At 43.6% G+C, this 71,586-nt stretch overlaps 4 protein-coding genes and 1 pseudogene across 4 annotated transcripts; 3 read left to right on the forward strand and 2 right to left on the reverse strand.

Annotated features, from left to right (window-relative positions):
* The first annotated feature begins 888 nt into the window (after positions 1-888).
* LOC112174507 (squalene monooxygenase SE1) lies at positions 889-4,049 on the forward strand. Its single transcript, XM_024312287.2, has 8 exons — positions 889-1,317; positions 1,616-1,727; positions 1,942-2,119; positions 2,249-2,417; positions 2,532-2,750; positions 2,883-3,158; positions 3,281-3,559; positions 3,663-4,049. Exons 1-8 carry the CDS (start codon positions 1,069-1,071, stop codon positions 3,765-3,767), a joined length of 1,587 nt encoding a protein of 528 aa, XP_024168055.1. The 5' UTR covers positions 889-1,068; the 3' UTR covers positions 3,768-4,049.
* Positions 4,050-11,952: 7,903 nt separating this feature from the next.
* On the reverse strand, positions 11,953-15,261 carry LOC112174075 (squalene monooxygenase SE1). The gene is made up of 8 exons (XM_024311772.2): positions 14,899-15,261; positions 14,215-14,326; positions 13,899-14,076; positions 13,597-13,765; positions 13,271-13,489; positions 12,888-13,163; positions 12,487-12,765; positions 11,953-12,373 (listed from the first exon to the last, which is right to left on the reverse strand). Exons 1-8 carry the CDS (start codon positions 15,136-15,138, stop codon positions 12,269-12,271), a joined length of 1,578 nt encoding a protein of 525 aa, XP_024167540.1. The 5' UTR covers positions 15,139-15,261; the 3' UTR covers positions 11,953-12,268.
* A 1,180-nt stretch (positions 15,262-16,441) lies between these two features.
* On the forward strand, positions 16,442-35,748 carry LOC112172597 (annotated as a pseudogene).
* A 514-nt stretch (positions 35,749-36,262) lies between these two features.
* On the forward strand, positions 36,263-38,228 carry LOC112172596 (30S ribosomal protein S15-like). The gene is made up of 3 exons (XM_040508711.1): positions 36,263-36,371; positions 37,882-37,934; positions 38,046-38,228. The coding sequence occupies exons 1-3, from the start codon at positions 36,278-36,280 to the stop codon at positions 38,211-38,213; spliced, it is 315 nt and encodes a 104-aa protein (XP_040364645.1). The 5' UTR covers positions 36,263-36,277; the 3' UTR covers positions 38,214-38,228.
* Positions 38,229-57,632: 19,404 nt separating this feature from the next.
* LOC112170570 lies at positions 57,633-58,342 on the reverse strand. The gene is made up of 2 exons (XM_024307905.1): positions 58,115-58,342; positions 57,633-57,962 (listed from the first exon to the last, which is right to left on the reverse strand). The coding sequence occupies exons 1-2, from the start codon at positions 58,340-58,342 to the stop codon at positions 57,633-57,635; spliced, it is 558 nt and encodes a 185-aa protein (XP_024163673.1).
* Positions 58,343-71,586: the final 13,244 nt, after the last annotated feature.

Below are 71,586 nucleotides of genomic sequence, written 5' to 3' on the forward strand. Positions count from 1 at the left end.
AGGACGTACGGTGATTAACCAGTTGAAGTTGTTAGTTGTTTTTTTTTTTTTTTCAATTAAAACAGTGATTTCTACCGATATAACTTATTGTAGGTTAGGTATTTCGTATCAGTTGTATGTGTAGAGCTAACTCCACGTACAGTTTTTGTACTATCATTTAACCAAAGCTTATTCGACTTGGACTTTTGACAACTCTTGCCTTTTTTATGGTCAAAAACTTATTTGACACAACGTCCTTCACACTTAAACATTGATAGCAAATCACTTATCATGCAACTCGAAAAACAACTGATCAATTGTTTTGCAACATAACATGTTAGATTATTTAATATAATAAAAAATCTACACAGATAATGTACACACCCTAAAGAAAAAGAAAAGACCAGAACATGACATCAAATCTTTACTCAATCTATAATTCAAAGTCCCAAGTCCCAACTAATATGCCCCATCTTCGCTAAATCAATCAACCAAGAAGATTCTTGTCTTCAAAATCCTCTCTTGCATAAAAGAAAATCAAACCACTATTAAAAAACAAAATTGAATCCTAATAGTATGATGATGATGATGATGATGATGATTGTGTGTACTCGAGACCATAGTTACACCTCACTTACACAATGCTCCAACAATCGCCAAGATCGCCTTTCAAATGATCAACTGACCCTACTTTTGTCTTCTACCCACTCTACCATATGCTGAACCACATACTAACACAACCTATTTTACACAAATAAAAAATTAAAAAATTAAAAATTAGAAAATTGGAAAACAAAAAACCCACGGGTAGGCGTCTACACGTTTAAGTTTGGGTCTTGGCCTACACGTAATACTAGCTTGTACTCGTTGCGCCTGACTCGTCTTATATAAGCCCCGTTGGAGTTCTATAGCTGTCACCATAACCACAAAGCTTCTTCATTTCCCAACACGTAAAAAACTAAACTGATTCATAGTTTCATACATAGAGAGAGAGAGAGAGAGAGAGAGAGAGAGAGAGAGAGAGAGAGAATCCCAAGTGCCTCGTTCTTCTTCAATCTAGCACATCGGTTTCGGTGAATCTTGGTAAAGATGGTGTCTTACGAGTACATTCTGGGTGGAGTCTTGGCTTCTCTGCTCGGCTCTGTTTTCTTCATGATCATCACCAGCACTTTTAGCGCCAAGAAAAAGGTAGAGGATTTCAAGAGTGATAATGGGTTTGTGAGGATGGCGCAGAACGGTGTGTTTCGACCGGAGATGGAGGAGGAGGAGAAAAGTACCGACGTCGTCATTGTCGGCGCCGGAGTTGCCGGTGCAGCTCTTGCTTACACTCTTGCCAAGGTCAGATTGTAATGAAAGTATGAAATCTCTTGTTGAAGCGTTTAAGCTTTAGAATTCGATCGGGATTTTGTTGGAAATTAATAAATACTAGTAATTTACTAATTTTAGATGAATATTGCATACAAGAGCTTTCAAATTTCAGAAACAGGGGTATGATTGAACCCACATTTTTTATGTGATGTAAAGGCATTTCAAAAGGGGGGAACTTTAGATTTCAGATTTCTTGTTGTGGAGGAGTCTGGAGCTAAATCTGTAATTTGGGCTTTTGAGTTAAGCATATGTTTGCTTTTTGTTACAGGAAGGACGCCGTGTACATGTTATTGAAAGAGACTTGAGTGAGCCGGACAGAATTGTTGGTGAGCTTTTGCAGCCTGGGGGTTATCTCAAGTTGATTGAGTTGGGTCTTGAAGGTAACCAATCACCTTATTCAGTTCAAATGAACTGTGTACATCTTTGAAGTTGAAGTTCAAAATTATTTGATTCCACACCCAATTTAAAACTGCTGTGATTATAGCTGAAGCAGTTCAGAATTGTTGGATTCCATTACGTTGCCATAGTTTCTGCTTTAAATGATCAATTAGTACTACATGGCCACATGATAACAATATCTATTTGTGGCTGCAGACTGTGCAAACGAGTCAATTGATGCTCAGAAGGTCTTTGGTTATGCTCTTTACAAAGATGGCAAGGATACAAAACTATCTTATCCGTTGGAGCAGTATAGTTCAGATGTGGCTGGGAGAAGTTTCCACAATGGGCGTTTTATTCAAAGAATGCGTGAAAAAGCTGCAATTCTTTCAAAGTAATCCTCCTTTCCCTTCAAGTATATTACAATTTACAAGATTTGTATTCTACGGATTCATTCTGTGATTGGTGGCATCTGTTTCAAGATTCAATCTTTTACTCATGTCCCATGGAATTCCCATTGCAGTGTCAAATTGGAACAAGGATCGGTGACAACACTAATTGAGGAAAAGGGCATTGTTAAAGGGGTGATTTACAAGAACAAGGATGGAGAGGAGATGAGAACGTATGCTCCACTAACAATCGTCTGTGATGGCTGCTTTTCAAATCTGCGTAAATCTCTCAGTGCTCCAAAGGTAATGATGCATTTTCAATATATTGGAAGATCAAGCATTCGTTATGTATCAGACTCAACCATAGGAGGGTTTGCTCTTTCATTAGACCAACATTGTTTTTGGTTATTGCTGCAGGTTGAAAGTCCCTCTTGTTTTGTTGGTTTGGTGTTAGAGAACTGTGATCTTCCACATGCAAATCATGGACATGTGATTTTGGGAGACCCTTCACCCATCCTGTTTTATCCTATTAGTTCCACTGAGATTCGTTGTTTGGTCGATGTACCTGGGACAAAAGTACCTTCAGTTGCTAGTGGTGAAATGGCCAACTATTTGAAGACTGTGGTGGCTCCTCAGGTATGCATCTATAGTTTGCTTGGCTTGATTAGTCTACACTTAATAAACATCCGAATAGTTTGCTTGGCTTGATTAGTCTGCACTTAATAAACATCCGAACTGGACTAATATGATGACTACATTGTATTCCAGGTTCCCCCACAGCTCTACAATGCTTTTATGGTTGCAGTAGAGAAAGGAAACATTAGATCCATGCAAAACAAAAGCATGGCTGCTAATCCTGTTCCCACTCCTGGTGCAATTTTGTTGGGGGATTCATTCAACATGAGGCATCCTTTAACAGGAGGAGGAATGACTGTGGCTCTTTCAGACATAGTTCTTCTCCGCGATCTTCTTAGACCCCTACGTGATCTTAATGATGCACCTGCTTTGTGCAATTACCTTGAATCATTTTATACATTGCGTAAGGTCAAGCCCCTAGTCAGAAAACTCATAACTTAAAACTTCTTTCTTCTATCAAGAAAACTCCACCCAATGTGGCATTCTTAAAGGTTTTGCTTTGCTGATGTTGTGCTCCATTTTCATTGCAGCCTGTGTCATCTACTATAAACACATTGGCAGGTGCATTGTACAAAGTGTTTTGTGCATCGCCCGATCCAGCAAGACAGGAAATGCGTGAAGCATGTTTTGGCTATTTGAGCCTTGGAGGAATCTGTTCATATGGACCAATATCTCTGCTCTCTGGCCTTAACCCTCGTCCGCTGCACTTGTTCCTCCATTTCTTTGCTGTTGCTATCTACGGTGTTGGGCGCTTAATGCTTCCATTCCCTTCACCACAACGCATGTGGCTTGGGTTCAGATTGATCTTGGTATGTTAGCCAGCTGTCCACACTACTTTGTCATCAACATGCTTGTCAATTACAACCTAATTGTCTAGCTATTTATTAAATGTTTCTGGTTTTTATTTTTCAGAGTGCATCAGGCATCATATTCCCCATTATAAAGGGAGAAGGAGTTAGACAGATGTTCTTTCCAGCAACGGTGCCAGCATATTATAGATCACCACCTGTTCATTGAAGAAATGACACAAGAATATTTGAACGGAGTCATTTGGTACCCAGATTTTTTATAGATGATAAACCAATTTGTATCAGTATCAGCAGTCTTAGTTCCCCTTACAGAAATTAGAGATCAAGATGGGGGAGAATGCTAAATTTAGGAGATAGCAACAAATCATGTTCTTAATTCTTTTAGAGTTGTTGTTCTGCAATAGGAACCAGCTACATTTACCATTTAATCAAACTTGTACAAAGCTATAGCATGATAAATAATTCAGTCTTTTGGTCATTGGTTTATCTATATCTCAAATGCCTACGAGTAAACTAACTTGACAATTCATTAGGTAATTGTTCACAGTTCCGAATACGCTTACGATGTTTAGTCCACAATGTTGAAGGAATATCGATTTAGTGTGCCTTATCAAACTAGGAGTAGCAATAGGAGAGAAGGTTCTAGATTTCCCAATCCTACACGGATTGGTATTCCTTGTAACATTAGAACTAGCACTTTGTAATCCCTATATATAGGGCTCCTATTCTCAATAATAAGAACACATCTCTCTCATCAATCTCTCTCAAATACATTATACTTAAACACGTTATCAGCACGACTCTAACCACAAAACAGAAAACCAAAACTCATTCACAAAGCAGCCCCTAGCCCGAGCTAGCCGAGCCTTTGCTGCAGCCCGAGCGCCCGTGTGCTTGCAACCTTGCACAGCAGCCCCTGCTGCTCCCTCCCTGCAGCCCTGCGTTCCAGCCTGCTGCCACCGAAGCATCCCTGCTGCGCAAACAAGCCAACGCACACCCACTGCATCTTTTTCCCGTTCCTGTGCACATCCGTCTTCTTGCAAGCCTCGAAACGTCTAGTTCGGAAGCTCAGATCGAAAAACTTTCTTCATCAAAGTTGTTCGTCTCTGTCTCTTCCATCTAACCTCCGAATTTCAGCCTTATCGGAGTCATATTGAGATCTGTACACCAATCGAGGTACAAGCTGTTCAGAACAGAATCTGCCGTATATCTGCTGCCCCTGCAGCACACCCACCTCAGCAGCTCTTCTTTCTCCTGCTGCAACCTACTGCTACTGCAACATCACTGCAGCCCCTGCTGCCCCACGCATTCAACACCACATCACGCCTGCATCAACACGCGCGTGATCCAAAACCCGAAATCAACAAGTAAGTATTTAAGCAAGTAAGTATTTTAAGAATAAAGTTCATGCCTTCAGCATTTTAAATACTTCTTCTTTTCTCGGGGACTTGAAAACCTCCCTTCTTCTACATCCCACCTTTCTTATAACGTGGGTTCGATTCTTGAAAAGCGGAATCGTGGGGATTCACGCAATTTAACGAACTAAGAGCGTTCGTAAGACTTCGGACTAAGAGCGTCCGTAAGCATCGATTAACGACCATATAAACATCATTGTTTCGGTCTAATCCAATTATTCTTGGAAATCGATTTCTTGGTAGCATAGCTCGGAAATCTTATTTAGTTTTCGTGGAAGCATTGACTCCGAAACTAACTTGTTTTTGTTTCATCTTTCAGGATGTCAAACACAAACAAACTCGATTTTGTTCCATTGGATTATGCAGGCAAAAGGTACTTAATTTGGGTCACTGATGTCGAGATCCACCTCATTGCCCGTGATTTATTGCATACAATCCAAGAGCTTTGTCCTATAGAAACAGCTCCAGACCCTCAAACTGAGAAAGATAATTCCAAGGCACTTGCCTTCATGAAACGTCACATGGATAGTGACCTACAGTTTGAGTTCATAAATGAGGATAGCGCCATAAAGCTTTGGCATGCGCTTCGCGAACGATATGGCAATGTTCGTGACTCCATACTTCCGAATACAGAAGCAGAATGGAAACATCTTCGCTTTTCTGAATTTGACACTGTCATGCAATTTTATGCGCAAGCTCTCAGCATCAGAGCAATGATGCGTCTCTGTGGAAAAACAATCACAGAAGACCAATTGATTGAGAAAACCCTCAATACCTTCCCCGTCTATGCTATGAGGTCCTCTGACTTATTCCGGACTCATGTAAATGCAAGGCGGATCACAAGTTTTCAACAGCTTATTGAAGCTATGGTCATTACTGAAAGACATGGCAATGAACTTGTGAAAAGAAGATTTGATAGGCTTCAAGATAGCTATCAAGAGCATCGTCCTATGGCTAGAGAAAGTCGCCATCGACGTCATGATCCATACGATCGAAATGCTCAAGAAGGTAATCGCTCAAGGCGACAATCCCACGACCGTAGGAGGCGTGATTTTGAGGGAAATAGGGTTGGAAACCATGGAGCCAACGTTGGCCATGGGCACCACTTTCCAACGCCACCAGTCCTAGGGACTATGCATATTGCGCCAATGCGCCTCAATCAAGGGAGAATCCTCTTTATGGTGTCTATTTCTGATATGGAACGTCTGATCAATGGACCTGAATTTGCAATGTACCTACGAAGGTAGTCGCATCATGGTGATCAAGACTTCGAGTTCACAAAGACTTTAAATCTGGCGATGAAGACAAAATACCGCAGATTTTTATTTATAGTCTTTTATTTTTCCAAGAATTATGTCATGGCAATTATGCCTTATATCAATAAAATGACTTATTGTATTAACTCTTTCCCTCTAGGCGTACTCAAGAGTACTTGTGATGTCTAGGCAAGGTTTGATCTGAGAGAACGGTTTTAAAAGTGAGCAACGCTCCACCAAAATCTCGCCTTACCTTACCTGGTCACAACTAAATTGAAATTGCCGAACGGATAGAGTGACTACGATTTGTCTACGATTTGATTTTTATATTGGATTAGATTATGGTCACGAAACTTTGGTGTCATCATTGGATATTATTAATAAAGTATCGATTTATTTTATCTCATGTCGTAGACATGTTTTTCGAACTTTATTATTTTAAAGATATAAGAGCCAATGGTTTTCATGCGGAAACGCATTGTGAGAATGGACAAGAGTTCCTTTGCATCACCTCTAATGACTACGGAAATAAACGAGTATTAGAGAAACTTATGTGTCGCTCTAGTGGGTTGTATGCAACCACTATTCGAGTCATTGAATCCAACCATGTCATGAGAGATGATTTATGGGATTCCGACACGTATAGGCTTTGGCACGACCGTTTGGGACACCCAGGTCGTGACATGATGATCCGTATATTAAAGACTTCACACGGACATCCCTTTTTCAGAACGAAAGGAAGTAAAACTCGAAATTTGGATCAAGGAGGAGCACCTGCGCCTCACGGTGCCTTCCCCCTTCAAGTCCGGCCACCACTAGCCGGCGCCGCCATCCCCCTGCGGCTCAAGGGTGGCTTTGACGCCACCTCTGCTCCTCTGACTCAAATTTCGACTTCTAAAGTCCATTGTGACTTCATGGCTCAACCAAAATCCTCATCGGTTGTTTCCAAAGCCCATCATTCGTTCTGCAAAGCCTGCTCTTTAGCAAAGTTAGGATCGAGACCATCCTATGCAAAGGACACCAAAGAAAATATACCATTCTTGTAAAGAATCCAAGGTGATATTTGTGGACCCATTCAACCACCATGCGGACCATTTAGATATTTTATGGTGTTGGTTGATGCATCGACACGCTGGTCACATGTCATGCTATTGTCCACAAGGAACGCTGCATTTGCTAAACTCCTAGCACAAATAATTAAGTTACGGGCTCACCACCCTGATCATCCCATTAAGTCTATAAGATTAGACAATGCTGGGGAGTTTACATCAAAGACTTTTGATGATTATTGCATGTCCATTGGGATTGATGTTGAACATCCTGTTCCTCATGTTCATACCCAAAATGGTCTCGCAGAAGCCACCATTAAACGACTACAAATGGTTGCTCGAGCATTGGTGATGCGCACCAATCTCCCTATTTCTGCTTGGGGCTATGCAATATTGCATGCAGCTGTGCTTATTCGTCTGAGGCCCACTGCCAATCAACCCTTCTCTGCGTCCCAGATGGTTACTGGGTATGAGCCTGATGTCTCACACTTACGCATATTTGGGTGTGCAGTCTATGTGCCTATTGCGCCGCCACAGCGCACCAAAATGGGTCCTCAAAGACGATTAGGCCTTTATGTTGGATATGATTCTCCAACAATTATCCGCTACATAGAACCCTTGACAGGCGATCTCTTTACCGCTAGATTTGCGGATTGTCACTTCAATGAGACAGTCTTCCCGTCGTTAGGGGGAGATAAGAACATCAATGTTCAACAGGAACGACAGGAATTGTCGTGGTCTGTCCCCACTCTGTCTCATCTTGATCCCCGAACCGCACAGTCAGAAATTGAAGTGCGGAGAATTCTCGATCTTCAAAACGTAGCAGATTCGATGCCTGATGCGTTTTCTGATATCGCTAAAGTGACGAGATCACACATACCTACTGCAAACGTGCCTGCAAGGATTGATGTCCCTAAAAGTAGAGGACATGACGCCAACTCAAGAATGCATGAGCATGGCGCCAACGTCCCATCTCTCAATGATGGTGACGTTGTGGCTAGGCCCACGGCTCCCGCCAAGAAGCGCGGGAGGCCCATAGGTTCGATGGATTCTCGCCCAAGAAAGAAAGCGAGTTCGGCACAAAATAATCCATTAATCATCGATGTAAATAATCCATCTCATGAGAATATTCCGGATTATGGTTATGTCCAAGAGACATCATTGGGGGACGCTCCAATGTCAGAACCAACTCCAGAGAATAGAGAGATCTCCATAAATTACACTAGTGTACATGAGATGATGGATAGAAATTCTATGGCGATTGATGATGCATTTGCATATCATATTGCAAAAGGAATTATAGAATATGATGATATCGAACCTCGCTCTGTTGAAGAATGTCAACAAAGAGCGGATTGGCCTAAATGGAAAGATGCAATCCAGGTTGAATTGGATTCACTAACAAAGAGACAGGTATTTGGGCCTGTAACGCAGACACCCTCAAGTGTAAAGCCTGTTGGCCATAAATGGGTCTTTGTTAGAAAGCGTAATGAGAAAAACGAGGTTGTTAGATACAAAGCCCGCCTTGTGGCGCAAGGTTTCTCACAACGCCCTGGAATTGACTACGAGGAGACATATTCTCCCGTAATGGACGTTATAACGTTCCGCTACCTCGTCAGTTTGGTAGTTTCCGAAAAACTTGACATGCAGCTTATGGATGTGGTTACAGCATATCTCTATGGGGATCTAGATTCAGAGATATATATGAAGGTTCCAGATGGACTTCAATTACCCAAATCAAGTGGCTCTAAACCACGGAGCGCGTTTTCAATAAGATTAAAACGCTCACTATATGGATTAAAACAATCTGGACGGATGTGGTATAACCGTCTAAGTGACTACTTGATTGGGAAGGGATATATTAACAATGAAATATGCCCATGCGTGTTCATTAAAAGAACAAGTTCCGGATTTGCAATCGTAGCAGTTTATGTCGATGACATGAAACTAATTGGAACTCTAGATGAGTTGAAGGAAACTGCTAAATACTTGAAATTCGAATTTGAGATGAAAGATCTTGGGAAAACACGGTTTTGTCTCGGTTTAGAACTCGAGCACCGTAGTGATGGAATCTTGATCCATCAGTCTGCATATACTCAGAAAATCCTAAGGCGCTTTAATGAAGATAAAGCAAAGCCTACGAGTACTCCCATGATCGGCCGTAGTCTTGAGCCCGGAAAAGATCCGTTTCGTCCAAGGGATGAGGACGAAGAACCATTAGAGGCCGAGGTGCCCTATTTGAGTGCAATAGGCGCATTATTGTACTTAGCTCAATGCACAAGACCGGATATCTCATTCGCAGTGAACTTGTTAGCTCGACATAGCTCTGCGCCAACACGCCGCCATTGGATTGGTATAAAGACAATCTTTCGATACCTAAGAGGTACGATTGATATGGGCCTATTCTATCCCTACAGAGAGAAAAGGAATGACGGAAAATTGGGATTGGACCCCAAGAGGCAAAACGCCCCCGTCCATGGAATGGCCGCCGGCCATGTTGCCGCCGCTGGCGCCGCCACCGCTCATGGTGGCCGGCATTCTCCTATCTCCCTCCATCAAAACGACAATGATGTCTTGATGGGTTTTGCTGATGTAGGGTACCTCTCTGACCCTCACAAAGGTCGCTCCCAAACTGGTTATGTCTTTACCATGGGAAGCACTGCGATATCTTGGAGGTCTACAAAACAGACCCTTGTTGCTACTTCCTCAAATCATGCAGAGATTATTGCTCTACATGAAGCTGTACGTGAATGTATATGGCTAAGGTCCGTAATTCGACACATTCAAGGAAGTTGTGGTTTGAAGTCTACCACAAATGAACCTACATGCATTTATGAGGATAATGCAGCTTGTATTGAACAAATGAAGTTAGGTTTCATCAAGGGCGACAACACCAAGCATATATCGCCTAAGTTCTTTTATAATCAGCAACAACAATCACTCCTAAAGATTGAAGTGAATCAAATCCGATCAGAGGATAATGTAGCGGACTTATTCACTAAGTCGTTACCTAAATCCACCTTCGAGAAACATGTGAAGAGCATCGGATTGAGAAAGTTATCCGAACTCCCACAATTATAGCAATCAGGGGGAGTTATGATGTCTACATGTTCGATCTCGAAGAGTGAAGGACGTGTTGTGCTCTTTTTGTCCTTCGACCAGGGTTATTTTTATCCCACAGGGTTTTTGTTACCTGGCAAGGTTTTTAACGAGGCAACGGATGAAGCGTCACCACCAAGTTTGAAGCGGCACAAGGGGGAGTGTTGAAGGAATATCGATTTAGTGTGCCTTATCAAACTAGGAGTAGCAATAGGAGAGAAGGTTCTAGATTTCCCAATCCTACACGGATTGGTATTCCTTGTAACATTAGAACTAGCACTTTGTAATCCCTATATATAGGGCTCCTATTCTCAATAATAAGAACACATCTCTCTCATCAATCTCTCTCAAATACATTATACTTAAACACACAATACATTGTAACTACAAATTTACAAAGCACAGAAAAGGAAAAGAATACCACAGAACTGCAAAAAATGGTAAGCCAAAGCAGTGGTTGCCTTGAGGTGGATTCCATGTTCCACTCCCTACATAAGTAAAACTTGATACGGACAATTTCATCATGTCACTCCCAAATACAAGGAACCAAACTTGGAGAGTGAAGAAAGCAAAGAACTAGAGCATGGAATCTCCCTTAAAAAGACATAGTTCCATTATGAAGCCAAATTAGATGTCATCCCCATAACCTAGCTAGGAATGTCTAAATTAAGAGAAAAAATGCCCACCACCAAAACCAAATGATCCCTGAAGAAATGGCAACAGCTAGCATGATCAGAAACTTTTCATGGTGTCATCTTTTATTTGTATTAATACATGCCAAAGGAGAGTGCCATGAACCTTATTAACAATGGATTGGTTGATCGTTACTGACTCCAGGACTCTACAACCGGAATCAAGTTCTCAGAGAGTGCTCAGTTCTGACCATCCCAAAAAAGGTCAATGTATGACTGATCTTCTGTTGTTTCATTACTACTATAAAGCAGGATATTGTAACAGTTGGGGTGAAAGTTAGATTTCGTACTAGTAGAGAACCAAGTCCAGTGGCTGGACCATTACCATGTCTAATTTTCAAGGGAAAAGAAAAACACGTACAATTAGAAGTACAGGATTAAATATTCTAGATGTATGAAGTTCTCTTCATATATTCCTTTTCCTGGTATTGTTTTTCGTAATAAGAAATAAGATGAATGTGGTGTTCTTTTGATTTATTCAAAGAGACGAGACTAAATATATTAGAATTCTTCTAATAAATGATCTTACAAATGGCTTGGCTTCCCTATCTTTCTTTCATAATCTCTTCTGTTGATGATTGTCATTGTGCAGAACCATCTGAGCACAAGGTCTGCAGAAGTATTCCCTGTTTTATCAAGGTTAGGAGACCTTGTGCTCCTTTAGGCATTCCTGACTCGGTCGTAGTTGAATGAATGGCGATGTCAAAGTCATCGAGCTTACTTGAGAAGCATGTCGTCTTTGAGGTGCATTCCCTCCTCTAGTTCTTCACTTCATTTTCTCTTCGAGTTTGGTTAGTTGGTATTTGAGAGTGATATAGGGATTTTAAGTTGTAACAGATTCTTTGGCTTTAATAGTTTGGTAGCTTGAATAACGACTACCAGTATAAAATGTCAAAGTAGTTTACTCGTTTGCACTTGAACCAACCAAATGAATGAAAAACAATGTGGATTGTTTACCACTGCTACAGCTTTGTACAAGTTTAGGTTCATTGTTCTAACTTGCTTCCATGGCAGAACAACTAATCTGAAAAGAATTAAGAACATAATTGGTTCTGTCCTACTTTTAGCAGTGACCCCTGTCTTTACTTTTTCGGTGGAACAAATGCTGCTCCTTCGATACAAATTGGGTTATCATAACACCAAAACACAATAATCTGGTTAACTATGTCTACCTCCAAATATGCTTGTCTCCATTTTTTCAGTAAACAGGTGCAGATCTGTAATATGCTGGCACTGTTGCAGGAAAGAACATCTGTCTAACTCCTTCACCCTTTATAATCGGGAATATGATGCCTGATGCACTCTGAAAATATAAAACCAGAACGATTTGTATAAGAACTCAGTTATGTGCAGATGCAGATTCGTAATTGACAAAAATTTTCATACGAAAGTTGTGGGAGAATCTTGTTAACATACCAAGATCAATCTAGCCCCAAGCCACATGCGTTTAGGTGAAGGGAATGGAAACATTAAGCGCCCTACGCCATATATAGCAACAGCAAAGAAATGGAGAAACAAGTGCAGTGGACGGGGGTTAAGACCGGAGAGAAGAGATACTGGTCCATATGAACAGATGCCTCCAAGGCTCAAATAGCCAAAACATGCTTCACGCATTTCCTGTCTTGCTGGATCAGGTGATGCACAAAAAACCTTGTACAAAGCACCTGCCAATGTGTTTATGGTAGATGACACAGGCTGCAATGAATACAAAGCACAATGTCAGCAAAACAAGAACCACAAAAGAATAAGTCTCTAGGACATAAAATGGCATAAATAAAGAAGGTTTTAGTTAAGAGTTATGAAATTGCTGGCTTTACCTTCCGAAGTGTGTAGAATGATTCAAGGTAATTGCACAAGGCTGGTGCATCATTGAGATCACGCAGGGGTCTAAGAAGATCGCGGAGAAGAACAATGTCTGAAAGAGCCACGGTCATTCCTCCTCCTGTTAAAGGATGCCTCATGTTGAATGAATCCCCTAACAAAATTGCACCAGGAGTGGGAACAGGATTAGCAGCCATGCTTTTGTTTTGCATGGATCTAATGTTTCCTTTCTCTACTGCAACCATAAAAGCATTGTACAGCTGTGGGGGAACCTGAAATACAAAGTAAATCTCAGATTAGTTCAATTCAATCATATCGGTATGTATATCAAGTTCAAACTAATCGAGTCAACAAAATTATTCAAAGGAATGAAAGATACCTGAGGAGCCACAACAGTTTTCAGATAGCTAGCCATTTCACCACTAGCTACTGAAGGTACTTTTGTTCCAGGTACATCGACCAAACAGCGAATCTCAGTGCTACTGATAGGATAAAACAGGATGGGTGAAGGGTCTCCCAAAATGACATGTCCATGATTTGCGTGTGGCAGCTCACAATTTTCCAAGATCAAACCAACAAAACAAGAGGGACTTTCAACCTGCAACAATAAATAATAGCACTGTTGGTCTCACGAAAGAATAAAACTCCTGTAACAATATCAAGTTCAAATTGTGGATTTTATCAAGTTTGGAACTTCATTATTACCTTTGGATCACTGAGTGATTTGCGCAGATTTGAAAAGCAGCCATCACACACGATTGTCAATGGAGCATATGTTCTCATCTCCTCTCCAGCCTTGTTCTTGTAAATCACCCCTTTGACAATGCCCTTTTCCTCGATCAATGTTGTCACTGATCCTTGTTCCAATTTCACACTGCAATGAAGTTCCAGGGAAAAGAACATGAGTAACAGATTGAAACTTGAAACAGATTTCACCAAAGTAATCACATATACGAATCTGTAGAATAAAAAGCTTGTAATAGACTTAAAAGGGATAAGAAGATTACTTTGAAAGAGTTACAGCTTTTTCACGCATTCTTTGGATGAAACGCCCATTGTGGAAACTTCTCCCAGCCACATCTGAACTGTATTTTTCCAAGGGATAAGTCAGTTTCGTATCCTTTCCATCTTTGTATAGAGCATATCCAAACACCTTCTGAGCATCAATGGACTCATTTGCACATTCTGCAGCCACAAGTAGATTTTAATGATTAGAAACCATCGTCTGCCAACTTAGTATGAAACATCCAATAAGCACAGAAACTATGGCAAAATAATACAAGAACAACAAAGGATCTGTATATTGGCTAGGAGATTGCTCACCCTCAAGACCCAACTCAATCAACTTGAGATAACCTCCAGGCTGCAATAGCTCACCAACAATTCTATCTGGTTCGGTCAAGTCTCTTTCAATGACATGGACACGACGTCCTTCCTGTAACATGAAACAAACATATGCTTAACTCAAACCCCAAATTAAATATGGAACCAAAAGCTCAGCCACTACAGCAAAATCTGAAATCTAAATGTGTCCACTTTGGCCAATGCTTAAAGTAATTCACATACTTCCCCCTTAAGCCTTCTCAAATATTATGTACAATATGGTAGCAATGTTAGCAAGAACTAAAATAATCTATTTCTGTCTTACTACTGATTGTCAAGTATAAAACTTCAGATGAAAGTTCAAGTACATTTTGGACCATACTAATCAAATTATTACCCAGCAGAAACAAATCGAAATAGCTAATAGCAATTAACTTTGATCAATATCATATACTGAAGAATCCTAATCTGTGCCAAAAATAAGTTGATTAATGCAAAAGTACTAGGCGTCAAAATAAGCCGGCTTGAAGTTTTGAGCACTGAAGTGGGTTGAAAAAGCAAACACAAAAGCAGCACAACAACACTGACGAAGTCTTCCACTGATCAAACAATGAAAAAAAATATTTTGCTTTCTCATTTAATAGATTTCCTATCGAACTCTAAAAGAGATGAAAAGAATCTGACCTTGGCAAGAGTGTAAGCAAGAGCTGCACCAGCAACTCCGGCACCGACAATGACGACGTCGGTACTTTTCTCCTCCTCCATTTCCGGCTGAAACGCACCGTTTCCAAACCCATTGCTCTTTGCTCCACTTAAAGGCTTGACCTTTTTGTTTCCACCAAGAGTAGTACTGATGATCATGAAAAAAACAGAGCCCAGCAAAGAAGCTAAGAACCCACCCAGAATATACTCGTAAGAAACCATCTTAATAAAACTGATAAGGAATGAAGAATGAGAATTTAGTTCTGTGATTTTAGTTCGTGGGATTTGTTTGGCAAGTGAAGGACTTATGGTGATGGAGCGTTAGGGAACTTGAATGTGTTTATATAGAGAGAGCTGTTGGAACTTGGAAGCAGAGGTGTGGTTTCTTCTTAAATTAAAATAAAATATGAAGGCGCGTACGAGCCAATTGGGTTGTGTTACGGTGTACGAGCCTAAAATTGGAAGAGACAATAAATATAGGGTCACATCACTATGGGGACGATTTGCCAATCAAGGACTTGCTTTGGAGATTTGCCCATGACTGAAGAGAGGAGAGTCAGAAGAACTATGGTGGAATTAGTTCACCTTTTCTTTTTTAAATCAAATGAAACTCTGGGGGGTTTAAGAACGTTTTTTTAATTGATAGATTGAATAATGTTTTGAACGTTTCTTGAGGAAATTATTATCCAACATTCTTTTTTAATAATATATTTTTATATATATATTAGAGAACTCGATCAGAAGAGATTATTTGGAAAATAAATCGTCTGAAAAAAAAAAAATTGCACTTAGGCAATGTTTAACGTAATGCAATATTCCATTCATTACGTTATAAACTCATTTTAATCCCTTATTTCATGAAGCGGATCGTTAACAAAGTTCGTTTATTCAATATTCACCAACTTTGTTTTTGTTGGTCTCTAATTTCACTTTTCTTAACCAATAAGTCATATGTAGTTGAATAAATCTCGACGAATTGGTAGACTCGGTAATCCGATATCATAATCTCTTATTTCACATAAGTAGAAGACAACATTCCTCTATAGGTAGATACAAAAGCGGTAGGTGGGTGTACAAATTGGGTGACCTGCTGATGGATTTAGTAATAATGCTTCACTCGTCAAATTTATTTATAAAATTATTTGATGTTGTTTTTTCCATCACATTGGCTAGTTTGTGACATTAACTTAATATTTATTTAAGAAAAAAAAATTATAATAATTTGCCAAGTCTTGCAAAGTTGCAAGAGCGATGAAATCATAAAACACATGCGAAATTTCGTCAAGGAATGGCACTGTCACCAGTGAGAAGCAAGCTAGAAAGAGCGAAAGACCTAGTTCAGCTCTCCAATTGAGACCAAATCTGGTCAAAGAAACCTTTGGTTCGTACGTGTGGCTTCCACTCCAAGAAAGCAACTCCATTTTATTTATATAATTTTCGTCTCCTTCTTGTTAAACTACTACACAAAAATGAAAATACGTAGTCAAATTAATCGTATTATAAATTACAACTGGCATGCTTAATTGGACTTGGGAGTGATCGAGACTGTGAACGCATCGTGGAAGTTGGGTCAAGTCATTAGCTCATTTTAAGGTGATCATATTTTCGTCTGTAACATAAAGGCGCCAAATACAAGAAGAACCCTACACACCTGTATCTTATATAAACGCTACTCAACTTCCATTACTGTCCATCACCACAAGTCCTTCACTTCCCAAGAACTAAATCACAGAGTCACATAGACCCACAAAACTAGATTCCCATTCTTGGATCACCAAAGTTGTTGAAGATGGTTTCTTACGAGTATGTTTTGGCTGGCGTGTTAGTTTCTTTGCTGGGCTCTATTTTCTTCATGATCATCAGCTCTACTTTGGGAGGAAAGAAACAATTCAAGGCTTCAGGTGGGGTAAAGAGTAATGGATTCGGAAACGGTGAGTTTCTGCCGGAAATGGAGGAGGAGAAAAGTACCGATGTTGTCATTGTCGGCGCCGGAGTTGCTGGTGCAGCTCTTGCTTACACTCTTGCCAAGGTTAGATTATGATTTTTTTCTTAGTATTTGATGCGATTCTGTTCTATTTACTTTAAGTTCTGTTCTTTACAATCAATAGCAAGACAGAACCAAAGAATGTTACATATATATAAGAACTTCAAGAGGAGAGTAGTCATAGGCATTACCTAAAGTTTATTACATTCAGGTTTAGGAAGTCTTGCTCTAGTGCCTTCTAATTTGAGCTTCTGAGTTAAGCATCTGTTTGCTTCTTGTGACAGGAAGGACGGCGTGTACATGTAATTGAAAGAGACTTGAGTGAGCCAGATAGAATCGTTGGGGAGCTGTTGCAGCCAGGGGGATATCTCAAATTGATTGAGTTGGGTCTTGAAGGTAAGCAATCACCTAATATAGAATTGTGTGCATTGTAAATGATAAGAGCATAAATATGCCATGTCAATAGCGTTAATCTCTATACTTTTTTTGTTAGTTTAGTATATTTTCTAGTTATTTACGTTGTTTATTTTTTTTTATAGGTATCTTGGAGCAAAGAACGAGAAAAGAAGTAAAAGAGGGATTGAAGTGCAAAATAGGCAAATCTGCCTGTGCAAATCAATCAACTTCGACAGATCACTAAGACCAGCTCACAATGAACCAGATGTTGATCTTTATATTGATGGAAAGCTCCAGATGTCTAGTTTCCAGATATTTTTACGGCTCGTAAATATTATTTTTCTAGAAGAAGTTATGGCCGATTTAGTACAAGAATGTCAGGCTGCCCGTGAATCTGAGGTTGAACGGGAATTTATGTTTTAAAGCCCAAATCACACCGAAAAGCCCGAGAACGAGTTTGTGCATCATATTCTGACTTAATGGGCAATGTGAATGGTTGGAATAAGTCATCAAGTTCAAGAGCCAATAGAAAAACTTCACCTAAGCACGTGAACCCTAAATCTTTTACGTTTTGGGAACACAACAAGAAAGATGAAGGCAACCTCTAAGGATATAAAACGAGATCAATCTGCAGCAGCTCTCTGACTCTCTCTCTCCCTCCCCTTCTTTAGTTAATTTTGTTTATTCTATGTTTTGCTAGTTTTTATTAGTTAGGGGGCTGCTTGAAGCCCCTAGACATGAACTAGAAGATGATTTGACTTTTGATTTTATTTTCTTTTAATCCAAGATGAGACTGTTGTTTACTACTTTTCCATTGATGAATGCTTGCTTGTACGCTTTGAGTGCACGCTTAGTATGCATGTTAGGATTCTACCGCTTTGATTGTTTGATGTCTGTGTCAATAGTTGGACTCCTCAAACCTTCTAGAGAAGCAATTGTTAGTTTTCACTATCAAGTAAACAAAGTCCTAGGTTTAACAAGGCGCTAAGTTTATTGCGATGCCTAGTGATGTCTCAAAATCTTTTAGACCTTAATGACCTCTGCATGTTTAATCTAATAAGCGTACCTTTAGGTTGCATTGCTTGGGAATAGTCTGTGTTGAGCACTTCCTGCCTAGCGTACGAAGTAAGAAAGGGTAATAGGTTGTGTTCAAGCGTACCGAGCCAACCTAAGCATCTTCATCTAGATTAATTGAATTAGAATTAAAAAAATTATCTTGTGTGTGATTGTCGGGGGTGGATGCGTCTTCCCTAGGAACAGTGGTCACTTTTGTGACATTGTTTTGAGTAGTTATAACCTTTGTCCTCTATGGGAAAGACCCTTACTTACCCTTGCTACAATTGACAATCTTAAGTGTGAATAAGCAAAATCAATAGCTTATAAATTTAGCTATCAGTAAAGTTGTTTACTTTTACTTCATACTTATGGTGAAGTAGTTGAATGATTATTACTAAACTGTCACCTAAATTTTGATGAACATTGAACAATATCTATTCGTGACCACAGATTGTGCAAATGAGTGGATTGATGCCCAGAAAGTGTTTGGTTATGCTCTTTACAAAGATAAAAAAAATGCCCAGTACTGTCTTATCCCTTGGAGAAATACAGTTCAGATGTGGCCGGGAGGAGTTTCCACAATGGGCGTTTCATTCAAAGAATGCGTGAAAAAGATACAACTCTTTCAAAGTAATGCAATTTCCGTTCAAGTATATTACAATATTTCTATTCTACGGATTCTTTATGTTACTACTGAGGTGGAATCTGTTTCAAGTTTCAATCTTTTACTCATGTCCCATAGAATTTCATTGTAGTGTGAAAATGGAACAAGGATCAGTGACAACACTAATAGAGGAAAAGGGCATTATTAAAGGGGTGATTTACAAGAACAAGACTGGAGAGGAGATGAGAACATATGCTCCTCTAACAATCGTGTGCGATGGCTATTTTTCAAATTTGTGCAAATCTCTTAGTGCTCCAAAGGTAACAATGGAGCACCTCATGTTATTATTGACAAGAAAGTTTTGTTGGCAGGGGTGTTTGTCATTTCATGAGACCAACATAGTTATTTTTTATTAATGCAGGTTGAAAGTCCATCTTGTTTTGTTGGTTTGATCTTGGAGGACTGTGAGCTTCATGGGCATGTCATTCTGGGAGACCCTTCACCAATCCTGTTTTATCCCATCAGTTCCACTGAGGTTCGCTATTTGGTAGATGTGCCTGGAACAAAAGTACCTTCACTAGCTAGTGGTGAAATGGCCAACTATTTGAAGCTCCTCAGGTAAATTTCAATAACTTGCTTGACTTGATTTGTTTTGTAAACTTGCTAGTTGATACACACACCGCCACCTGAACTGAAATAATCTGGGGACTACTTTGTATTTCAGGTTCCCTCACAACTGTACAATGCTTTTATGGTTGCAGTGGAGAAAGGAAATATTAGATCCATCCAAAATAAAAGCATGGCTGCTAATCCTGTTCCCACTCCTGGTGCAATTTTGTTGGGGGATTCATTCAACATGAGGCATCCTTTAACAGGAAGAGGAATGACCGTGGCACTTTCAGACATTGTTCTTCTCCGAGATCTTCTTAAGGGTCTACGTAATCTCAACGATGCACCTGCTTTGAGCAATTACCTTGAATCATTTTACACACTGTGTAAGGTAAAGCCACATTCGTATAACTCATAACTGAAACTTCTTTTTTTATGACAATGTTGTTGTCGGAGAATTGGAATTGTATATTTATTATTGATAATAGGAGCCCTTATATAGGGAGTTACAAGGTACACAAAAGGTAAGAATCCGAATACAAATGAATACCTAGAACCTTTTCTTATTACAACTCTAAACCCTAGTTTGTAGAGGCACACATTATGTCGACATCGTTCAACACTGCCCCTTGTGCCGCTCAAACTTGGTGATGATGTTTTGATCATTGCCTCACTAAAAACCTTGCCAGGTAACAAAAACCCCGTGGGACAAAAATAACTCTGGTCGAAGGGCAAAAAGAGCACAACACATCATTCACTGTTCAAGATCGAACATGTAGACATCATACCTCCCCCTGATGTCAATATCTCCCCCTGATTGCTACAATCATAGGAGTTCAGACAACTTTCTTAATCCGATGTTCTTCACATGTTTCTCGAAGGTGGATTTTGGTAATGACTTAGTAAATAAGTCCGCTACATTATCCTCTGATCGGATTTGGTTCACTTCAATATTTAGAAGTGCCTGTTGTTGCTGATTGTAAAAGAACTTAGGCGATATATGCTTGGTGTTGTCACGCTCGATGAAACCTAATTTCATTTGCTCAATACAAGCTGCATTATCTTCATAAATGCATGTAGGTTCATCTGTGGTAGACTTTAAACCACAAGTTCCTCGAATGTGTCTGACTACAGATCTTAGTCATATGCATTCTCGCACAGCTTCATGTAGAGTGATAATCTCTGCATGATTTGAGGAAATAGCAACAAGGGTCTGCTTTGTAGACCTCCAAGACATCGCACTGCTTCCCATGGTAAAGACATAACGCATTTAGGAGCGACCTTTGTGTGGGTCAGAGAGATACCCTACATCAGCAAAATCCATCAAGACATCGTTGTCATTTTGATGGAGGGGAGGAGGAGCAGGGAAGGTGACGTTTTGCCTTGTGGAGTCCGATCCCACACTTCCGTTATTTTTTTTCTCTCTATAGGGATAGACCAAGCTCATATCAATCGTACCTCTCAAGTATCGAAAGATTGTCTTTACACCAATCCAATGGCGGGGTGTTGGCGCAGAATTATGTCGAGCTAACAAGTTCACTGCAAATGAGATATCCGGTCTTGTGCATTAAGCTAAGTACAATAATGCGCCTATTGCACTTAGATAGGGCACTTCAGCCTCTAATAAGTCTTCGTCCTCATCCCTTTGACGAAATGATCTTTTTCGGGCTCAAGACCACGGCCGATCATGGGAGTACTCACAGGCTTTGCTTTATCTTCATTAAAGAGCCTTAGTAATTTTGAGTATATGCTGACTGGTGGATCATAATCTCATCACTGCGGTGCTCGAGTTCTAATCGGAGGCAAAACCGTGTTTTCCCAAGATCTTTCATCTCAAATTCAGATTTCAAGTACTTAGCAGTTTCCTTTAACTCATCTAGAGTTCCAATTAGGTTCATGTCGTTGACATAAACTGCTACAATTGCAAATCTGGAACTTGTTCTTTTTATAAACACGCATGGGCATATTTCATTGTTCTCATATCCCTTCCCAATCAAGTAGTCACTTAGACGGTGTACATACTGGGAAGTCAACTAGGTTTGGCACTATCGGCTGGGCCCCATTGGTACTCCCAGGTACTATGCCATGGGCCGAGTTCACGGCCCACCATGGAGGGCCTCACATGGGATCCACCCAGGACACCCAGGGCCCGGGGTAAGGCTAGCACAGCCCATCTATATACACAACAAGAGGGCTGATATGACATCAGAAGAACCTGTCTCCCACATCGAGGATAGGGGAGACTCCTTTCCTATGCTCGAATATAAAGACATTAGCACAACCACCTTTCAGGAATAATAACTCCTTTATCCACAATTTAATCTACACATATTAGTTTCTCACTCAGGCATCGGAGAGGTATAAACCGTCCGGTACGGTTTGTCCCTCTGATGTTGTGTTCTTGATACAGGATTCAGGAGTTAGATCGGTACCCCAGACGGTATAGCATTCTGTGTGAGGTACCCGGGGAAAGCCACCAGAAACATTGGCGCGCCAGATAGGGGGAAGTACATGGATGAGCCAGAAGTAACAGGAGAGGGTAGAAGTGTCGCCCGGGCACTGATATTCTCTCCGGGAACTTCGTCAGCAGAGGCGCCAAGTGTTCAGGGAGAAATCCATGGTCTCGGATCCTTGGACCCGATAGTCCAGGATCATGTGACTCCGGTATCGGAGTTGGAGTCTATGCGAGCTGAGATCGCAGCCTTCAGGGAACAATCCAGGATCGATCGGGAACAACAGAGTACCGATAGGGAAACAAACCGCCTTACGCAACAGAGAATGCAGGATTTGGAAGATGAAAACACAACGCTGGCCCGAGCACTGGACAGGAGGCACCAGCACAACGAGGCACTCACTCAGGCCCTGGCTAGAGCATCCCAGCTAGCAGCAGGCGTGAACGCTGCCCCGATAATAGGAGACACCAGCACTGCCCCAGCACCTCCTACGGAGGGCAGTCAACGGATAATCCAGATACCGGTAGACTTATTCCCGGAAAGCTTGAGGCATCTGCCACCACCACCGTTACCACAGCCAGTTCACAATATCCCACCGGTAACCGACGCAAACACTGCATTACTCGTACAAATGAGCAACTCTTTACATGCCCTGCAGGCAAGGGTACAGGCCACAGAAAATAGAGACACCTGGAGAGCTATGAACAGTTACGAGGACCGTCCGGGGCCTTTCACCCAACAGGTTAGAGGAGCCATTCGAGCAAATACATCGAAACCACTGAAGATTGACTATACGGGAGTTGGAGACCCCTACCAGCATCTACAGGCTTTCCGATCGCAAACAAACGCCAAGGGATATACGGACGAGGTGTGTTGTAATATGTTCCAGGAGACCTTGTCAGGGGAGGCTTTGAGTTGGTTCTACGAACTGCCGGTCGGTTCTGTAGGGAATTTTAAGGAGTTAGCTGACAAATTTGTCACTCGATTCATCTTACGCTCTGATGGGATACACACACCAAAGGGCCTGTTAAAATTCCAGCAGGGAGAAGATGAAACTTTGAAGTCTTTCGTAAATCGATGGCAGGCGGCTACCGCTAAGTGCCGGGACCTTAATAAGGAACTGGCTGAGCTGGCTTTCAGGAGGGGCTTAAGGCGCGGAGAATTTCTCTACGGGATCAACCATAATCCTCCAGCTAACTACGACGAGCTGATGGCCACTGCCATCAGACACGCTCAGGCCGAATTCGAAACATACGGGGACACCCCCAAACCAGAGCTAAGATTCTCCGCACCTGCCTCGATTGTCAGGGATGAGACACGAAAGAGGGAGTGGGTCCATAGTCATGATAGGTCACCCCATACCTCGAACAAAAGAAGCAAGGAGTCCTCGTCCAAATCCAACAGTTACGGGACCACTCACCCCCAACAGGAACCGAGGGTACAGCAGGCCTCGCGGACACCACCACCACCCCGGTATGAAGTATTCACAATCCTCAACGCTTCATACGAGACTATCTGGAACGAAAACAGAGATGAGATACCGGGACCACCCCCAAGGAAGTTCCCGAAAAGTAAACTTACCCAGCAGGATACCGGAAAGTTCTGCACTTATCATGAGGATGCCGGACACAATACCAATCTCTGTGTTGCTTTAAAAAATACAATCGAGTCCCTCATCCAGAGGGGCAAGCTTCAACGATACCTACCTGCCAAGGAGATAGGAGCTGTAGACGTGTACGGCCAGATCTTCACGATCCACGGTGGAGGCCCGAAAGAGTTGCCTCCCCAGGGGAAGAAACGAAATTCTAGTTTAGGCCGTCCGGAAGTTTTCAACTTCCACAAGGCCCCGCAGCAAGACGGTGGCACCAGGTGGACATCGGTGACATTCCTGCAGGAGGAAGAAGCCGATCTGAGGATGCCCCATGATGATCCCTTCCTAATCACTCTCCAAATGGACCACTATATAATGTCCCGGGTGCTCGTGGACACCGGGGCCTCAGTGAGCGTATTATTTCGCGATGCATACAAAGCTTTGAATAGAGGAAGAGCCAAGCTGTCACAAGATAATGAGCCCCTCATTAGTTTTTCAGGAGATATCGTCCAACCACTCGGATCAGATTACCTATCGATCACAATAGGCGAAAGTCCGAATTGCTCAACCATCAAAACAGAGTTCATCGTAGTGGACTGCGTCTCGTCCTATAATGCTATCCTGGGCCGGCCGGCACTTTGGCTTCTGAAAACCTTCATAGCAGGTCACATGCTGATGATGAAAGTGCCGACCCCGGCCGGCACTGCTACGATCCGGGGTGATCAGGCCGCCGCGAGGAAATGCTATTCTCTAACTGTATCTCGCGGTAAAAGAAAGTCTGAAATGTTGCACGTAGCTACGAACCCTCTGATGGACAAGTACGAGGATCCCAGAGATGATACCGGTTAAGAAGAAGAACGGCCCGGTGCCGTAGAAGACGTTGAAGAGGTGGTGCTATCAGAGCAGTTCCCGGACAGGACTGTTAGGATAGGTACTAGGCTGTCTCCGGTTGTTAGGGAAGGGTTGATCTCGTTTCTCCGTTCTAACACATCCGCATTCGCCTGGTCGTATGAGGACATGCCCGGTATACCGACAGAGATAGCCACGCACAATCTTAGTATTGTTCCTTACTCGACACCGGTAAGACAAAAACGAAGGGCCTTCACACACGATAAGTACCGGGCTATGCAGGTTGAAGTAAAGAAGTTGATAGCCATCAACTTTGTCAGGGAAGTAACATACCCCCGGTGGTTGGCCAACGTGGTCATGGTACCAAAGAAATCTCAGGGATCATGGCGCATGTGTGTGGACTACACGAACCTCAACCGAGCGTGCCCCAAGGATAGCTTCCCGCTCCCGTGAATTGACCAATTAATCGACTCCACTGCTGGGTACCGGTTACTCAGTTTCATGGATGCGTTCAGTGGATACAACCAAATTCGAATGAACCCAGCAGACGAGGAGCACACTGCCTTTACCACAGACAAAGGTCTCTATTGCTACCAAGTCATGCCCTTTGGGTTAAAGAATGTAGGTGCCACTTATCAGCGACTTGTCAACTCCATGTTTGAGGAAGTTATCGGTACTATCATGGAGGTATACGTGGACGACATGCTGGTGAAAAGTTTAACTTCGGAGGATCACGTAACCAACTTATCAATCATCTTCACCATCATATTGCGCAATGGTATGCGGCTTAACCCACAGAAGTGCATCTTCGGGGTCGAGGTAGGAAAATTTCTCGGGTACATCATTAGCCACAGGGGAATTGAGGCCAATCCGGAGAAGGTACAGGCTATATTAGACATGGTATCCCCAACCTACCGGAACGAGGTCCAATCTCTTACTGGAAAGGTCGCCGCCCTGTCAAGGTTCATCTCCAGGCTGACGGACAGGTGCACTCCTTTTTTCAAGTTGCTAAAAACCCAACACGTCGAGGTAATATCCTGGACAACGGAGCACGAGGCTGCTTTTCTTGGCCTGAAGGCATACTTGTCAGAGGTACCTCTACTCTACAAACCGGTTCCCGGAGATATGCTCTACATATATCTGGCGGCATCGTCAACAGCTGTGAGCTCAGTTCTAATTAGGAAGGACTCCGATTGCGAGTACCCAGTGTACTATGCTGGAAAAGGGTACACTGGTGCAGAATCCAGGTACCCGGACATTGAAAAAGTGGCACTAGCTCTCCTGGTATCAACCCGGAAGCTCAGACATTACTTCCAAGCACACTCAATCACCGTTTACACTAATCACCCATTGAGGCAGGTTTTACAGAAACCAGAGACATCGGGCAGGTTAATTAAATGGGCCATCGAGCTAGGGGAGTTCGATATCAAGTACCAGCCCCGGACAGCTATTAAGGGCCAGGCAGCAGCAGATTTTATTTCCGAGTCAATTCCCTCCCATAACCCACCCCTGGAATCACCTGAACCGCTAACCCCAGTTCCACCTCACCCAGGCACTTGGCGATTATACGTTGATGGCGCCTCCAACAAGAAAACCAGTGGAGCAGGTATCCTGCTAATTAGCCCGGACGATCAAGTATACGAATACGCCCTCAAATTTGCCTTCAAAGCATCCAACAATGCCGCAGAGTACGAAGCACTCATAGCAGGTCTGCAGATCGCCCGGGAACTGGGGGTACAACACCTTAGTATCTTCAGTGATTCTCAGTTAGTCGTAAAACAGGTCAGCGGTAACTTCGAGGCAAAGGAGCCCCACATGTCCTCCTACCAGGCCTTGGCCCGGGCATTAGTTCAGAGGTTTACCTCCTACATTTTTACCCAAATACCGAAGGCAGAAAACGACAAGGCAGACGCCCTTGCTAAGCTCGCATCAACTTCTCCAAGCCCTACCTATGGGGCCACTAAGGTCGAAATACTCGCGGGGCCTAGCACTTCTAAGACGGTGTCAGAAATATTTGCGGTAGATCACACAACTTCATGGATGGACCCAATTTTGAAATACATGGTCGACGGCCTAGCACCGGATGATAAGGTCGAGGCCAGAAGACTACAGCTAAGGTCAGCTCGATACACGATCATGAATGGTAAACTGTACAGAAGAGGGCATTGCTTTCAAAACCTGAAGTGTGTAACGCCGGAGGAAGGTCACAAAATAATGAGGGACATTCATGCTGGTGAATGTGGTAAACATGCCGGAGCCCGATCTCTTGCACACAAGACCCTTAGGGCAGGATATTTCTGGCCAACCATGTCTGCCCTGGCCCAAACAATATCCAGTTCGTGCCACAAATGCCAAATGTATGCAAATATCCCAAGGGCACCGCCCATCGCCCTTTCCATTCTCCTTGCACCATGGCCGTTCTGTCAGTGGGGTTTGGACTTGATTGGTAAACTTCCCACAGCGGTGGGACAGTTCTAATACGCCATCGTTGCCGTGGACTACCAAACAAAGTGGGTAGAGGCAGAACCTCTCGTCACCATCACCACGGAAAAGGTCAAAAGTTTCCTATGGAAGAACATCTACTACAGGTTTGGAGTCCCGGATACCATAGTCACGGACAATGGTACCCAGTTTGACAATGATGAGTTGAGGGCTTACACACAGAACCTGGGCACTAAGATCCTCTATGCTTCCCCGGCTCACCCCCAGACCAATGGTCAGGTCGAAGCTGTCAACAAGATCATCAAGAAAATACTGAAGAAAAAGCTTGACGAAGCCAAGGGTCTTTGGGCTGCTAAACTCCCGGAGGTGTTATGGGCTATCAGGACCACGACAACGGAGGCCACCGGAGAGACCCCTTTCTGCATGGCTTTTGGATCAGAAGCAGTACTCCCTATTGAAACACAAATCCAGAGTCCCCGGATCGAATACTTCGATGCGGGTACCAACTCGGAAGGCCTACACCTCGATGCTGATTTACTCGAGGAACGAAGAGATGTGGCACACATGCATAACTTGGCAAACAAGCGGAGGATAGCTCGTTACTACAACTCCAAGGTACAGTCCCGGACATTGAAGTTGGGGGACTGGGTCATGAAGCAAGTCTATCCAGAGCCCCGGGGACTGGATCCATCCTGGACAGGCCCTTACGAGATCCTTGAAGAGGTAGGCCCCGCAACCTTTTTTATCCGGGACATGGACGGGGTCGTTTCCAAGCATCCATGGAATACCCAGCGCCTGCGGTACTATTACAAGTAGCTCAGATGAGCATCTTGTCCTAGCTTTTGCTTTTTGAACATACAGCTATGGCAAGCTACCCATCGGGTACTCATTCTGTATTTAACCACCATGTGGTATTTGAATGGAAAAATGAATTATTCAGACCATTTCTAGCATTTTTTTTACCTACCCCGGACATTCCCGGACATAGCTATTGTCAGTTACTCTATTTCGGTAATAAGTGATGCAAACAAATGCTTAAGCTACGAAAATCCTAGAAATTTTAATTCCTTTCCAATTCCCATTCAAATTCAGGATGTTTCCATTCACAAAAAGCCTGGACTACCAGACAGAATTGGACAATTGTTCAAACGGATAATTCCAAAAAAAAAAAAAGGGGTAATCTTATTTACAACCGATCGCCACCGGTACTCTGGGACCCACTGGCACCAGACTTGACCGCCGCCTCCCGATCTTTCTTCTTTTTCTCCAGGAGACCCCGCCTGAATTTAGCTTCATCTAAATACCCGGCCGCCACCCACTCCTTAAACTTCATGATGACAGCCTTATCTTGGGCAGCAGTGAGCATAGTGATGAGCTCTTCGGAGGACTTGTACTCCTCCACGGCCTCGTGCCTCTCTGCGGGAAGGCGATCCTCCAAGTGGTCTGCCTTCTCCTTCCATGACACGGCAGACTCTGCGGCTTTTTTCTCGGAGTCCCGAGCGTTCTTCACCTCTTCCCGCGCCTCAGAGACTTCACCCTCCAGCTCCGCGATCCGCTGCCTGGAGGCGGCCATCTCAGCCTTCAATGAGTCCCGCTCCTTCTCCAGCTTGGCCTTCTCACCATGAAGATACTTCAACTGCCCGGAGAGATTACTAACCTCCTCCTTCAGATGAGTATCTTCCTCGCTGGCGTCAATAGCGTACACATTGAAGAGTGCCTGCAGATACACCGATTAAAATGTGTATAACAATAAAAATCGATTGCAGAGAATGAAGCAAGACGTACCCGCATCATGGATTCCCGGGCAAGACGGCGATTCTCTTGGGGCGTATTGTCTTTGACCCGAACCCGGTCAAGGTCAATATACTTCAGGTCACCAAGCATGGACCGCACGAACTTTTCATCGGCAACCCCGTACTCACTCAACAGCTGCTTGATGGGCTTCTTGGGGATTACCGGAATGGCAGGAGACAACAAGCCAAGCGATGGCGACGACTCTGGTCCCGGGTGATCTTTCTTCTGACTCTTCGCACCGAAACCCTGAACATCCTGGCCAGTATACGTCACCTCCTTATCACTTCAATGCCGGTGCCTATGGGATCTCTTCTTCTCACCGGGCAGCAATGCCTCGTCGCTACCAGTGGAACGAGAGGAAATAGGCACGGGGGCCGGTACCTTTCCCGTCCCGGTGTCATCTATCGTGATAACGTCAGCCACAGAAGGCTGCAGGACGTGGGTCACGGGAGCGTCGGGATCGGGTTCACCATATCCCTCATCGGTGATCTCCAGAAGGGTTTCTTCAACTGACCGACTTGTACCTTTCGACCCTAGGTCGACATCGATGTGAAGGGCGTCTTCCCCCTGGCCCATCAGTATATCCATCAACTGCGCATCATCCATTCTGTCCTCCTCTTTGCCTTTCCGGGGTTTCCTCTTCGGCGCTTTCACTGCAATCAGTTCCAAGGTTAGTCGAAGGTAAAAAGGACAAGCGACACACAAAAAAATATATATAGTAATATTTTAAACCTTTACCGGGGAGCCACCCTAGCCCTAGCCTATAAAGTATAGAATGCCGGATGAATCTATAAGAGCTCCTCTCTTTCTCTGACCAAATAGCGTATACCCGGGCTATCCTCTTCCTTTCTACTTCGGATAGTGTATAGGACTGGTCCCTGATTGCTTGGAAGGTACCGGTCAGCTGCCACTTCCTATTTTTAATTTGCCATCGCCCCCCAGCTAAGAATACCTTGTTCCTCCACCTTTTGCTCATCGAAGAAGGCATGTCGGTAACTAGTGGTTCGTAGTCCCTAGAGGCAAATGTAACCGTACTCGCACAGGACTGCTTCCTCGAGTACAGTACCCGGTTTACCGCGCGGAATTCATTTATGGAGGGCCACCCTTGTTGGTACAAGTCCCACATGGCCATAATACTGTATATTTGGCGAATGGCGTTCGGGTCAGCTGCCCCGGTGACAGGTTCAGCATCCGCAGCAGATACTGTAGGCACCGGGGAAGCGGTAGCGATAACCCTTGGTGGAGCTGATTCTCGTGCAGCGCCACCCACCCCGGGGCAGGATTCGCGGCCATCTCTCCATCCCTGAGAGGCCGAAGCTCCACCGCGTCCGGTATTCCCCACTTCAATCGCATGTCGACTATCTCCTTCATCGTCATACTTCTCCCGGGTTCTTCGCATACGGTCCCATCCGCAAGTGTATACCTCTGCTTCGGTATGCCCTTGGGAATGGCCACCGTGACTACCAGGGCCTCCGCAGATCCACCCTGGCTCTCACCCTCGTCGGACTCCTCACTGCTCTCCGAGAACACCCCAGTCGAGGATCCCGTGTTCTCCGCTAATTGATCTACTCGGCCTAAGTACCGATCGATATCCACTTCAGCTTGCCTGGCAGAAGACTGGTACGACGATCTCATATCCCCACCCCTGGCTTCTGATTCCATCCTAACTACGGTACTGGGGACCTCAAATCTCGCTATCTGGAACCAGAAGCACAAGGGTTAGCCTAACCAAAACCCAGAAATTCAAGCCAAAACCCATAAAAACCCAGAAATTCAAGCCAAAACCCAGAAAAACCCAGAAATTCAAGCAGAACCAAGACCATTCTAAAGCACGAATTACTCCCCACTTCAAAGCAAAACCCAGAGAATAAAACAAACCCAGAAATCTAAAACAAAAATTAACCCCACACTAGTATTGTTCGTGTTCTGTCTTTATGTGAACAAGAGGACCAAACACAAACAGAAAACATCCATGGCAGAAGCAAAATCATACAAACAAGAGCGAGAGATCTAACCTCTTCTTCGGCAGACGATCGATCTATCACTCCACAAGCACGCACACTTCTCCCTTGGCTTTCCCCTTTTTCACCGCTGCAAATCTTCGAAGTCTTCTGAGTTCGTTTTCACGAAAGTGAGGGAAAACAATCGGTTTCCCTCTTAAATTCAATCTCCAATGCATCAGGGCCGTTGAAACCGAAAAGCCCTCAACCATAGGATCGCTACACGTGTCCCACGCCTCTCCCATTTCTCGAGCTTTGGAAGGAGAAAGGATGGGCATTTATTGCACAACCCAGTCTGCCCCACGTGGCCGACATGCACCGCCTACCCCATCGGGTATCAGAGCCAAGCCCTCTTTCTACCCCATCGGGTATCAGAGCCAAGCCCTCTCTCTACCCCATTGGGTACCGGAGGCTCAGATTTTCTACCCCATCGGGTATCAGAGCCAAGCCCTCTCTCTACCCCATTGGGTACCAGAGGCTCAAATTCTCTACCCCATCAGGTATCAGAGCCAAGTCCTCTCCCCACCCCACTGGGTACCGGAGGCTCAAATTCTCCACCCCATCGGGTATCAGAGCCAAGTCCTCTCTCTACCCCATTGGGTACCGGAGGCTCAAATTCTCCACCCGATCGGGTATCAGAGCCAAGTCCTCTCTCCACCCCACTGGGTACTGGAGACTCAAATTCTCTACCCCATCAGGTATCAGAGCCAAGCCCTCTCTCTACCCCATTGGGTACCGGAGGCTCAAATTCTCTACCCCATCGGGTATCAGAGCCAAGTCCTCTCTCTACCCCATTGGGTACCGGAGGCTCAGATTTTCTACCCAATCAAGTCCTCTCTCTACCCCATTGGGTACCGGAGGCTCAGAGTTGCTACCCCATCGGGTATCAGAGCCAAGTCCTCTCTCTACCCCATCCGGTACCAGAGACTCAACCCTCTTCCTGTCCCAGGGCGTAGGTGGCTTTTACCTACAGCATTGCCCGCTCAAGATCTCTCTTATGAGTGAACTTGGGGGACTACCTATAGGCACACTAGTGCCAAACCTTGAGACAAAATAATAAGTCCCCACCCAAGAAACATCTTGAACGGGAACTTGGGGGACTTGTACATACTGGGAAGTCAACTAGGTTTGGTACTATCGGCTGGGCCCCATCGGTACTCCCAGGTACTATGCCATGGGCCGGGTTCACGACCCACCATGGAGGGCCCCACATGGGATCCACCCCGGACACCCAGGGCCCGGGGTAAGGCCAGCACAGCCCATCTATATACACAACAAGAGGGCTGATATGACATCAGAAGAACCTGTGTCCCACATCGAGGATAGGGGAGACTCCTTTCCTATGCTCGAATATAAAGACATTAGCACAACCACCTTTCAGGAATAATAACTCCTTTATCCACAATTTAATCTACACATATTAGTTTCTCACTCAGGCATCGGAGAGGTATAAACCGTCCGGTACGGTTTGTCCCTCTGATGTTGTGTTCTTGATACAGGATTCAGGAGTTGGATCGGTACCCCAGACGGTATAGCATTCTGTGTGAGGTACCCGGGGAAAGCCACCAGAAACAGACGGTTATACCATATCCATCCTGATTGTTTTAATCCATATAGTGAGCGTCTCAATCTTATTGAAAATGGGCTCCGTGGTTTAGAGCCACCTGACTTGGGTAATTGAAGGCTATCTGGAACCTTCATATATATCTCTGAATCTAGATCCCCATAGAGATATGCTGTAACCACATTCATAAGCTGCATGTCCAGTTTTTCGGAAACTACCAAACTGACAAGGTAGCGGAAGGTTATAACGTCCATTAGGGAGAGTATGTCTCATCGTAGTCAATTCCAGGGCGTTATGAGAAACCTTGCGCCACAAGGCGAGCTTTGTATCTAACAACCTCATTTTTCTCATTACACTTTCTAACAAAAACCCATTTATGGCCAACAGGCTTTATACTTGGGGGTGTCAGCGTTATAGGCCCAAATATCCGTCTCTTTGTTAGTGAATCCAATTCAACCTGGATCACATCTTTCCATTTAGGCCAATCTACTCTTCGTTGATATTCTTCAATGGAGCGAGGTTCGACATCATTGTGCTCTATAATTCCTTGAGCAATAGAATATGCAAACACATCATCAAGGATAATAGAATCTCGATTCAACCACTCATGTACACTAGTGTAATTCATGGAGATCTTCCTATTCCCTGGAATTGGTTCTAACATTGGAGCGTCCCCCAATGATGTCTCTTGGACATAACCATAATCTGGAATATCCTCATGAGACGGGTTATTTATGTCGATGATTAATGGATCTTTTTGTGCCAAACTCGCTTTCTTTCTTGGGCGAGAATCCATCGAACCTTTGGGCCTCCCACATTTCCTTGCTTGGAGCCCGACCTAAGCCACATTGCCATCACCATTAGTGGTGGCGGCGCCATGCCCAATACCTCTATGGGTGGCCCCATGTCTATGATTTTTAGGGATGTTTGTAGCAGGTATATGTGATCAGATCAATCATTGCAGGCAAGTTTGCAGCAGGTATATGTGATCTGGTCACTTTAGCGATATCAGAAAACGCTTCAGGCATAGAGTCTGCTATGTTCTAAAGATCGAGAATTCTCCGCACTTCAATTTCGGACTGTGTGGTTCAGGGATCAAGATGAGACAAAGTGGGGACAAACCACGACAATTTCTGTCGTTCCTGTTGAACATATTTGTTCTTATCTCCCCCTAACGACGGGAAGACTATCTCATCAAAGTGACAATTTGCAAATCTAGCGGTAAATAGATCGTCTGTCAAGGGTTCTAACTAGTGGATAATGGTTGGAGAGACATATCCAACATAGATGCCTAATCGTCTTTGAGGACCCATTTTAGTGCGCTGTGGAGGTGCAATTGGCACATAAACTGCACACCCAAATATGTGTAAGTGTGAGACATCAGGCTCCACTACTAGAAATATTGGCTATAAGGACACCCTATAAGGACACATTTTTATCGAAGTGTCCTAGAAACCTTATGACACTACTACAAAAACTGCATCACACAACACCCATCAGACAAGAGATTAAAATTTTACCGTCGTCTGATAACATGAACTCCATTGTACAACGGTATTAATGAAGTTCTGTTGTGGGAATGCTACCAAATTGATGACTTTTTCTTCAGAGTTCTATCACACAACACAATTAGGCATGTTCTATTGTCTAAATGACACAAAATTTAGCGGCAGATATCCCGCTCAAAATTCCCTCCCAAGACAAGTTCACCAATTTAATCACACAACATAATTATGTTTCATCTGTTGTAAGAATTCTGCATGCTACAACGGTGTAGTTGTTTCTGTTGTGTGAATAGAACGGGGCGCCAAATTCTGCGCCAAATTTTGAGTGGGCGGCAATGTTGTAAAAATTTGACACATTCTACTAGGTATACCGAGTGTGTGATATAAAAAATGGCACAACAGATTGTGGGGATTCTGTTGTGTGAAGGCTCAAATCTATTTGAATTGCTTCCCCCAAACCTAGCTAGGCAGCCAAATTTCCCTCCCTATTTTGACATTGTATACTCTCCTACAACAGTTGTTTAATTATCTGTTGTATGATAAACTCAACTCTTCTATGAAAAATTTATTGAAGTATTCAAGTCTTACTGTCTTACCAAACCTAGACAAGTCTTAGCTATCTGTCGAGAGAGAGAAAGAAAAAAGAACCCAGAAACCTTCTTTCCCTCTCGATCACTATCAGAACTCTAAATCACTATCAAAACTTTCTAGCCCGAGTCAAAACACTCTCAATCGCTCTCAAAACCTAGATATCGGGTTCTAGCTCTCAAAACACTCTCAATCACTCTTACCAAATCGCCGTCGAAAATCTCGAGAAAATAATCCACACTCTCTCCGCCGACGGCCTCTCAGTCCTCCTCAACTGCCTCTATGATGCCTTCGCCGACCCCAAACCCGCCGTCGAGAAAGAGTCTTTGAGTCCTCGCCGATTTCACATCCATCCATCTCACCAAAGGCTCAAGAACGCCGACTCCGGCGTGGGGGATGGTGTCGCAACGCCATTGGGTTAGTTTACTGTGTTTATTGAATTCGATCCCTCTATCAATTCTTTAATCTGAAATTTTGTTTACTGGGTTTGTTGATTATAGGGAAATCTCAACTGATCTCCATTCTCCAATGGGTTTGTTGAGGTTTCCGAAAAGTTTGGATATGAATCCCACCCAGGATGCGGGTGTTAGCAAGGGAGCACTTCCGAGTTTGTTTTATAAGGACAAGGAGAGAAGCGGAGACAAGAGCTCGGATGCATTGAAGACCGAGTTTGTGAAGATTTATAGCTATAAAGAGTTGGGGGAGAAGCTGAGCAAGTTGAGGCCCGAGGAGGGGAAGGAGTTTACATTGGGGGAGTTGAGTGAGAGGTTGGTCAAGTTGAGGATGATGGAAGAGAATGAGTCTGAGTCTCGGGTTGGGGGAGTGTATGAGGACTTCAGGCACAGCTTGGAGATCATCAAGATATCTCAAGAAGAGGAGAAGCATAGGAAAACTTCGAGTGAGTAAGCCATTTTTTGCTGTTTTGATTGGGGTTGATGTTAAGTTTAATAGTTTGTTTTTATACAAGTAGACGGGTTTATTTTGTAAGGCTTAGAAAGAATTGTATATCAGCAGAAACATAATCGTTCCCATACCCAATTCAGTTAATATTGACAATATCTTCTAGGTGTCTAAAGAAACTTGCCCCAGTTCTAAGTTCTAGATCATGGCTAGATTTTTTTATTTTATTTCTTTATTTTGCTTTTCTAAATTGAAGAAAAGTCCTGGCTTATCAATATGTGGATCAAGATTAGTTAACAACTTGGAGCTTGCTCTGTGGAGTAATTTACAACTATAGTTCGAACAAATATTTCAATGTTGTGCTTTATTGAATTTATTTTGGGGTCCTCTACAACTCATTGATTAATGTTGTTTTTTCAGGGCAGAGGCTTCGTATCATAGATATAGGTCAAACTCCTGAGTATATGATGAAGCCCCCGAAGGAAGGCTTGGTTGAGAAGGCAAGTAGAGTTCCTTTATCTTTTGCATTACCTGTGACTTTTCACAATATTCATAAATTGAATTTATCTTGGGGGAATTGCTCGCAATTACAACTTCAATGTAGAAAACTCATGAACATTAACAAGTTAAAAGAAGACATTTATTGATTTTTATAATATATTTGTTTCTGTTTTTGACTATGTCGAATTGTTATAAATGCATATGGAATGAATTTTCAGAATAGCTCTTTCTTAAGGTCCTGAGTACTATCCTGATAGAAATGGAGAGAGTCATTGATCATTATGTGTGTGTGTGTGTGTGTGTGTGTGTAAGTGGCACACAGTTATGTTACTCTAGGTCTTCTTATGTTCATAATGTATCCTATCTATTGGAAAGTGTCTGTTTGTAGAGAGTTTAACGTGCACTTGTATTGTTATAGTTCTCATATGAGGTAATATTTTCAATGATGATCTATATTCAGCAGTTTGGTGCCTAATATGTGTTAAATACTATGTTGAATGCAGTATTTCCATCCAGATAACATGCATGTCTTCTCCAGAAAAGCTGAAAATTGAGCTTGGCAAAGTTAGAGATGAATTTAAAATGTCAGAGTCAAATTGTGGTTCTGCACGAGTTCAAGGTATGGGTTTTGATATTGTATTTTACTACATCTTTTTTTTAGTCATAGAAGAAAGCATTTTTTGTATTCTCATTCTAACTATACAAGTGTAACTTTAATATTTATCGATGGCACGCAATTCCTAATGTTTAAGAAGGCTTGCTTCCTCGTATCTTAATATTTTTAACATTTATCTATATGTACATCACTGCTAGTTCATACACTGTCATACTACTAGAGGAGGATTACTACCTTTTGTAATAGTGCAGGTGGCTTTAGAGTTCTGGTGTTCTTTCCTCTTTTATTCTTCTCTCTTTTTTGAGGTTCAGTTGGTTACATCTGGTGCAGTGAAGAATTTCCTTTGGGCCCGAAGGGGATATAGAGTATAGAGTTGATACAGAGTCTCGTGATTCATGGCAAAGGAATCCCTTGAGTATATATAGAGGGAAAGAAAGCAACAACTGATGTTTTGAGAATATGGTCCCAGTTAGAGACTTTAAGCACTCCAAGCACTGCACACACATTCTTTTTGCTTTTTATTTTTTATTTTTTTTTTATCATAGAAACCTCTATCGATTCACAACAACCTTAGACTAGTTTTATAGGACTTAGTTTTGTGTCTCAGTTGAGTTTGTTCATCTTTCTTTGGTTGTGAATAAGATTCTTTTGCTTATCAGAAAGGGGAGGAAGAGAACAAGGTGAAATTGGTATTTGGTTGCTGGTTAGAATACAAATTCTTGTATTTTGGACAGCAGCTACAACATGGATGTGATATTAGCATGTAGGAATTACTGGAAGGGAAAGGGCATTAAACTGATGTTACTTATGTTAGGCTTTTGTTCATGTAACTAGAGGGAGAGGTTGTAATTGCAATTGAGAAAGGAAATACGATGTGTTATTGTGTAGTACAGTGACCCAAGAATAGTACTTCATTTTCATTTATAAGTTCAGTCACAAAATGATCATCAATTGTGTTAAGGGTCGTATTGCTGGAATTTTAGGTTACAGTAGTACTTCATTTTCATTTAATGAAGCTCAGGTGGCTGCAAATGAGAAAGGATAAATTAGTAGAAAATTTTTGGAACCTCTCTAAGGCCTTGTAGGAGTCTGACTATTGCTGTGATCTCATCATTTAAGAAGAGCATGTGATGGCTTCTGTTGATGGGGAGTCCATCTGCATTCTTGAACTGGACTGAGTCAATTTTGAAGGGGTCGCCTGAGCATCAGGCCTTGTAGTTGGAGCCTCTGGACAGTAATCCACATCGATATGACACCTTAGCGTTCATAGGGTTGGGATGGCTGCTGTCGTAGTTCTTATGTTTATAATTTGAGGGTTGAATATGAACTTTTGGGTATAAAATTGCAGGGGAGGCCCCATAGAATTTCTTTTAGGAATAGCAAATTTCTCTTTCTTTTCCTGGCTGGGAAAAAAATAATGATTTCAACTTTTCTGTAATTATTACACAAATGGTATGTTTTCTACTTGTGATACTTGTGGAGGTTTGCTAACCCGTTTCTCTTCACTCCGCAGTGGCACAACTCACAACTAAGATCAAACATCTGTCTTCAATTTTACACAAAAAGGTAACAACCATTGATTTGCTTAAAATTTTGATTCATACGTAAAATAATATGTTTAGCATCTGATTCAGTAACAAGCTTCTGTCTCAGTAAAAACTCATATTTCTTTTGTAGGATAAGCATTCACTTAAGGGTCTTCAAGCAATGGTGCAGAGGAGAAAGAAGCTATTAAAGTATCTTCGAAGAACTGACTGGGACTCTTACTGCCTTGTTCTCTCCAAACTTGGTCTTCGGGACACGCCAGATGTCAAACAAGAGTACAGGAAACATTACAAGAATTAAAGCATTTGATTTTCTCTTTGTTTCTTCAGTTGTATCAGCTTTTGCTTTCTTTCATGCAGCATATGTGCATGTTTTTGGAACTTGCATGTTGTATTAGCTTTTGCTTTCTTTTAATGTAATTAGCTAGAATGCCTTCTTCTTTGGTTTTATGGAATGGATGGATATATGAAAGCTACCTCTTTTGGTACATTAGATTGTTGAATTAGAGTATTTGAATGCCTAAATCTTATATTTTGTGCATTATTTTTGTGGAAATATTTCAAGTAAAGAATTGAAAATAATCAAACAACAGTCGATTATGTATATATCGTTAAGGGGAAATTACTGGTCACTCCCTGTACTTTTAGGGCGTCGACAGTTCAGTCCCTGCTATCCTAATTTCGACAAGTTACTCCTCAGACTTTCAAATCTCACACAATTTGGTCTAAAATGACTATTTTGCCCCTCCCTTCCTCTTTTTGTTTTTTATTTTTCTCTCCTCTCCCCTCCTTTCTTCTAAAATTCATAATTAATTCATACGAACTCCGATATTTGTGTTCCATATATGTACGAGATCGTATCGATGAGCTCCACAACTTTTATGAAGAAAGTTTTTCCAAATTTTGTATGTATAAAAAGTCAATTTTCACGACCGCTCCAAATAACATTCGTTTCGAAAATCCACTTTCTTCTAAAATTCATAATTAATTCATACAAACTCTGATTTTTGCGTTCCATATATGCACAAGATTGTATCAACAAGCTCTACAACTTTCATGAAGAAAGTTATTCCAAATTTTCACTACCCCCCCTAAATAGTCATTTTCACTACCCCCCCTAAATTTTGTACGTATAAAAAGTCATTTTCACTACCCCCCTAAATAACGTTCGTTTCGAAAATCTCCTTTCTTCTAAAATTCATAATTAATTCATACGAACTCTGATATTTGCGTTCCATATATGTACGAGATCGTATCGAGGATCTCTATAATTTTTATGAAGAAAGTTTTTCAAAATTTTGTATGTATAAAAAGTCAATTTTCACGACCCCCCCTAAATAACGTTCATTTCAAAAATCTCCTTTCTTCTAAAATTCATAATTAATTCATACGAACTCCGATATTTGCGTTCCATATATGTACGAGATCGTATCGATGATCTCTACAATTTTTATGAAGAAAGTTTTTCCAAATTTTGTATGTATAAAAAGTCAATTTTCACGACCGCTCCAAATAACATTCGTTTCGAAAATCCACTTTCTTCTAAAATTCATAATTAATTCATACAAACTCTGATTTTTGCATTCCATATATGCACAAGATTGTATCAACGAGCTCTACAACTTTCATGAAGAAAGTTGTTCCAAATTTTGTACGTATAAAAAGTCATTTTCACTACCCCCCCTAAATAACGTTCGTTTCGAAAATCTCCTTTCTTCTAAAATTCATAATTAATTCATACGAACTCCGATATTTGCGTTCCATATATGTACGAGATCGTATCGATGAGCTCCACAACTTTTATGAAGAAAGTTTTTCCAAATTTTGTATGTATAAAAAGTCAATTTTCACGACCGCTCCAAATAACATTCGTTTCGAAAATCCACTTTCTTCTAAAATTCATAATTAATTCATACAAACTCTGATTTTTGCGTTCCATATATGCACAAGATTGTATCAACGAGCTCTACAACTTTCATGAAGAAAGTTGTTCCAAATTTTGTACGTATAAAAAGTCATTTTCACTACCCCCCTAAATAACGTTCGTTTCGAAAATCTCCTTTCTTCTAAAATTCATAATTAATTCATACGAACTCCGATATTTGCGTTCCATATATGTACGAGATCGTATCGAGGATCTCTATAATTTTTATGAATAAAGTTTTTCCAAATTTTGTATGTATAAAAAGTCAATTTTCACGACCCCCCCTAAATAACGTTCATTTCAAAAATCTCCTTTCTTCTAAAATTCATAATTAATTCATACGAACTCCGATATTTGCGTTCCATATATGTACGAGATCGTATCGATGATCTCTACAATTTTTATGAAGAAAGTTTTTCCAAATTTTGTATGTATAAAAAGTCAATTTTCACGACCCCCCCTAAATAACGTTCATTTCGAAACTAAAATTGATACGAAACCGAATTTCTCGTACAACTACTTATGAAATAGTCTCAATATTTATATTCAAATATTTGATATTTCTTGGGTTGAAATGTGCATAATGAGAGAGAGTGTGTGTGTGTGTTATTTTGTGGTTGGGGGGGGGGGGGGGGGTCGTGAAAATTGACTGTTTATACATACAAAATTTGAAAAAACTTCCTTCATAAAATTTGTAGAGCTCATCGATACGATCTCGTACATATATGGAACGCAAAAATCGGAGTTTGTATGAATTAATTATGAATTTTAGAAGAAAGGAGATTTTCGAAACGAACGTTATTTAGGGGGGTAGTGAAAATGACTATTTAGGGGGGTAGTGAAAATTTGGAATAACTTTCTTCATGAAAGTTGTAGAGCTTGTTGATACAATCTTGTGCATATATGGAACGCAAAAATCAGAGTTTGTATGAATTAATTATGAATTTTAGAAGAAAGTGGATTTTCGAAACGAATGTTATTTGGAGCGGTCGTGAAAATTGACTTTTATACATACAAAATTTGGAAAAACTTTCTTCATAAAAGTTGTGGAGCTCATCGATACGATCTCGTACATATATGGAACGCAAATATCGGAGTTCGTATGAATTAATTATGAATTTTAGAAGAAAGGAGGGGAGAGGAGAGAAAAATAAAAAACAAAAAGAGGAAAGGAGGGGCAAAATAGTCATTTTGGACCAAATTGTGTGAGATTTGAAAGTCTGAGGAGTAACTTGTCGAAATTAGGATAGCAGGGACTGAACTGTCGACTCCCTAAAGATACAGGGAGTGACCAGTAATTTCCCCTATCGTTAATCACACGACAAAATCAATTTTAATCACACAACGGTACCAATCAAATTTTGTTGTCTCATTAAAAATCACACAACAGAACAAATACATATCAGTTGTCCAATGTTAAATCACATAACGGTATATAAATAAAATGTTGTATGACTTGTGAAGAATTCAACACTGAGCCTCACACATACAACAGTTACTTATGATACCTGTTGTGTGAAGGAACAACCAACAACAGTCGCTATATTTTTCTGTTGTATGATAAGTTAACCAACAACAGAGTGTACATACTTCTGTTGTCTGAGTGTTATTTTTCTGTTGTGTGAGAAGTTAACCAACAACAGCGTGTACTTACTTCTGTTGTCTGATCACCATCGAAAATGCGCCGCATCCAATTTCTGGCATTGGCATGCGCAGAATTGGTGCAACGGTTTTAAGCAGGGCGTTGTGTCTATGATGTTCAGATAACGGTGTTTCACCGTTGTGTGAGTGTGCTTATCACACAACATCGAGATAGACGACAGACATGGTGAACATCACACAACAGATTTCCACCGTTATGTGATGCAGTTTTTGTAGTAGTGTGAGGACGGGCTAAAAAAAACAGGAACAAAATTTGCACTCCCGCCGATTTTTCTTTGCCAAAAGTTAAACTTCCCACTTGTTTTTTGCACACAAATCCCCACTCTGGCCTCTATTTTTTCATTGACCTGCCTCTCTCTCTCTCTCTCTCTGCATCTCTTCCTCATCAAATTCAATCACCACAGACGAGCATTCTCTCTCCTTCTCTATCTATCTATACGGTTTTCTTCTTGCCAGATCTGTGTTCTTTGGTGCTGGGTAACAATTATTTCTTCATGATTCCCCGTTGGTTTGCTTTCACCAGGATCTACAAGCTTTCTCCGTTGCCATTAACGAGGATCCGATCTAAGAGTCTTGACTGGCGGTGGCTTTCTTCTCATCCAAATCAGAAGTAGATGGGTATGTCAGTGGCTCGATTTATATTGCTTAATTATGTGCATGAGATCTTGGAGGTTTAATTTTGTTTTCAACTACTCTTCCGCAGATGCCAAGCCTAAACCCTCTCATCCTCTTTGCAATGTTGTCGCCGTCATCTCTCCGCAAACCACCGACCTCACCGCCTACCCTAGACGCCTCCGCGATGCCGTTCTTCACCCATATCATCCACCGTCCTCACCAAATTGAACTTTTGGTAATAATTATTATAAGGTTTTGTTGGGTTTTGGTTAGTTCATCAGTTTGGCTCCAAATATGTCTTACACATCTCATATCATCCACCACTCCAAAAAGGTCCGCTCTTCAATTGAATTTGGTTTTGATTCTAATCTGGGTGATGCTGTTTACTTTGGTGTTGATCTTGTTGGCAAAACATGTTCTTCTGTAGTGATAGGATTAGTTAAGCCAGGGTTTAATACTTCGTGAATTGAACAGGTGATGATGATCCTGACAAGAGAAACAAACTAGTTCAGGACTTGAATGATTTAACTGGAGAAGGAAACATTGATAGTATGCTTGCAGTTGAAATGGGATTGAAGGAGCTTGCTTTCCTGAAGGTTCTCTTCTTATACTCTGCTCTCTTTCTTTCATTCTTATATTGTTCTTTCTTATGCAATTCTCCAAATAAGAAGTCACACATTAACATCAACATGGGTCGTCTGTTGTTATATTTTGGTAGTGTCCTGCTTTATTGTTAACATGTGTAATGGTTAATACAATGAAGGTTGAGGAGAATATTGTGCTTGCATTAGACAAACAAAACTCTGCTTGGTTTTTCTTCTCGGGTATGCATTGTACTTCTATTACCTCTTGGGTATGTGTGATTCGATTTTGTAATGATTGCTACCCAGTCCAACTGTTCTTATACAAAACTGATATTTTCAGAAATGAAATCACCAGCTGATCCAAAGTTTATGGAGGCAATTGGTATGTCTTTCTACTTCCTAGATATCAAACTGAATGTATTTCAATAACAAAGAAATGAATTGTGGAATCCATGCATCAGCATGCGATAAAATTACCTTGACAGAATGTGCATTTACTGGAAAGATCACGTGCTGACAGTTGTTAATGTGCCATTATGTAATTCTGAGCACTAATTTCTCCAGATTATTGGTAAGATTCTAAAATTGTGTGTGATAATGACCTTTGTTTTCTTGCAGAGTTGAGTCTAGAGGAGTCTGAGGACGTTCTATTTAAGGAGGTATGAAATTTTATTTGAGTTGTATTTGTATCTCATTCAATTAAAATTCATGTGTATGCATACAATTAAATGTGTGCTTTAACCGTTGTAACTAAGACTTTCAGGATTAAAAGACCACCTGTCTGTTTCAGGTGAGTCCTTTATCCTAATTGGGTCTTATAAATGAGCTTGATTTCATCAGCCTTTGCCGTACACTGTTTAAGCACTCTATTTGGACCAAATTCTTTTGTTAAACATTTCACTTCATAATGGATACTCTTACTAGAATAAAGCAAACTATTTCAGATTGAATAACATGGTTTTTTAATGACATGGTTCAAATAGTTTCTTATCATAACATGGTTTAAAATTAGTAGTCCTTTATTTATTTTTTGGTTCACGAACACACTAATCTTGACATACTTCTTCCGATCCATTTTCCACATTGACATATATACTTCTTCTGATCAATTTTTTGGCAATGAACATTGACGTACATTTGTTCAATGGAATAATTTTACAACATTAAACTCTTACAAGCTTGGCTTATTTACTTTTGGAGAAGAGCTAAAGTACATGGAATAGTGGAGAACATTGCCAAAGAAAGAATTCAGTTTTGGATTAACTGCAGTGGACATGCACAAACTTCACATGATGTTGTTGATGGTAATGTATATATGTGCTGCCAGCAGATATGGTTGTTTCCATTGCAGACCTTGAATCACATGTTTATTGTCAATACTGATTTTGGTTTATTATTGTGCACTGTGAATATGAAGATGAAATGTTATTCATCCTCCTAGCATTATTCTGCAATATTCCTTTTCAGTTTTGCAAGTACCTGGAAATAATATTGACTTTGGGGTGCATAAAAACACAAGTACATGGAAATAATTGCAGCCTTGATATTAGCTTTTAATTTTTGGTTGCTGATGAGTTTGTTTGTGTAGTTTGCAAGTACTGAGTAATTGATTTTTATTTTTCATACTTCTGTTGCAATTGTGTATGAAAATGAGACGTTGTAATATAGACTAATTTGAATTATATATTGCTAGTTGGAAGACCTGTTGATAACCCCTGTGGTTGGATTCTAGACTTGGCTCAATCTAATTGATGAATTTCAGGAGTGTTTATATGTACTTGATATTGGTTTGTGTTGTATTTATCAGGTTATGATTGAAGATATTGGGAAGCAGATTAAGCAACTATAAACCTAGAAGGTGCAGGACATTGATTTACTTGACTAGAATTTTTGAACTGTAATTTGTTATACTTTATAAATTTGTTTGCATATGGTGTATTTTGATTAAGTTAATATTGCATTTGGTGGTGTATTTTGAGAGATGTACAATTGGAGAAAGCTTCCTTTTATTATTAATTAATTAAATTTTTTTTTTTTTGGTTTTTTTACAAGTTTTAAGGACACGTTTTGAACGTCCTCTATGACTTTTTTAAGTGTCCTGTTTTAGTTTTAAGGACACATATGAGTGAATTTTTTGTGTCCTCTTATGGTTTTAAGGACTCCATTTTTAGAGCTTTTAGGACACAGTTTGTGTGTCCTAGTATAGAATAGAGGACACATATTAGAAGATATAAGGATGCAATTTAGGTGTCTTCTTATGGATTTAAGGACACCGTATGTAGAACTTTAAGGACACACAAACTGTGTCCTCGTATAGAAAAGAGGACACGTTTTCAGTGTCCTTGTTTGAGACTTATAATGACTGCTGGATAGAGGACTCTTTTTTAAAGAGTCCTTGTATGTATTTAAGGACACAGTTTCAGTGTCCTTAAATGGTCTTTTTCTAGTAGTGCTCATATCCAGTAACCATCTAGGACGCAGAAAATGGTTGAGTGGCAGTAGGCCTCAGATGAATGAGCACAGCTGCATGCAATATTGCATAGCCCCAAGCAGAAACCGGGAGATTGGTGCACATAACCAATACTCTAGCGACCATTTGAAGTCTTTTAATGGCAGCTTCTGCGAGACCATTTTGGGTGTGAACATGAGGAACAAGGTGTTCAACCTCAATCCCAATGGACATGCAATAGTCATCAAACGTTTTTGATGTAAACTCTCCAGCATTGTCAAGATGAATTGACTTAATGAGATGAACAGGGTGGTGAGCCCTTAATTTAATGATTTGTGCTAGAAGTTTAGCGAATGCAGCATTTCTTGTGGACAATAGCATGACATATGACCATTGTGTTGATGCATCAACCAACACCATAAAATATCTAAATGGTCTGCAAGTCGGTTGAATACGTCCACAAATATCACCTTGGATTCTTTGCAATAATGGAATATTTTCACAGAAATGCAAAGAGTGTCATTTTCATAGGATGGTCTCGATCCTAATTTTGCTAAAGAGCAGGCTTTGCAAAACGAAAGATGGGCTTTACAAGCAACCAAGGAAGAATCCGGTTGAGCCACGAAGTCACAATTGACTTTAGAAGTAGAATAAGGAACCAAGGAGGCATTAGTGGCGTCAATACCACATTTGGGCCGCAGAGGGTAGGCGGCGCTAGCCCTACCTTAGACCGAATTTTGGTTCTGATCACTTCTTTACATTTTGAAAAAAGGATGTCCGTGTGAAGTCTTTAATATACGGATCATCATATCACGACCTTGATGTCCCAAACGGTCATACCATAGCCTATATGTGTCAGAATCCCATAAGTTATCTCTCATGACATTGCTGGATTCAATAATTATTCGAAAACTGGTTGCTTACAACCCACTAGAACGACACATAAGTTTCTCTAATACACGTTTATGTCTGTAGTCATTAGAGGTGATGCAAAGGAGCTCTTGTCCATTCTCACAATGTGTTTCCACATGAAAACCATTGGCTCTTATATCTTTAAAACTCAATAGAGTTCTTCCAGCCCTAGGAGCATATAGAGCTTCGGTGGCATTAATACTTGTGCCATTTGGCAACATAAATTGAGCTGGTCCTCGACCATGAATCAATTGTGATGGTCCAGCCATCGTAGTCACAGAAGATCGACTAGGCACCATCCATAAAAATAGTTGCCTATGTCGCAATATAGTATGTGTGGTGTGCCACTATCAACAAAGCATTCCAACTCTTCAGGAAACATACTGAAAAATAATAAAGTTTAGAATTAAAACATGTCCATGACATCGAATAATAATATGATACTTTATTAATAAAAATAGCCAATGATTACATCAAAGCTTCCAAAAAGTCTAATCCAAAAATAAAATCAAACTAAGACAGATTGTAGTCACTCTATCCGTTTGGTAACTCCAATCAAATATGACTAGGAAAGTAGAGAGAGATGTTAGTGGAGCGAGGCTCGCTTATGTACCAAATATCCCAATTACTTTCCTAGACATCATATTTTATTGGGTGCGCCACATAAGAAAGAGTTACTATCGCAACTAGCCGAAAGTGTTACTATTGGGTGCGCCATCTAACAAATTTAGAGCATTCTCACCTCCTTTTAGAAAAAGATTTTTCTTTGCCATCTCCGTATGCAGCAACGTCTTCGATTCCATATTGAAAACCATACTTTGCACCCAAAATCCAATCAAAATTCAAACTTTCTGTGTCATCAACACCAAAGAGTTAATGTAGCCATAAATCTCCATTAAAAACTGAACTTGAAGAGTGTCTTTGGCAGCAATAGCTTGTTGAGCAGTGGCGAAGAGCGCAAAACTCATGGGCTTCTCACCTTTCCAAGGGACTGAATTTTCATTACATTTCCTGTGTTTTGTGGCCTGCCACTGACCAACTATAATAGTTGGAAAATAGAGCCTGTAAACATTCAAGACAAGTCAGCATTTACTCCAATCACTACCTTTGCAATATGAATTCCAAACCTAAGTTAGCAAACTTGTGAAAACCCAGTATCATCGCTAACGAGCGAAGTATATAGAACAGAATCCAACAAAAGTATAGTATACTATTAACTTACATTCCTTGTAGTGGATAATGCTGAATAACATGTCATCTAGTAGCAAACTTCATAGTTTAATTAAAGAAAAGCAAGAACAATAAGATAAAGTGGGAAACTTGCATTCAAAAAACAAAAATGTCACCTGACCTTTAGTTGCAAGTTCATAGTTCAAATGAGCATTATCTCCTCAACCCCCTTCTTCATGACATTATTATCCACCACAAGAAATACACAAATGGCCAAAATGACACTTTTAAGAAGCGAACACAAATCACCTAATTCTTTTTCTGTTTCCGATATATACCATCATATAAAGTAGACAAAAAAAGTGTTCACTACATTATCTTCTACTTAAGTCAATATGCAGAAGACCTTCTGCAATCAAATCCCTAACTTTACCAACTCTCTTTTATAGAATAAGCTGGGTACTGGGTAGACAACTAAAATATATCACACAAAATAATCACTCAAATGATAACATAAACATACATTGAAATGCTAATACAAAACCCACTTGCCAGATATAACTTTTACTCAATAACCCAAAAAGAAAGAATACAAATTCGCTCTAATTAGTGAAATCTCCAATGACCCATTTGCAGTAGCTACAAATACATTGGAGTGAAATTTCCAAGCATTTGCAGCCTTAATCGGAGCAAACAATTAGAAGGGAAGGAAGAGATTACTCACCAAATAAAAGTGTCTCTCTGGCTCGGCTTCACCAAATACTAATTGCCTTTGCTTCAATCAGAGTTGTTCATGAATTGGTTATTTACTTGAATTCGGGGTTTTGACACCTAAGTGAATGCATCTTCAAACTTAGCATAGTCTGGCAGTGAATGAACAACATAATTAATTGAAACAACCAACATTGAATTCAAAACTAGAAGCATAACAACCTTGGAATTGAGTTTTCGTAACTACCAACCTGAATAATACCCACCAATTTAAACCCACATCCATAGAAACTGGAATCCAATTTGAACCCAAAACCGAAAATTGAGCAGAACGACTGAAGAGGGTCTATACCTTGGAAAAAATATAAGCAACGAGCTCATGGTGCTCAGTCCGTAATTCCAAGTTAGAGATAGAGATAGTAGCCGAGATTCTCAACGTTTTGCGGTAACGAGAAGAAGAGTGAGGCGAAATTGAGAGGGTGAGGGTGAGAGAGTAATCGAGATCGAAACTGAAAGGTTTTATGGGTTTCACTTGTAAAGATACTAACCTCAATTTTGAGATTGAGATACGAAGATTGTTTAGGTTCTAAGTTTTGGGGCCTGTAGGAGACTCAAGAATGTTTGGAGGTGGTAGAGATGAGGTTTGGTAAGAGAGGAAACAGGAGAGAGGAGAGAGTATTTAATTTAAACTTATGCCTTTAGTAGCAGAAAATTTCGACACTCTACCCGTCACAAACATAGGAGCAACAACACTTTTCTAAAAGACGAAATCATTGGTAACAAACTTAAAAAGTTTGTAACCCTTTTCCACTACTGGTGACCTATTTGAAGTTTGTCACCTATAAATTCGTGACTAAAAAGGTATTTTCTTGTAGTGTTTGTTGGTAGTGGCACCACACATACTATATTGCGACATAAGAAACTATTTATATGGATGACGCCTAGTCGATCATCAGTGACTACCATGGCTGGACCATCGCAATTGATTCATGGTCGAGGACTAGCTCAATTTATCTTGCCAAATGGCACAAGTATTAATGTCACCGAAGCTCTATATGCTCCTAGGGCTAGAAGAACCCTATTGAGTTTTAAAGATATAAGAGCCAATGGTTTTCATGTCAAAACACATTGTGAGAATGGACAAGAATTCCTTTGCATCACCTCTAATGACTACGGACATAAACGAGTATTAGAGAAACTTATGTGTCGCTCTAGTGGGTTGTATGCAACCACTATTCGAGTCATTGAATCCAACCATGTCATGAGAGATGACTTGTGGGATTCTGACACATATAGGCTTTGGCACGACTGTTTGGGACATCCAGGTCGTGACATGATGATTCGAATATTAAAGACTTCACATGGACATCCAATCTTCAAAACGAAGAGAAGCACGAACCAAAGATTGGTCAAAGGAGCAACACTTGCGCCATAAGGCGCCATGCGTGTGCCTGACTGGCCACAAAGGGTCAGCGCCGTCTACCCCTACGGCAACAGCATGGTTTTGACGTCATGCACCCCTCCTTGACTCCTTCTTCTACTTCTAAAATCAAATGTGATTTTGTGGCTCAACCAAATTCTTCCTTGGTTGCTTCTAAAGCCCATCATTCGTTTTGCAAAGCCTGCTCTTTAGCAAAGTTAGGATAAAGACCATCCTATGCAAAGGACACTAAAGAAAATATACCATTCTTGCAAAGAATCCAAGGTGATATTTGTTGACCTATCCAACCAACTTGCAGGCCATTTAGATATTTTATGGTGTTGGTTTATGCATCGACACGCTGGTCACATGTCATGCTCTTGTCCATAAGAAATGCTTCATTTGCTAAACTCCTAGCACAATCATTAAATTACGGGCTCACCACCCTGATCATCTTATTAAGTCAATACGTCTTGACAATGCTAGGGAGTTTACATCAAAAATTTTTGATGACTATTGCATGTCCATTGGGATTGAGGTTGAACACCATGTTCCTCACATTCACACCCAAAATGGTCTCACAGAAGCTGCCATTAAAAGATTTCAAACGGTTGCTAGAGCATTGGTTATGCGCACCAATCACCTTGTTTCTACTTGGGGCTATGCAATATTGCATGCAACTGTGCCCATTCGTCTGAGGCCTACTTCCACTCAACCTTTTTTTGCGTCCCAAATGGTTACGGGATATGAGCCTGACGTCTCACACATATGCATATTTGGGTGTGCAGTTTATGTGCCAATTGCGTCGTCACAGCTCACCAAAATAGGTCCTCAAAGCGATTAGGTATTTATGTTGGATATCACTCTCTAACCATTAGCCGCTACTTAGAACCCTTGACAGGCGATCTATTTACCTCTAGATTTGTGGATTGTCACTTTGATGAGACAGTCTTCCCGTCGTTAGGGGAAGATACGAACAATAATGTTCACCAGAAATAACAGGAATTGTCGTGGTCTGTCCTCACTTTGTCTCATCTTGATCCCCAAACCATGCAGTCCAAAATTAAAGTGTGGAGAATTCTCGATCTTCAGAACGTAGCAGACTCGATGCTTGATGCGTTTTCTGATATTACTAAAGTGACAAGATCACACATACCTGCTGCAAACTTGCCTGCAAGGATTGATGTCCCTAAAAATCATGGACATGGCACCGCCCCTAAGGGTATCGGGCAATGCGCCGCCACTACTAATGTTGATGGTAATGTGGCTTAGGCCAAGCTCCCAGCAAGGAAGCGTGGGAGGCCCAAAGGTTCGATGGATTCTTGCCCAAGAAAGAAAGCGAGTTTGGCAAACAAAGATCCATTAATCATCGACATAAATAACCCGTCTCATGAAGATATTCCAGATTATGGTTATGTCCAAGAGACATTATTGGGGGACGCCCAATGTTAGAACCAATTCCAGAGAATAGAGAGATCTCCATGAATTACACTAGTGTACATGAGACGTTGAATAGAGATTCCTTGATGATGTGTTTGCATATTCTATTGCTCAAGGAATTATAGAACACGATGATATCGAACCTCGCTCCATTGAAGAATGTCAACGAATAGCAGATTAGCCTAAATGGAAAGATGTGATCTAGGTTGAATTGGATTCACTAACAAGGAGACAGGTATTTGGGCCTATAACGCTGACACCCCCAAGTATAAAGCATGTTGGACATAAATGAGAAAAATGAGCTTGTTAGATACACATCCCGCCTTGTGGTGCAAGGTTTCTCACAACGCCCTGGAATCGACTACGAGGAGACATATTCTCCCATAATGGATGTTATAACGTTCCGCTACATTGTCAGTTTGGTAGTTTTCGAAAAAATTGACATGCAGCTTATGGATGTGGTTACAGCATATCTCTATGGGGATTTAAATTTAGAGATATATATGAAGGTTCCAGATGGACTTCAATTACCCAAATCAAGTGGCTCTAAACCATGGAGCGCCTTTTCTATAAGATTAAGACACTCACTATATGGATTGAAACAATCCGGACAAATGTGGTATAACCGTCTAAGTGACTACTTGATTGGGAAAGGATATGTTAACAATGAAATATGCCCATGCGTGTTTATTAAAAGGACAAGTTTCGGATTTGCAATTGTAGCAGTTTATGTTGATGGCATGAACCTAATTGGAACTCTAGATGAGTTAAAGGAAACTGCTAAGTACTTGAAATCCGAATTTGAGATGAAAGATCTTGGGAAAACACGGTTTTGTCTCGGACTAGAACTCGAGCACCGTAGTGATGAGATTATGATCCATCAGTCAGCATATACTCAAAAATTACTGAGGCGCTTTAATGAAGATAAAGTAAAGCCTGTGAGTACTCCCATGATCGGCCGTATTCTTGAGCCTGGAAAAGATCCGTTTCGTCCAAGGGATGAGGACGAAGACTTATTAGAGGCTGAAGTGCCCTATCTAAGTGCAATAGGAGCATTATTGTACTTAGCTCAATGCACAAGACCAGATATTTCATTCGCAGTGAACTTGTTAGCTCAACATAGTTCCGCGCCAACACGCCTCCATTGGATTGGTATAAAGACAATCTTTCGATACTTGAGAGGTACTGTTCGACACAGAAATCAGTGTTGTACAAACTGTCTCTTTTGAATGCGCGACCGTGCTAGTACAGTGGGGTGCAGTCGTCGGGGCGTCCCTTGACCTGACTTCTTGATCTAGCGTTGTGGACGAGGAGAGCACCAACTTCGTCACAAGGATCTTTTCTTGCCTTACGGATAAGGGCTTTGGTTGTGATCTCTTCGAGTCACCGAATTGATACTCAATGTTGTAGGTTGAGTAGAGCAATCACTAGGAAGTTCGGAGAAAGCACAGGGTTTGTTAAGCTTGACTTTAGCTTCGCGGCGGTTGCAAGGGCGTTACCCTTGCTTCACTGGTTGTATAGGTGGCAGTAGCACTAACAGTCGGCTCTTGGAGAGACTAGGACTGGCAGTACAGTCGTCGGGTTTCAACGAGGTTGAAGGTTTGCTCCGGGGAGGCTTGATAATCCGAGGGATTGATTGATTTGAGAGTTGTGTCCGATTCGTCCCTGAAACCTGGTATTTATACTAGGGTTTCGACTGCTCCTTGCCATAGAAGGATTATTGATTGCAGTTTCCTATTCAATCTCCGCTACCTGACTCTAATAAGGGCTTGTTTTCCTTATGGGTTTCGGAATGGGCGAAGCTGTAACCCAATTCCAAGTAGATTTATTTTTGGGCCGCAGGTATTGACCTGTTATGTGAAATCCACTAAAGGATCTTACCAAAATTACTTTTGAGCTCAAACATTGCCCCCCAGCCCCGAAATCGGGCCCATGAGAATGTAACTGATTGAAGGGGACTAAAACAACGTGTCTGATGACCGAAACGATATCATTAATGAGGGTTGCGTCTATTCGCCTGGCATAACGTCTTTTCGCCGCATTTTTTCCCTCACAAAATCTCTTATTTAAATCCTGCAGCCACTCCAAACCTGTCACATCAGAAACTCTTCTATCTCCTAAAACCCAAAAAATCTTCTGTCCCAAACAATCCTCCTTACAGAAACCCAGAAATGGCTCCTCCAAAGAAAATAATTATCGATTAGGAGGAAGAACTCAAAGAGAAAGCCGCTCGTACTTGGGGATCCGAAATTGGTGCCCGCTGTCATCTTCACACCAATATCCAGAGACCACTACTTCTTAGGCTCCCAAATCACCATGTCGGACTGGGCCCAGCACCTCTAGATTCCATTCCAGACGACGCTCTCGCCCTCTACGGCCTACCTATCCATCGACCCATTCCGGTCCTCCGAAAGACCCCTGGAGATTTCAGCAGTTGGGGTGCTCAAAAACATCAAGCGAAAATAGGGTACTGGCCATCCTCGATCAGCACGGCGGAGCTTTCTTGGTATCGTGAAGTGCGAGTGCGAGATCTGGCCCGTTGGAATGTAGCAGGTATTACCCAAACCATTGATTTATGTTTCCACCTTCCTCGCGGTGGCAATCGCTCACCACTCGCTGCCTTCCTTTGCTTTTAGAATACTGCCACCAACACCTTTAACTTCCGTTTTGGCCAAATGAGTATAACATTATTGGATATTCTTACCATTATTATATTGCCCATCGATGGTGAACCCTATCTGCACGGCGAATTCAATTCTGACAACTTCTCCTCAACCATGGCCCAAATAGGTCGCAGCGTTCATAGTAGCTCCTATCCGCGATGGCTGGCCTATTACCGCAAAGAACACAATGCAACTGGTGGCATTGCTTTTCAGGAGTATTGGCTATGCAAGTTCATTTTTTGTATCTCCGCCAATAAGCCCACTGGTCCTTGGACTTTTTTTGCCACAACCCTCTATAACGGCCGCCGCGTGGGGTTAGGACAACCAGTGTTGGGTGCCCTCTACCGTACTCTATACCAGGCCACTATGCATCCTTTCGAGACTAGCATCTCTAGCCCTTTTTGGATCCTTGATTTCTGGATTCAAACCTACTTCCCATTCTTCTGCCGCGACGATATTTCATTGCTACCACCGGCTGACACTCTTCTTGGTTAGTGGTTCTGTCGCGAGGAGAGGTACACATCCCCACCCTGTTTTAAGTGTTTCTCATATTTGTACCTCCTGCACGAAATGCCCTATTGCGACTTAGACTCAATAGGAAATTCCCCGCTCCTCTTGAAAATGGGTTCCTTCCTGGAGCTGCTAATTATAGCAATTGCGCGCGCTTGGTTTTTCGCCGCGCGATCTCTTGCTCAGACATTAGGTTTGCATCTGATGACCTCAGTTATGAGCCTCTCCAAACCACTTTGCTCGCCAGTTTGGCCTTATCCAACTAGTGCCCTTCCCCCTCTATGATGCTTGGAACTACAACACCTCTTGGCGCAGAATTGGTCCCTTGACTGGACCTCCGCCAGTACAAAGCATGCTTGTACTGGTTGATCTCCCCAACTGGGCTAATAACATCAACCCCGTGGATGGGATTGCTGAAGATTATGACCAATGGTGGTCAGAAGTTTCTATCAATTGCTGGGGACAGAGGGATGACGAGCTTTTTGAAACCATTTTTGAAGAGCTGAGATATCCTTATGATGCTGATATCGAGTTACTTGCTCGCTTCCCTGAAGATGAGGCGCGGCCCCCTCTTCCTGAACCGGATCTGTGAGCCGCACGAGCCCTGCGCCCCGGTCCAAGCTGGGATCGTCATTCGTGAGCCTCCCCAAGAGGTAATTGCCTTATATTCAGCCATATTTTTATTTCTTGTTTGCTTTTCCCTTTCTCTCACGCTTTGTTGCATCAGGGAAATACGCCATCCTCTGGCAGTCATGTAGTTGATGCTTCTCTGGCCACTGGTTAGGCCGCGAAGAAGAAAGCGATAGTGACGGAGCCTGAAGTCGAAAACTCTTCTTCCGACGATGATGACCCACAAATAGTAAGGCTCTTGTCTTATCATCTCATAATTCTGATATCTCCTTTGAAGCTTATTTTTATTTCACTTTAATCCTGACAGATCGCTGCCGCTTTAGCCAGCAAACACAGTCGCGCTGATCCTCGGACTGATACATGGGCACAAGATGAACCAATCACTGACCGACTGGTAAAACTCATCTAAAATGAGCCATGACTTTTGTTTTGTTATGTATGACCCTATAACGCTCCTTCTCTGCAGGTTCATCGTAGGCCATCAAGGCAAGTTAGGGAAGGATCTTCTGCTGCTGGTGAAGGGGTATCTGGTTCACAAAACCAAGAGCCAAACCCTCCTTCACCAACTGACGCTGCAAACAATATGCAGTTGGTTCCGGTCCCAATACAGGTTATAGATGACAGCTCGCCTGAGGCCGTAGAAAGAATGCCACTCCCGAACACTTCCCACGAGCAAACAACTGCAATCCTTCTTCTGGAACAGGCAGCGCCTGATTCAGTTCTAGCGTCCGGTGAGATTGTCTAGGAACCTGTGCCAGCCGCAACTCTTTGCGAGTCACCTGTCGAAGAGGTACCTTTCTTAACCAAATGCTTTATTATTAACTCCTGGCTTGGTTATTCTGACTACGCCTCTTTCTAGGACCCAAATGCCATCCCAAACGAGGAAGCGGCGGTCATAGCCAGAGAGATAGTGGCCGAAGATCCTGCTGATCCTGTCCTCGATGCTGTTAATCAGGAGCCTGCCCCCCAAGCCATTGCAATCGGGGAAATAGGGGAAAACCCTGAGCCAATGCCAAAGGCAGTACCTGTTGCGGAGCCTTTCGAGGCCCCTCTTGTCACTGAGCAAACGCCTCTGTCTACCTTAGAATGGCTAGCTCACGTGCTTGAAGTGGTTCCTCCTGGGGTCGTAGATGATGCCCGAGAAGGCCTTCGTCACCTCCTGGGCCCTGATATTCTAATTCCTGACGCGCCCGCGAGAGTTTTGGAGTATCTGAGGGTGCTGCTTCGCGAGAGGGTTATCACGGAAGACCAATATCAAGAAGTTGACGAGCTGCTGCAGAATCTTCCCCAAGGGCTCAATGAGAGGGCGGTCACAACCGCGTAAGCCAGGTAGACCGAAACACATTACTAGACTCTTGCTCAAAAAACAGACGCTGCACGTGATTTCTTGGGTGACCGGGCTAACCTCATCAGGGATTTGACTCTCGAGAGGAACCACCTGCAGACCCAAATCCAGGATCTTCAGGCCCGATTGACCGATGTGATGGCTAGGCTTGCTCAAGAAGAACCTCAACTGAAGCAGCCCCTTGCCGCTTTCGAGACGCTGACCCATGACCTGGCCCAAGCTCGTGTAGCAGCCCAACATGCCGCTCAAGCCGCCGCTGATGCTAGCTTTCGTCTGGATGAACTTTTCCTGCACTTAACTTGTGTAGGCCGGAGACTTTTAGGCCTCTGATATCAGGCCCATTAATTTTGTATGAACAATATTACTAGCAATAAATTATCTAGCCCACTTTGTTGGCCCAAAATTATTTTATCTCGTGAACAAACTTTGTTCTATCTGCCCAAAAACAGTTTTCAAAAAGAACCTCGAAAAGGAGCAGTTACCACCTTGGAGACCGCTTTCTCGTCCACGCGGATTCAATTCCGTTTATTTCTGAGATCTTAACATTGAATTCCATTGATATTCCCATTGATGGCGTTGAGCCGTCTTTAACTGCTCATATCCAAAGGTTGAAGCCACTGAAGCAGGCTTCTATAAATATCAACACCTTGGAAAGACGAAGACTCACACAAACATGGCTTACCCAGAAATGACCTTGCAAGCCTTTCTTTTCTTCCTTCTATTTCTCAAATCTTCTCCATACGATCTCACCCTTAGCCTCTAGATCTTAGGCTTTATGGCTTAATCTCACTACCTGTGTAGGCCTTAAGGCCTAACATCAGGCAACTTCGTGTCTTTGGTCTATGAAAGCCTGGATGGAACATCCTAGGTTTTGGATAGGTTGAAGAACACGAAGGGCTCCTAACATAGGGCATCTCAATCTAGGAAGCCCCTCTCCTCAGATTTCTCCTTGCGGAGCAAAGCAAAGAAGAGAGGAAGGCCACTTTGAGGCTGACTGTTCTTCTTCCGCGGCCTACCTCCGGGGTTTGATGAACCGACTTTTGTTTTCCCCTAGAGGTAGATGAGGTAGCTGAGTCGCACTCCAGCGCTGATTCCGTCTTCATCCCGGTTGCGATGGATTATTTCCTTCCCTCTCCTTCCAGGACAAATGATAGCAGCTGCGACTCAAATCAGAGGAGGGTGAAGAGAGGAAGAGTGAGAGTGAATATCTCATCAATCCCTCTTGCCGCAAGATCCGGAAACTCATAGAAGACATGAATCGTTATTAGTTGTTTCAGCCACTTTCTGGCCTTGTATATTGTTAATGTAACTTTCCGGAACACGTTGTCTTGCTTTTGGCTGCAAAGCCACTAATGAATGAAAGATTCGAAATTTTCTTATTTGCTGAAATTTTCTTATTTGTTGAAAACAACAATGATATAATAATAAGGCCTTTGGTATAGGCCCTTACACACATTCCTAACACATATTGTCGAGGATATTGTACGAAAATGTAATTTGCCGGACATGGCTAAATGCACAAATAAAATAACCACTATAGAGGCCTATATGTATAGAGTGTTGCCCCCCTAGTGTTCATAGGTGGAGCGAAGACAAGTGAACGAGGCCACAATGAAAAGGCCTAAGTACAAGGGGTGGAGCGTGCCAAGGGACACTATGTTTGCTCCCCCGTCTTTGCTACGGAATCAGTCTTCAAATTCCCAAACGCTGGGGTAGTATTTCTTTAAGAACTTGCCGTTGATAGGGTTGCGGTGGAGGTCTCCATCCAAATCTCTGAGGTGAAAAGCCCCACATTCCAGAATCCTATGAATTACAAAGGGTCCTTCCCAGCGCGGGGTCCATTTACCACGGCCGGTCAACTTCTCACCAAATGGAAGGAATGCCTTCCAAATGAGCTCGCCCTCCTTGTAACTGCGGCCGCAAGTTCTCTTATCATAGGTGCGAGCGACACTTTGCTTCTCCATTACTAAGTTGTCCAAATCCTCTAAGCGCTGTCCGCTAAGGTCTTCGTGCACCTGCCACATGGCCTGGACGTAGTCATGACCAATCAAATGATGTTGATCTTGGACGCGTAGGGAGTGAACATTGATCTCCAAAGGCAGAACCGTGTCATGACCAAACATGAGTGCATAGGGTGTTGTGGCGGTAGGAGTTCGCTTTGAAGTACGATAGGCCCACAACGTTCATACAACGTCTCGTGCAATTGGCGAGGGTTTTCAACAAGCATCTTTTTAAGAAGGGTAATGATAATCTTGTTACTGGCTTCTGCTTGACCATTAGATTGAGCGTAATACGGCGTGCTATGAAGAAACTGGATGCTGAAGTCGTTGACGAGCTGCTCCACATCACCACCCATAAATGCTGCCCGCCTGTCCAATACTAACACCTCCGGCATGCCGAACCTGCATATAATATTTTGGAAGATGTATCGGCGAATGGTTGCTCCGGAGGCTTCCTTCAAAGGTTCATCTTCGACCCATTTAGTGAAGAAATATGTAGCGACGATGATGAACTTGTGTTGGAGTGACGAATGGGGATGAATCATGCCAATCAAGTCCAATGCCTAGCCTCGCGCAGGCCAAGGTTTAATAATAGGCTACATGGGAATATTGGGAATATGGTGGACTGGTCCATGGGCCTGGCAATCCTGACAACCTTTTGCAAACGTGGTACAGTCTTTCAAAATGCTGGGCCAGTAATACCCATGGCGCCTGCTCAGCCAACGCATCTTTGGACCCGCTTGGTGGGCTCCACATATGCCAGCATGTGCTTCTTGCAATAAACGTTTCGCATCTCGGCCAAACACACATCGGAATTCCATGCCATCTTCACCGCGTCGGAGCAGCTCATCGCCTCTGAGGAATAATTTAAGGCAAGAAAAAGAGTCTTCCTGTCTGCAGCGGCGTCTGGTTGCTTTAGGTAAGCAATCAAAGGGATGCGCCAATCTAAATCAATAGGTTCAAGGACTGCTATGACTGGATCGTCTGGCAGGTCAGGTCGCGCAAGCCAAGAAGGTTATGTGCGTCTTTCAACTTTCAAGATTCGTTTGCGAACCCCATAATTCAAAGTAATGCCTGTAGCTAGTTGAGCAAGTTCGTTGGCCGCAAAGTTACGTTCGCGAGGAATATATTCCAAACCCACGTCATTGAATTAATCTAGAAGTTCAATGGCGCGGTTCAAATATGGTACAAGCAAGCAACTCACACACCTGTACTTCTCTTGAAGTTGATTTATGACAAGCAAAGAATCACCGCGTATTTGGACATCTCTTACCCCAAGCTCCAGTAACACTTCTAGGCCAATAATGAGGGCCTCATATTCTGCTTGATTATTGGTGCACTTGAACTCCAATTGGAAGGAATAACAAAAACGATCGCCCGCTGGTTTTCAAGAACAATCCCTGCCCCTGCTAGTGTTTCTATTCTTGAACCATCAAAAAATAATATCCAAGGTTGGGGGGCAATTGTGGCCTGATACCAAATAGCATATTCGGGAAAGCACACCAAATCTGGTCGAGTTGTTGTTGTGGTCGCAATCTCTAACTCTTTCACGTTGGGGACATCCAGCATAGGGTGATGTGCTAGAAAGTCTGCGATAGCTTGTCCCTTCACTGCTTTCTGTGGAACGTACTGTAGCAAGAATTCGGATAAGGCCAACACCCACTTACCAATACGACCTCGCAGAATAGGTCGCAACAGCATGTACTTGACCGAGTCGGTTTGAGCGATAATGCAAGTCGTAAAGGATAGCATGTAGTGTCACAACTTGCATGCTAAGAAATACAATGTAAGACACAATTTTTCCATGGGCGTATACCTGGTTTCACAATCCGTCAGTGTCTGTTAATGCTCAAAGTCCGGCGGTAGCCGATCTTTCGTTTAACGCGGGTCCGGTTGGCGGACAGCTACTCCGAGGATATGATGGCCTTCGCTAGCTGTCACACGAGAGACAGGGCGTCAGAGGGAGACCGCGTTGGGCGGTCTTCACTTCTCTGATGCCTAAGTCAGTTCATGCATGTAGGTAGCATAACAATATATGAGTAGTAAATGCGTAATTAATGAGGAGAGAGGAGAGAACCTTTTATAGGTGGGGAGAAGGTTGATCTTCTTCTTGTTTTCGATGTGGGACTGACGTGCTTCGATACCCAGCGTCTGGAGCTTCTGATGCTAACTTGGCGCGACGCGTGGCGGCTCGTTAGCTGTGATCTGGGGGCGATCCCGGGCTCGGGCGGTAGCCCGTCTGGCTGTGTCCCAGCAGGTCACCCACTTTGTGAGATTCGGTACCTCTGGCGGTACAATGAGCGTGGCTCATTATAGCTAATTATGCTTGCAAACGTACATGTAGGTACAAGTCCCCCAAGTCCCCAATCAAGGAGGGCAATCTTGGTTCGGGAGTTGATCGGCGGTGTGAAGCGTTTTCTCCGCTTAGACTTGCAAAAAGCATAATTAGCGTCAGTGCGTTGTCAACCATGGACTTACTGAGCGAACGCTTTATACCCTTTTCGGGTGGGCCCCTGCTAGGCCCGCCAGGGAGTCCCCCACTCCCTAGCCAAGACGGACCTCCGGATGGTCGGCAAATTGTTTTTGAGGGGAAGCTGCGCGGAGCAGAGGGTGTTGGTAGCGAGCCCAATCTTAGTACCCAAGTGACGGGGGTCAACGTACCTGATCAGGGTCGTCGTAGACTGTTGACAAGTCCCCGTGTCCCGTAGGGACGATCTGACCCTAACGCCGCGTGGCGGTCGTTGTCAGAGTGAGGCGTAGCCTCGGGATTCGCCGCTGGATGGTACCCCCCGCTAGTTGTAGTGGGAAACAGCGTCGCGTAGACGTGTTTTATGGTGGCTGTTGAGCGGAGTTGCGCTCAGCAAAGCACTGGGTTTGCAAGACGGAGGGAGCTCTGCCGGCAGTGTTACATGTAGCAGAGGCTGCCTGTTGCAAGTTGTTGAGTGGAAGTTCTGCTTAACGGGGATTCGCTCAGCGGAGACTTCAACAGTCGTAGGGTGTTAAGGGAGAACTCCCGCTGGCCGGGTTTCGCCTAGCGGACCCCGTCAGTTGGAAAGTGACTAGAAGCTCCACTAGCGGGGATTTCGCTCAGCGAACTTCGATACTTGGAAAGTGGCAAGTGAGAAGTTCCGCTAGCGGGGTTTCGCTCAGCGGACTTCGATACTTGGAAAGTGGCAAGTGAGAAGTTCCGCTAGCGGGGTTTCGCTCAGTGAACTTCGATACTTGGAAAGTGACAAGTGAGAAGTTCCGCTAGCGGGGTTTCGCTCAGCGGAGACTTCGATACTTGGAAAGTGGCAAGTGAGAAGTTCCGCTAGTGGGGTTTCGCTCAGCGGACTTCGATACTTGGAAAGTGACAAGTGAGAAGTTCCGCTAGCGGAGTTTCGCTCAGCGGAGACTTCGGCACTTGGAAAGTGACAAGTGAGAAGTTCCGCTAGGGGGGTTTCGCTCAGCGGATACTGCCGACGATTGGCGCCTTCTTCCCAAATGTGGAGGCTTCCATTAGACGCTTCATCTGTTGGTGGTTGACACGTGGCGAAAGCATAGAGGGTTAGCCTGCGGAGGCGTGTTACCTTCGCCTAGCCGCCTCCCTGCCATTAATGCCGAGTAATGATAGGTTTTGTAACCAAGGCGAATCCGGAGAGTAACTGGAATCGTGGGACACGTGGACGGCTGATTTTTGATGTCGTTTTTCAGCGGACGGCCTAGAACTGTTTGATGTTGACATAAAAGGGGGGGGGAATCGGCTAATTTTGACACTTTGCTCTAAACTTTGAAATACACTCGTCGTCTTCAAGCTCTCTGCGTCTGTGATCAGAGAAGAAGGCTGAGGCGATATTGCCGAGTCATCATACGTGGAGAAACCGACGAACTCCGGCCTCGAAGACAAGTGTGCTCAAACTCCTACTAGAGGCTCTATTGTTAAGGTTGGTGCTCTGATCTGTATCCCTGTTTCATTGAATGTTTGTCATGGCGAATTTCTGGGTTTTGGGTATTTTTGTGATGTTGTTCGTTGACGTGCTGTGAGGGTGTGAGAGTGGGTTTGGGGATGGGTTGCTGTGTTTGACAAAGTTGGGGCTTTTAGGGGTTTGCTATACGGTCGAATCTGGGTTTGAGTGCTTGTTCTTGTTTTGGTATTTTCTGAGTAACTGTTCTTGATGTTCTTGGGTACGAACTGATATAGGTGTAGGTTAGATCTTGTGTGAGCTAACTGATTTGGGTTTTAGGGTTTTGGGATGGCCGACATCATAGAAATTTCGAGCAGTGAGGATTCCGGATCTGAAGTGTCGTTCAGCGCGGCGGATAGAAATTTTATTGACTCGTTGCGTCCGTCTGCCCGTGCAGGAACCTCACTGCCAGAACCGCTAGAAGTTGAGCCGCTACAGACCATTCCGTGGGACGTAGATATGGGTCGTGCACCGCGTCCAGAGAGTTCTAGGGCGGGGGAGGCTGCCGCTGCCCACAATAGGCACGAAGATGGCTTAGAAAGCAATAGTGTAGCCAGCAGTTCTGCTGGGGGGGAGATGTAGCGGGAGAGGATACTGAGTCGGCGTGGGTGTTCGAGGACGGCACCCCCGTTGATGAGGCGAGAGGTAGGATGACTGCTGTTGCCATCAATCGGCTGAAGCGGGTGTTCCGGTTATCCGGCGTGGTGAAGCTGCGTCGGCCAACGGTGGAGGAGAAGGCCTCGATCCTGCCAGCGGGCCACACTGCCGTGCACGAGGCCATATTCCGCGAGGGAGTGACCCTGCCGCTGGTGCCAAACCTTCAGATCTTGGTGTGCGAGTTTGGCATTGCCTTTGGGCAGGTCTGCCCCAACATGTGGCGGTTGCTGCTGGCGCTTAACTCGTTGTGGCGGTTGTCCGGTTGCGAAGGACCGACCGTGGCGAAGGTACTACACTTCTACGAACTGGTGTATGTGAAGCGCCAGGGTTGCAGAGGGCAAGTGAACCTCAGTCGTCGCCAAGGAGTGCCCAAGCTGATTGAGAACCTGAGGGATTCCATGTCCTACTGGCGGGTTCCTTCTGCGTTGCCACGGCAGGGTGGGAGTACCAAGCGGGGTCCAATGAGGAGGAGCCGACGTTTAGAATTAAGTCGGAGTTTCAGCCCATCCGAGGTCGTTTGTCGTTTCCGCTGAACATGACTGGCGGGGGTTTTTTTTTTGTTTTTTTTTTTTTTTATAGCCTTGTACTCTGTACTGACGATGACCTTTTTGTGCAGCGGGGTTGCGGTACAACCTGACTCGTGAGGAAGAGTGCCGCGTGGCACGCATCAGAGGTTGCTGGCGGAATCGTAATTTGCTGGACTTCCGTCTCCTTACAGGCTGTGGGAGTTGTTGGTGGATCAACAACTGACTCGTGCCGTTGGTAAGTACTCTCCGCTGTACCGCACCTTTACAGAGATTGTTGCATGCTGACCGTTGTTGTTTTTTTTTTTTTTAGAAACTCCGCCGGGGAACAAAGCAAGCCGTGACGCCTTCGCGAAAGCCATGGACCGTGCCAAGATCGACAATTTCTTGGAGGCCATGTACGCTTCGGTCTGGATGCGCAGAAGACAGTGGTGGACCCAGAGACGCTGGCGCTGAGCCAGTCCGAGGTTCCCGTGGTGCTGCCAATGCCGCACCACTCTCATCTTGGTGGTGACGGGCTGACTGCTGTTCAGGCGGGGATCGGCGCGGTGACGAGGCGGCGCCGCGGAAAGAGAGAGCGCCGGCCATACGGCGCGGGGTGCAGAAGAAAGCAATGCGCCCAGCGGAGGGTGTCACCATAGCGGGGTTGGAGCCGCCGACGAGAGGTTCAAGACCTGCCGTCGCTGGAAGCACGCAGGTGCTTCAGCGAAAACGCCGTCAACCCGACTCCAGCGGGGAAGAGGAGGATGCCGTGGAGATAACTGGGGCCCGCGAGCAGCCGAAGAAGGCAAGGCTGGCTCCGCCCGAGGCTCCTGCTGATGTGGCCAAACCGGCGGGTACGAGTGACCTGAACTCATTTGCCGCTTACGCCGAGTTCCTGAATGAAGGTGAACGGGAGTTCCTGTATCACCTCTGCGAATGGTTGGGGTTCGGCGGCCTGGAAGGGATTGTTCGGACAACCGCCGTTAACCAATCGCCCTTCAGCACGGCATTTGGGCACGTCGCCGTTGGGCTGCATGAAATGTTCCAGGCGGCGTCAAGACAGCCCCAAGTTGAGCAGGAGCTCAGGGAGGAGGTGGCGGGCCTACAGAGGGACTTAGAGGAGGCCCAGGAAAGGTTGGCTGATGTCGAGCGACGCTTGACAAAGGCCGACTGTGATGTGGCAGACGCTCATGGCAAGCTGGACGTTGCCATTGAGCGGGACTTGGAGCGGAACGAACAGTTCTCCAAGTTGGAGCAAGACATATCCCTGCTGCGGGATAGGGTGGCCGCCAAGGATAAGAAGGTTGAAATCCTTCAGCGGGAGTCTGCCGCCAGACAGGCCGAGGTTAAACGGCTGGAGGGTGAAGTTGCCCGCCTGAGTGCAGAGGGGAGAGTAGCTACGGCCACTGCCGTGGAGTCATACAAGAAATCGGCAGACTACAAGAAGGCACTGACCGAAGCAGCGAAGGCCGGTGCCATGGCTAATGTGGAAATGCTGCAGCAGAAGGGTGCCATCGACTGGGCAAAGGCGTCGATGCCGGTCGTGCCGCCAGCGAAGAAAGCTCCGCCGACAACAAGTACTGTCCCTGCTACTGCCCCTGGTCAGGTTGAAGGTGCCTGCTCGGGTAGTGGGGAGAGTGGCGGACCCCCGGAGGGCGACTCTCAGCGGACTCCTACCCAGTCCGAGGTGTCCCGTGCTGGGTTCCTGACGGGCCACACCTGGGCGGATGGCACAATAGAGACCCCCAGTCCCACAGCCCGAGGGTCCGACCAAACAAGCCGCTCACATCCGCCGCAGGCAGCCGGTGGAGATGCCTAAGGTAGCGGAGCCGACCCCTCCAACCCCGCCAACCCTGAAATAGGAGTAGAAAAAAATTTTGTAGCCCCTAAGGCATATTTCATCTGATGAAAAGAACAGCGCTAAAGTTAATGAATTTTCAGAGTTTGGTTATTTTGTTTTCCATGTCTTGTACCGCTAAAGTTTTGACAATTTTGCTTTTGCCAACAAATGAAACATGAAAGGAATTAAAATTGATCCAAGTGCACAGTGTATCGGACGTGGTCCGCTGACCGGCATTGCCAGTTGCCCTTAGTGCTAGACTTGGTAACAATGGTCTGAATAATTCCTCGTTTCATTGATAGTTGACTGATCAGCGTTTTACAAAAGCGAGGTCGTACCCGTTGGGTAGCTTCCCTTAGCTAAATATTGAACAAAAATTTAGCTAAGTCAAGATGCTCTTGGGTAGCGACATGACTATTTGTAGTAATACCGAAGGTGTTCGGTATTCCAAGGGTGGGTCGTTGTGACGCCATCCTTGTCCATTAGGTAGAAGGTGCCTGGGCTAACGACTTCTACAATTTTGTATGGACCTTCCCAAGTTGGGCGGAGTTTTGTTGGTGGTGGTATGACTTCCTTCATTACCCAGTCCCCCAGTTGGAGGTTGCGGGCTTTGACCCTGGCATTGTAGAAACGCGACACCCGTTGTTTGTTCTGGAGATTGTGCAAACGGGCTGCGTCTCGTTTTTCCTCTAGGAGATCCCTATCGAGGTTGACGCCTTCGCTGTTGGCCTCGGGGCAGTAGCCTTCAACCCTAGCGGTTGGTTGGGTTACCTCGATAGGCAGGACAGCCTCAGTTCCGAACATCATACAGAAGGGGGTTTCACCCGTGGCGGAAGTTGGGGTTGTTCTGATGGCCCATAGAACTTCCGGGAGCTTTTCCGCCCATAAACCCTTGGCCGTATCGAGCTTCTTCTGTAACAGCTTCTTGATTATCTTATTTGCCGCTTCTACCTGGTGGTTGGTCTGGGGGTGGGCGACTGACGCAAAACGCATCTTGGTGCCCAGGTTGGAGGTGAAAGAGATGAGTTCCTTGTTATTGAACTGTGTGCCGTTGTCCGTGAGATTGTATGCGGAACACCGTAGCGACAGTAGATGTTCTTCCAGAGGAAGTGAATTACTTTGGCTGTAGTTATTGCCGTCAGGGGCTCCGCCTCTATCCACTTGCTGTTGTAGTCGATAGTGACGATGATGTATTTGAAATGACCTTTAGCGGTTTGGAATTTTCCCATCAAGTCTAGGCCCCACGTTGAGTGAATCCAGGAACCGATGATGACCGACAGTGGTTCCGCCGGGGCATGTGGAAGATCAGCATATTGTTAGCATTTGTGACAAGATTTTGATATCCGCCGGGCGTCATCACCTAGCGTAGGCCAAAAGTAGCCTTGTCTCATTGTGCGATTAGCCAAGGATCTGGCCCCCGAATGGTTTCCACATTCTCCACCATGTATTGTTGTCAGCACGACCTTTTCCTCCTCTGGGGTTAGGCAGCGGAGGTTGGGGTGAGTGAATCCCTGGCGGTAGAGTTTTCCGTTCTGGATGTTGTAGCGGGTTACTCTCCGCTGGAGCTGTCGCGCTTTGATATTGTCCTATGGCAATGTCCCGTTGCGCTTGTACTGAATAATTTCGTCCATCCAGCTAGGATTGGCCTCAATGTTGAAGATCTCCGCCAAGGTTTTTTGTGATACTTGGCCTGTCCAGACACTCTACCCTTGTGTCCGCTGGACTTTGGTGTGGCTGGGCGGTTGCCAGTCTTGCCAGTGAATTAGCCTTGGCGTTCTTTTCCCTGTGGATCTGTGTGATGGTGTGGAACTTGAATTTTTTGAGCAGTGTTTTGACGTACCCTAAGTATGCCGCTAACTGCGGGTCCTTGGCCTGAAAACTGTCGTTGACCTGGTTAACGACCAACTGAGAGTCGCTGAAGATGTTAACGCTGTCCGCCCCTGAATCAATGGCGAGGAGTAGGCCGGCAATGAGTGCTTCATATTCCGCCATGTTGTTAAGCTTTGAAGTTGAATTTCAACGCGTACTCGACGCTGTGCCCCCCTGGTCCTGTTAAGATGATTCCGGCGCCGCTGGCCTTGGCGCTAGCGGAACCGTCCATGTGTAGGTTCCAGTATGACTGCCGGGGAAATTGCTCCTCAGATACCACCATCTCCATTCCTGGTTGCGCTCCGACCTTAGATTCGGGTTGTAGTTCGGTGAGCTCAGCAATAAAGTCTGCCACCGCCTGGCCCTTCATGACGGTTCTCGGTTTGTAATCGATGTCAAATTCGCTGAGCTCAATGGCCCACTTGCTGAGGCGCCCCGAATGTTCAGGGTTCTGCATTACCTGTCTCAGTGGTTGATTGGTTAACACATGGATTGTGTGGGCCTGGAAGTACTGGCGGAGGCGCCTGGCCTCAACGATTAGTGCGAGGGCGAGTTGTTCCAAGGGTGGGTACCGTGTTTCCGCTCCATTCATGCCCCTGCCGGCATAGAACACCGGGAGCTCGTCTTGGCCTTCCCGCCAGACGATGGCCCAACTCACCGCTGATTGTGATACCGCTAGGTAAATGTATAATGTTTCCCCTTGCACAGGAATGGAAAGTAGCGGAACTGCCGCCAGGTACTCCTTCAGGCCCTGGAATGCCGCCTGGCACTCTGGGTTCCAATCGATGACTTTCTTGTGGGTTGTTTTAAGGACTTTGAAAAATGGGGCGCACCTGTCGGTCAGTCTGGAGATGAATCGAGACAGGGCGGTTAGCTTGCCCTGGAGGCATTGGACGTGCACTTTCCATTCTGGGTCCTTCAAGTCGAGGATGGCCTGCACCTTGTCAGGGTTAGCCTCGATGCCCCGTTCACTGACAATATACCCCAGAAATTTGCTTGCGGTGACGCCAAAGAAACATTTTTCTGGGTTGAGGCGCATACCGTAGGCTAAGAGGATGGTTATTATGATCTTTAGGTTTGCCATATGTCCGCTGGCCTTTATACTCTTAACCAACATGTCGTCCACATAGTCCTCGATTATCTTGCCCAGATGCTCCGCGAACATGGCGTTCATCAGTCGCTGATAAGTTGCCCCTGCGTTCTTCAAACCGAAAGGCATCACATTGTAACAATACAGGCCTTTGTCGGTGGTGAAGGTGGTGCACTCCTGGTCGTCGGGATGCATCCTGATCTGATTGTAGCCGGAGAAAGCATCCATCATGCTGAGGAGCTCGTGTCCAGCGGTTGCATCGACCAGTTGATCAATGCGGGGTAGTGGGAAACTATCTTTTGGGCATGCCTTGTTAAGATTTTTGAAGTCGACGAACATCCTCCACCTGCCGCTAGCCTTTTTGACCATAACCAGGTTGGAAATCCACTGGGGATAGATGACCTGGCGGATGAACCCAATGCCCTGCAGCTTGGCAACCTCTTCTCCTATAGCACGGTACTTCTCCTCATCGAAGGCTCTGCGCTTCTACTTGATAGGGTAGAAGGATGGTTTGATGCTCAACTTGTGTGTGATGATTTCAGGGGAGATGCCTGGCATGTCTGCCTATGACCAGGCAAAGACCGTAGCGTTGTCACGTAGGAACTGAGTGAGCTCCGCCGCCAGCTCTGGGTCTAATTGAGCGCCTATGCGGACTGTCCGCTCGGGGTGCTCATCAGAAATGCTGACGACCCTTAATGATGTTTCCGGGTTGACCGGCTCCTTCCTTACGTACTTCTTTTAATCATCCCTGGGGCCCTCAAAAATATTTGGTGGCGGTGCCTGACTGCGTACCGCTAGAATCTCATGGCGGCGGGTTAATTATGCTATAGTAGTTGAATAACACTCGCATGCCAACTGTTGACTTCCCCTGACACAGCCTGTGCCGTTGGGTGTGGGGAATCTCATGAGTAGCATGTATCCGGCGATGATGCACTTGAGTTTATTGAGCGCTGGTCGACCAATGATGGCATTATATGAGCTAAAACAATCGACAATTATGAACTCCGTATGTATCTCAACCATACATGGACTAGTACCGATAACTAGCAGCATATAGTCAGAACCCAGCGACTGCGTGACGTCACCGGAGAAGCTGAGCAGTGGTTCATGATCTTGGAGTAGTTTTCTGTTCCGCTTAAGGTCATTGTAACAACCACTGAATATAACGTTGACAGCGGATCCGCTATCAACCAGGATTCTTCCCACTGACATTTTGCTGAGGATGGCGTCGATCAAGAAAGGATCGTCATTGGGCAGATGCACTCCGCGTTCCTCCTCCTCTGAGAAGGTAATAGGCTCCCAACCAGACCTTAGGAGTTTGGCGGATCTTTCGTAGCGGATGTTGCAGACTTCCTTTGGGTGATTAGCCCGTGCATAACGCTTTCTAGCCCTGTGGGACATGTTGGTGATTGGAGCGCCCCCTTCAATGGTGTTGATGCGGCCCAAGGGTTCAATGTCAGCGATCACGGGTGGTGGTTGGCACACCTTGAATTTTTCCATCTTGCCATCACGGTACATGACAGGACCCGCCCCGGATTTCACCCTGAAATCCGAAGTGACCCTGCGGGGCCCACCTTAGAAGAAATTCTACCAAAAATTTGGCGGAACTTCCCCTAAAATGGGCTACCCAAACCTGCAGAAAACATTTACACTTCTCAATCAATTCATCCTTATGCTCCTGGAGCCACCCTGCTCCCCAAATCAACATCAGTCTCCAATTCACAAAACACACATCTCAACTCGAATAGCATAAATCCCATAGGTAATCAGAGCAATTCTAACAGAAAGGTATAAGAGGAAAACCTAATTCAAAGGCAGATGCGGAAGCCATGCTGTTAACTATGCCTCAACTCCGTGTACGCCCGACCTCAACCAATTCGCCTGCAAACTGGGCATTTGAAACCGAAGGGCCCAGGGGAAAGTACATAAAATACGTTAGTGTGAGTGGACAAAAATAAACAATTTTTAAACCAAATGGATTTTATACTTTCCCACATTTATTTCCTTAAAAACTCTCGATGCATGCAACGATTTAGAAAACAAATCACGAGAAGCTCCGCTCAAGAAAAACCGACTAGCCCCGCTAGTCACAAACAACTGAGAGGAAAGATCGAAACTCCGATACTCAACAGGATAAACACGGAAATCAGACTAGGCCCCGCTAGTCGAGAAATGATAGGATATGGGGAAGAGATATCACCATACGGGAAATGGAGCCTCCCAGGCTCTACCTACCCTCAACTGCCACTCACACATAGATTGTGTGAGGAGGAGAACTAATAACTTCGACTGCCACCCACATGAGGAGGAGAATAAATCACCTCTACTGCCACTCACCAACACAAAGTAGGTGAGGAGGAGAACAAGCTACCTCAACTGCCACTCACTAACACAAAGTCAGTGAGGAGGAGATCTAATCACATAACCCGCGTATGGTGAGGAAAAATCATCGAAAACCAGTAAATCCATGTAGCTTCCCCAGATTTCTCACGAGATAGAAACCATGTATTCAACGTCGTGACCCCGCACGCCAAGATTACTCTCAATCTCAAAATGGATAAGTGAGAAATAGGAATAAATCGACGGCGTGTCCCACACGCCCAAATATTCTCAAATCCGTAACCAAAACCGGAAATTAGAATAGGTAAATCCCATTTCCAAAAATCTCTCAAAATCTCCAAGAAGCCAACCAAATCCAAAATCCTTAATTAGGCATTCCCGATGCCAAAACCGAAAGTCAATAAACAATTGAGAATATCCAATTCCATTGAAACTCATCTTAAAAATCTTCCAGGAGCTTAACTCGGTGATTAGGGATATGCTTAATTCTGGAAATTTACCTCGGAAATAAGGAATTCATCAAATAATATTATAAATCAAAACCAACCTTTGAAACTCATTATTGAAAGCAAAACCATGATATAATTCGAAATCAATTTCCGAAGATTAATTCATTTCCTCAAAAAGTAATATGAATAATCACTAGAGCATTATTTTAAGAAAATAAATGCATGCATCGCTATTTAAAACAAAAGTTCACTCACAGTACTATTCCGACGATCATGCATTCGTGTTCCGTCATCAAGCAATAGCTCGGTACGTCGTCCTGTACACAATTATATTCCGTGAATAATTCTTCAATAATTTAATACAATTCCTCATAATTTCACCTCCCAATTCTCCTCGGATTTAGCCCAAATTATACCACTAATACCAATTCGTTAATTTAAAGGTTCCAAGGTAGAACCGAGAGATATCCAACGGTCGGATTCTCGTAATTCGATAATCGAAACCCTAAACTTCAAAATTCATAAATAATTCTAAGTTTCTCCAAAAATTACCAAACTTCACATACAAGCTCTACACAATTTATAGGATTTAATGGGCTAAAAATCGGAATTAAAACACTGCCCTATGAGCCTCCACGAGCCACCCACAGTGGCGGCGCGTGGGGCTCACGCGCTGGTGGCCACCACCTCCGATGGTCACCAAATTTTGGCAGCGCCACCTACTCATCAGACCCAACATTTTTCTCAACCACTACACAATCCAATTTTACCTTTATGAGCTCCAAATCGGCCGGTGAAAAATTTCCAGAAAAACCCAAACCCTAGATTCGGGTTTTCCTTGATTCTCCTTCTATGCTGCAAATCACGGCTCAAGGCTAGGGGGGAAATGATCCTTGTCAAAAACCCCACCTTCGACAGTGGTTTGGTGGCCGGAAATGGCCGGA

This window comes from Rosa chinensis, chromosome 6 (assembly GCF_002994745.2).
Source record: "Rosa chinensis cultivar Old Blush chromosome 6, RchiOBHm-V2, whole genome shotgun sequence".
Classification (NCBI taxonomy): Eukaryota; Viridiplantae; Streptophyta; class Magnoliopsida; order Rosales; family Rosaceae; genus Rosa; species Rosa chinensis.

Excerpts from the sequence above, each read along its gene's own strand:
- LOC112174507 (XM_024312287.2), top strand. The coding sequence starts at position 1,069 with ATGGTGTCTTACGAGTACATTCTGGGTGGAGTCTTGGCTTCTCTGCTC. Across the intron at positions 1,318-1,615 it reads TTGCTTACACTCTTGCCAAG|GAAGGACGCCGTGTACATGT; the intron begins GTCAGATTGTAA and ends TTTTTGTTACAG. Across the intron at positions 1,728-1,941 it reads GATTGAGTTGGGTCTTGAAG|ACTGTGCAAACGAGTCAATT; the intron begins GTAACCAATCAC and ends TTGTGGCTGCAG.
- LOC112170570 (XM_024307905.1), bottom strand. The coding sequence starts at position 58,342 with ATGCCGGAGGTGTTAGTATTGGACAGGCGGGCAGCATTTATGGGTGGT. Across the intron at positions 57,963-58,114 it reads ATGAACGTTGTGGGCCTATC|GTGCACGAAGACCTTAGCGG; the intron begins GTACTTCAAAGC and ends GCCATGTGGCAG.
- LOC112172596 (XM_040508711.1), top strand. The coding sequence starts at position 36,278 with ATGTCTTCTCCAGAAAAGCTGAAAATTGAGCTTGGCAAAGTTAGAGAT. Across the intron at positions 36,372-37,881 it reads TGGTTCTGCACGAGTTCAAG|TGGCACAACTCACAACTAAG; the intron begins GTATGGGTTTTG and ends TTCACTCCGCAG. Across the intron at positions 37,935-38,045 it reads CTTCAATTTTACACAAAAAG|GATAAGCATTCACTTAAGGG; the intron begins GTAACAACCATT and ends TTTCTTTTGTAG.
- LOC112174075 (XM_024311772.2), bottom strand. The coding sequence starts at position 15,138 with ATGGTTTCTTACGAGTATATTCTGGGTGGGTTCTTAGCTTCTTTGCTG. Across the intron at positions 13,490-13,596 it reads AATCACTCAGTGATCCAAAG|GTTGAAAGTCCCTCTTGTTT; the intron begins GTAATAATGAAG and ends TTATTGTTGCAG. Across the intron at positions 13,164-13,270 it reads AAACTGTTGTGGCTCCTCAG|GTTCCCCCACAGCTGTACAA; the intron begins GTATCTTTCATT and ends TTTGTATTTCAG.